The 72,089-nt window shown below is 39.7% G+C and overlaps 1 protein-coding gene across 4 annotated transcripts; it reads right to left on the minus strand.

The window, feature by feature from the left end:
- Nucleotides 1-463: 463 nt before the first annotated feature.
- On the minus strand, nucleotides 464-43,879 carry RNASEH2B (ribonuclease H2 subunit B). Of its 4 annotated transcripts, none has more exons than XM_053971222.1 (11): nucleotides 43,728-43,879; nucleotides 32,721-32,792; nucleotides 29,709-29,816; nucleotides 27,358-27,434; nucleotides 24,666-24,783; nucleotides 18,188-18,252; nucleotides 16,873-16,978; nucleotides 13,705-13,783; nucleotides 12,885-12,927; nucleotides 7,754-7,834; nucleotides 5,057-5,798 (listed from the first exon to the last, which is right to left on the minus strand). In XM_053971222.1, exons 1-11 carry the CDS (start codon nucleotides 43,807-43,809, stop codon nucleotides 5,691-5,693), a joined length of 939 nt encoding a protein of 312 aa, XP_053827197.1. In that variant the 5' UTR covers nucleotides 43,810-43,879; the 3' UTR covers nucleotides 5,057-5,690. The 4 variants fall into 4 exon arrangements, with proteins under 4 accessions (XP_053827199.1, XP_053827197.1, XP_053827196.1 ...); XM_053971221.1 differs by having other exon boundaries at nucleotides 24,666-24,786; XM_053971224.1 differs by lacking the exons at nucleotides 5,057-5,798; nucleotides 7,754-7,834 and adding an exon at nucleotides 464-2,486 and having other exon boundaries at nucleotides 24,666-24,786.
- Between the last annotated feature and the right edge of the window lie 28,210 nt (nucleotides 43,880-72,089).

Here is a 72,089-nt window from a genome sequence, read left to right on the forward strand (position 1 = left end):
ACATGGAAAATAATTGTTTATCAGTTCCATGTCAGTTTGTGATGGAGTATCTATGCATCACCCACATGATGGCAAAGAATGCAAAATACGTAAAAAGTCACACAAATAATCACATCATTCTCTTCACCTCCACTCTCTCCATCCCATGAACACTCAAAGATTCACCACCATGTTCACGAAAATGAAAATGTCCAGAGTGTGTAGGCCAGCAACTGTATGTAGACAGAGATGGGTTCTCTTTAGAACACGTGTACAGTAAGGTCCTTAGGGATTAGCCTAATTGCATCACTGAATCTGTCTAAATGAACTTTTAGATTTGCATTTATATCAGGATTCATTATTTCCTCCAACTCAGTCCAAGAGTTACTGACTACCCTGTGAAGGGTAACAGCATCAGTAGCCTGACTGCACCGTGTTTTTCTTTGCATTCCTCTGTGATACTAGTGAAGAAATAATCAGCAAATTATTCCAAAGGCATTTATTTCTTTCTTGTACATTAATTAAAAATAAAATTTTACAAAATATGGAACCACATACTGAAATATACAATCTTAATTCATACATCAAGCATTTTTTAATGTAAGCTAGAAAAATAGAAATTTCACTTTGGACCCATGTAATAATCTTGCTAAAATTCCTAATATTCCTAATAATAATTCCTAAAATTCCTAATAATATTCCTAATTCATAATAATATTCCTAAAACTGATGTTTAAATACTTTTTCCTTAAAAAGGGAAAGTGCACATTACTTCACCAGACTACAAAAATAATTCAGTGCATATTCCTAAAACAGGCATTCAGATTACATTTCCTTTCATATATGATTTCTAAATAGTTAATAGTTCAGGTTTTTCATATTCTGAAACACAGATGAACAGAATTAGTTGGAAAAAAAGTTGAATAAGCTATTGCCTCTCTCCTGAAATTTAGTTTTCAGCAAGGTCATAATAAACTCTTCTTGGAGCTCTTCTTTATTCAAAGTTAGGCAAAATTTGCTAGAGTTGATGCAAAATATTTCTTTACATTTTACCTAGAAGACTTCAAATACATTCAAGCTTTACCAGCCATTTTGGCCATTTGCTATAGGCATCTGTGAACTGGGGTCACAGTTGGAATTTACCAAAGTAAACATTCATTCTGCTCAAAATATTGTCAATTATTAACTTTAAAAAGTTCTCCAGCAAGGAGTTATATATTAATAGTAGTTTGATATACAGGTATTTAAGTTAAGAACATCAGACTGCATATGACACAAATCAATTCCAGTTCTCATTAGCATCCACTTTCTGCATGTTTTATATAGACACAGGCTGACATTTTGGTTGAAGCCCACTCCACAGAAAGTGTCACTTACATTAATAAATAAAGGATAATTAGGTCTTTTTTATTTTTTAACCTGAAAAATTACATAGGTTTTGGTTTAGTTCTTAACACAAAATGTACATGTTATCTAATACATGTTTGTAAGGCTTCAATCCCTTAGAATAAAAGAAGCAAAATAAAAAATACAGCTTCTCCATCTGCCCTTCTCTACCTGAAGCTTTAGCACTTAAGAGTCATACTGTCCACACAACCTCAGCCAGGTGACACCTTCTGTGAAATAGGTCAGCATTGGACAAAATCATGTAAATCAAACTCAGTGAAATTATTTTTAAAAATGTAATGTCCTAAAAAGAGTCAATATTGGGGTTTTTTCCATTTTGGTTGATTTTATGACTGAACATTGCACTTCTCATCCAAAAAGGCCACTTTTCTGAATTTGGATAGATTATGACAAAGAAAGAAGAAATTGCATAAAACATGCTATACAAACATATTTTGCTATACAGCTTCTAAAACTTGTAATTACAGTAACTAAAAGCATACATTCTATAAAAAAAATGAGTACAAAACATAGAAAATCAAGTATTTAAGACTTGCTCAAGGATGTAGTTGGTCTGATCTTGCAAAATACTTGGGCAGGTGCTTAATATTAAGCATATGAGTCATTGTGCCAAGAGAGATTTTATGGTGAACACTAATGCACAAATATTAGACTGGCTCTTCCACTTCAAGATAAGCATGGATGTAAGTGCTTTGCTGGATATGGATCAGGATGCTCAGCACCTAACAGGGCTGCAGGCACCGATCCAGCAAAGCACTTACCCACACGAACAACACGGCCGACTTTAAGATCACTGCTCATGTGCTTAACTTTAGGCATGCTCGTAAGTGCTTTCCTGGAAGGGCCCGATAGACCAATCGTGTGTAAGCTATAAAATTTGAAGCAGAGTATGTTTAACACACTGCATATTTAACAATGCTAATCTGCTGAGATTTGCTCTTTCTTGGAACAGGGCATGTCCGATGTCAAACATTTATTTTTCAGAAAGTGTGTAAAAAAAACTGTCAAAAGCAGCTTTGTGATTATGGCAAGTTAAAATAATGTAAGAAAATCTCCTTATGCTCCTTTCATTTCTTCTTTGCACGTCTTTTCTCAGGCATCTACAAAGGAAAGAGAAAACCCTAGTCAAAACCATTACTTTATTCAAATAACCATCCATGCATTTAATTTTGCCCCAATAAACATCATGTCAGATGCAAGTGAACACCTGAAAACAAGCACACTGAACCCTTCCAGATTTCAGATCTGAATGCAAGTTCTGCCAACTATGCCACCTCTTCCACTGAAAATATTCAAATCACCAATCACATCTACAAATAGAACTAAGTTTATTGCTTAAGACTGAAAATAATGTGCCAGTTTGACCCTTACATATCCCTAAGTCAGTGCTTGTTATTTCCATGTTTTCCATGCCCACTAACGTCAACCCATTTGCTATGCAAAGTCAAAAAAAGTGAAAATGTGAGAACTGTTTAATCCCAGATAAACAACTATAAAATCATCACAGCTCATCAGATATTTACATGAACATGTAGAGATGTCATGTTAACCCAGAAAAAGAAATAAAGTAAGACCACATTTCTATAATAGTGCTGGCATATTGCTCCATACTATGCTAACCAAGGAAGAAATAGCAAACAGCACTTCATAATGACCTACTGCTACTGCTGGCCAGGCAGGGTAACTATATTTAAATCCTTATTGTGGTAGGAAATATTGTTTTATGCACTTGGCACCATATGCTCTTCATAACTTCTTACAGATACATGTAAGTATCAAAGTTACTAAATGTATTCCATGCTTTCCTTAAGGGAAAAGAGTTTTTGTTTTCACATGAAAGCTCTAATGGTTTTTGGAAATGGCTTATTTTTTTTGTCATGCACAAATTCCTGCTCAACTAAAAGCACAGTCACTAATAAAATTACTATTGTGATAAGTTACAGCATAGCTGACAGCTAAAGTTAAGATGTGGCACTAAAGCAAAATGCATCCCTGCACAGAGGAAGAACTCTAGACTTAGTCCTTGAGCACAGCAGCAGATGTGAAAGCCATAGGTACAGCAAGAAAAAATAAAATCTGGTAGATCTCTCTCTGTCCCAAATTCTGACCAGAGAAACTGGGACTTTTTCATAGAAGGTTCTTGAACAGCTCCGTCAATGAAAAGGCGCACTTGCAAAATTTATTTCACAAAACTTTTGAACTGATAAAACCCAAACCCCTAAAACTAGCATATTTAAATATCCAGATGAGCTTCTACCATATTTCTGTTCTGCTCCATAGCTCCTGTTTCTAACGTAATTCTCTCCCTTTTTTGGTTTTCCAACAAGCACCCATTCCATGCCTGTCTACTTGCTCAGCATCTTCTAGAACTGGCTTTTCATTAATAGATACAAAACTCCTTTTTTTCTTCCAAAACACTCCCTAACTTGTTGCTTCCTGCACAGAACTTCTCCATTAACATGACAGAATGTGCCTGTTCTTTTTCTTTCTTTTTTTTCCCATAGCATCATCATGCATTTTTGACGGATGTTTTTCAAAATTGCCATCACTTCTGCATCCCTTCTACTCACATGAATTTGGGAGGTTGAATGTTTTTCCAGAATTTAACCCATCCAGTTAATAACCACAATTGCTCGTTCTGGGCTCATCAAACACTATTTATTATGAGAGAAAATAATTCTGTAGATTTCCAAGTATTTTCCTCTATCTGGAATTCCAACCATGCTGGCCCCTCTGTGCATTTGCAAACTACAGCTGACACTTTGTAAAAAAAAACAGTTTGAAAGCACACAAGACCCAACAAGAACTACAAAACTGCATAGAACACATGGCAAGGCTTCTCTTTCATTTCTGGCTGGAAGAGAGTGCCACAGAGCTTTTTAACCTAACAGACACCATTTTAATCCAAAGGTTGTAAATGACAGCAAGTAAGTTTGAAATGGAAAAATGGTATAGTCAGAAATATGACTATAAAAATGGTATAGTCAGAAAGGGGGAATTCCTAATTTCTCTGAAACTTGCATGACCAAGGGATACAGGCAGATTCTCTACTGAGCTGAAGTAGCAAAGACTGATGTGTTTTAAGAGTGTCTTTCAAAAACACAATTTGTAGTTGATCCACAGTAATTACTCAGTACAACAACTGATGGATGACATTGATTATTGTACAGAATAGGCTAGATCGGTACAAATTATCCCAGTGACTCAATCTCTTTTTCAATTCTGTGATTGAGGGAAGCCACATCATCAGCTATCCCTCTAAATACACAGGAATACTCTGTAATGATGAAAGAACACAGAAAAGAGTGGGTAGTGCATTTTAAATAACAGTCCTACCTTGTGCAAAACTTTGTAAAACTAAACCTTTTCTAAGACACTCAAGCTTATGAATCCAATGCCAAACAGGCTTCTTAAAAAAAAAACCCACCCATTTTTGCCTTTAAATCAATTTTTCCCTGATTATTTTTGTAAGGACCTCTTGACCTTGGAACTAAACATAAAAACACCCCCATATTGCTAGGTGGTAAGAGATTTATCATGTAACACCAAAGAGATGCCAGAACTCTTTAAGGATTAAAATTTATACACAAGAAAATACCGAAAACACTTAAAAAATGTGCTGAAACCCAACCTAACTTTTGAAGCATACAGCAAATACAGCAAGCACAAGTTTGTTACACAAAGCACTTTATTGCATTACGTGTACACTGACATTCATTGTCATTTGTTTCCAGCATATTGAAAACAACCCAAATCCCAATACAGAGGGTATCCTTGCCTCAATAAAATACCACCACTGACAATGCTTACATCAGCACTTACATTTGGGTCAAAATAAAAATGCAATGATGCCATCCTACTCTGATGTAACACTGGGTAAAAAACTTCAGATGGTTTTAAAAAAATAATGCTCCTTATGAATTTAAGAAAAAAATCATCAAAGGTGGGCAAGTTTTCAGCCTAGAATGAAGTGTAATGGAGAAAATTCCATGGTGGGCTTGACTGGCTTGCTCTAGAAGGAGCAGCAGCACAGTATGATACCCTGATAAGCCTTGCTTCTAGCTCACATCACCATGTTAATGCAGCTGGGCCATCTTCCCAATCCAGGCTGGAAAATCAGATATCATGGTACTGCCTTGTCTCACTAAGGCCCAACAGCTCTGTGCCCTGCCAGCTCACAGACCTCTCCATGACACTCGTACCCAGACACGCCCTGATATACTATACTAACAAAAAACTCCAGGAGACATCTTTAGCTTAACATAAAAATAAGCACTGTATAAAATTCTTTCAAGAACAAGTCTTCATTTTGATGTTTTAGGTTTGGAACTGAAGAAAGCAGAAATGGATTTCATTCCACTCTTATCAACTTTGGCCAGAGCCTTCTGTGCTGCAGACATCTTGGTGTTTGCCTGTGAGTGAAATGATAAACAGAAACAGTTAAACAGCAACTCCATAGGGGAGAAACAGATGCTACAAACTCCTAAATACAGAAGTCAAGCAATAAGTTGAATTGTTTTTTTAGTATACAGCCATCAGCCATAAAGATAATGTTATGCAGGCTTTGAATTGTAGGAGACAAACATTAAAAAACAAATTTGAGATTATTCAAACTGAAGAATACTTGTGATGAATTACTTAACCTCAAACAAAGACAGGAAACCAACTACAAGGAGAAGGAGGTGAAACATCTCTCCTTTCTGCAGAATGAGGTATCCCAAATCAAACATTTACTTTGGGATAATCCCTGAGTGTACATTAAGAGGAATAATGCATGCAATAGAACAGATGCATTCTGTACCCTCCGACTCCATCTCATGATTATGCTGTCAGCAGGCTGAATTACAGACCTGCATTACGGATGATGAATAATTCACACTGATTTACTATCAAAGGCTATGCAGAGTGAAATAAAGAGAAAAGAGATTAAGAACTAGGCATGAAAAAGGTAACTAACGTTTCCAAAGCACTTTTGAGGCCACTGGGACAACTTCCCAGACTTCTACACCTAAAACACATTTTATGAACCACATTTTATAGAGCCGAACTCTTTTCTTTCTTGTATTTTGAAGTGTTATGTTTTAAATCTCTAGCTGCTTTCCCTATTAAGAAAACTTTATATTAACCTTTCTTTATGATACTCCTCAGTCTGCAGGACTTCCCAATAACAGTACTTGGGATTAGCTAGATGGCTATGAATACAATGGAGATAGGCAACAACTGTATGATTGTCTGTGTTACTCTACAAAGAAAACCACTGCCAAAGTATTTTAAAAAGAGTAGTATACTGTACAGCATCCAAGGGCTATCTTTTCTTTCCCAGATTCCCTCATCAATGTGCATTATTATTTCAGAAGTAAATCATATTTAATGTTAAAATGAATTATCTCTCCTCAGTTTATTTCTATCTTTATGCTAAGTTCAAAAGCTATAGTATATAATGTGGGGAGGGGGGAAACATGCATATTTAAACTATTTATCACCTTCACTTAGGGGGCAATCCTCTTACTTTCCAAACTAGGATGTGCAATGAGTACAAAAAAAAAACAAAACAAAAAAGCTGGGGTTTTGGGGGGAGGAAGGAATGCATCTGTCACCAGCTGCTTCTCTTTGCAAAGGGATAACGAGTAGTCAGCATTAGACTGAAGGTCACAAGACCAGCACAGCGGGCCTTTTTGGTTCCCCATGGATTGGAGGAAGATTCATTTTCAATGTTCAGAGAAATAAGCCAGTACAAGCCTCACAGCTTTGGCAGACATAGACAGGATCTATTTCTTTTCACATCTCTGTTGCTCTCCTAGGAATAGTACAGTGGCAGGCACTGCTGGACTCAGATTTGGATTGGCCTCCAAACATGCGTTGGAGCTGGCAATCAGTAAGTTCTGTGTTGATTTAACTTCATTAAGTTGACATAAGTAAGTGCACAAGCAATATTTCTAGGTAAAAGTAAAGCCTGTCCTAGCATCCCTTGGAATTTAAGTAAATGCTGCCATCTTCATTTCTTATTTGAGTTACTAAAATTTACCAGTTGCTATCATTAAGCCATAGGATTTCTCATCTAAAGTGCTTTTCGAGCATTAGCTGAGCACCTTAACACGTGTGTCTGAGTCTGTCAGGCTCACTGGAATGTTCACTGGTGAAATACAGCCCAGCAGTAATAGTACAAAACAGCTCAGTATAGGAAATTAAAACTGTCACATTAAACCTGAAAGAAAAGGTCAAAGAGATATAATTACAGATGTCAGACAATTTTGTATTTGTTTTGTATTTGTGATGTGTTTTGAAGGAGGAAATTAAGCACTCTGTGCTAGTATTTGCTATTCATCTACACTTCAGCAAAACATGTATGAATGCAAGGCTTGCTTACCTTTTTGGTTTTCAGATTGTCGCTGTTAAATTTAGTATAGTCTTCTTGTGGTTCCACAGGGACATCTGACAATTTCCTTTTCTGAAATGTTAGAGTGAGGAAGTTGCTCTGTCAACCACTTTTATGATGTACACACATGGAAGTTCAAAGCTTTGGCTTTAAAACGTAACCATAGCACCAAAACAGGACTGGCAATCAACTGAAGAATCTGCAGCAAGAGTGGAAGATTTCTGTCTGCAACTGTCTTCTCTACATGTGAATATAAACCATCTTTACAGCATTCAGAAGAGAGCATTCAGTGTCAGGGGAAGCATTTTCTTCCTAGCCTTCTGAAGAATGACTGTTAGAAACAGCCATGATTGTGGCTTTGGTGTCAGTCTATTTAGAGAACTTTCTGGAGCAGCTATTGGAAGACAGTGCCTGACAGTCAAGGAACTGTGGTGCTCATGATCTCATGGACCTGTGCAGCAACTCCAGTGCTGTAGCTATCTGCCGACACAAGCCGATCATCATCTTGTCTGTTGTCTGTTTGCTCACAGCCTTTAGAATTAATTCATTTCTACAGGCTCGCAACAGTGAAACACTGTCATAGCTCCACTGACTGCCTCATCACTTGAATCCAACAGTATAATATGGAAGTTTGGCTCTGCATGTGCTGTGTGCCTTCTAACTTCAGAAATAATGCACGTGAACAATTCTCGGCACTCCACATGATCAGGCCATAAAAATGAATATTTCTTTCCATAAACTGTGAGCATGTGTTTAGTTTAAAGGTGAAAACTTTCTGGTATGTTTCCAAAAGAGAAAAAAAATATGTAGTATTTTACAACACTGTATTTTTATTATTATTATATATCTGATATTACTACCCTGTCCTTAATATCCTGTGAAATCTAGACTGTGGCCTTCCCAGCTTTTGTGCCAGAGAGTGATTTTGCAAGCAACTTGGATGGTACCATACATTTTAAGATCCTGTTTTATTCATTTTGTTTATGGTGCTTGTGATATCTCTCTTTCTCCCCCTCCCTCTCTCTCTTTGGCACAGAAGCCAAGTCTGCAGCCTAGATTTCTCAGCTCTTAGAACCAGATCCAACTGAAGCCTTTTCTTTTGATTTCAATGGAATCTGGATCAGCCTCTTTAGGAGGCTGTTTACTGTGCTTTGATTACATTTTCAAATGACAATCTAATGAAGAATTACTTTTCTCCTCTTTTTGGAATCTGATAAACAAGTTTTTAAAATTTATAACAAAAATGTTTGCATTTCAGCAAAGCATTTGCTGTTTAGCTGTAGCAAAGCCTACATATTCTTTGTAAATGTCTCTCATCATCTGCCAGTGGCCAGACTCCCTTTGCTGACAAACCGGACAGTGCGATGATTACAACACAAGATCAATGGCTTACAATTAATACGAAGAACATGCAATTTTTATTTAATCATTAAATCACAAAGACCAGGCTGTACCCAGTTGGTTCCTGTTCAAGAAAGAGAATGTGTCATTGCTTTTCAGCTGATCACTGAAGTTTCTACATCTTTCCTCCTTTCAGAGTTTAACGTAATGTCCAAACATGCAATTATTTTTCCAAAAAGGAAATGCATGTTAGAACCTTATTTTGGAATAACCATATATTATGTCTGTTAATACACCTTGCCCTCATGAAGAGAAATGTCAACACAAGTGATTAAAAATGGTCTGAAGAGGACGAAGTTTCCACATATAAGCTACCTTGCTCCTCTGAGATTGTGAAATAAAGGAGTGTTTCAATCTCTGAAGTTGCAAGGACATCATACACACCCTGGTCAGTGCTCTGGAAATTAATCAGATCCTCAGCAAGGTCTCACTGCCCAACAACTGAACAGTTCTAAGCCTCATTTCCTCTGCAACCAAACTGCTGAAATAAAACTGTTTTTAAAAATAGATTCTCAGAACTATCCCAATGGTATAAAAGCTATTCGTACACAATATGGAATGTACATCACATGCAGTTTAATACAGTTGTTTTAACATGCTTATACAGCTAATGACTATCAGTTGGCTCCTGATGTGTGCTTAATATTTCTTACAACGCATAAAGATAATTCTTAACTGAATCAAAGGGCCAAGTAACTGTGCAGCCAGAACAACTGTCCAGCCACATGGAAATAACATATCTCTGGATATCCATTGGAGAACAAATGCTATTAATAACAGTAGGGCTCAATTATTCCTCTATGTGCTAGCTGACATGCTGCTAAACAGAACAGTCACTGAACCAGCCAGAAATGAGGGTTTTTTTTAGACTTTGTTTCGGTAAGTAGCAGGGACATTGCAGGAAAGACCAGCATAGTATGTAATCTCATTTCAGCAGACATAGGCTGCCCAGTTTATATTAAATGGAAAGGATTATCAAAAGTCGGGTTATTGGTTCTAGGGGGGCAAACTTTGCAAACCAGATGCCTTACTTGTCTGAGGCAAAGCAAAGGAACTTGATGTGTGAGAAAGACACTTGGAAGGTAAAAGAAAAAGACTGAAGAAGTGATTTTGGATCTTTTACTTCAAACAAGGTGAAAATCTTGGAGGAAAAAGCTTCTCAGACTAAACACTATAAATGCGGCTCCTTGCTCACACAGATGCACACATGTTCCACCACCCCCCATCCATCCCCAAAGAAATCCAACTGACACTAGGTGTAAGCAGAAGTATCTAATGAATGGGGGGAAAAAATGACTGGGGGAAAAGAAATATTAAAAAAAGAGATCGGTTTAGGGGTCAGGTAATCCTGGGACTAAGTGAGAACTGCCAAAAAGTCAAGCTGAGTTAGACCTTGGAAAGGAAATTAAACCAAACAGTACAAGGTTGTTTAGCCACAGAGGCAAAAAGGGAATTAAAAAAGAGAAAGTGAAGCTGCTGTTCTGTAGAGATTGGATAGATATTAAAGTTAACCTATGTGTGGACCCAAAATGGAAGAACTCTTTTGCCTCAGTAAATAATTTTCAATAAAAATGAAGAGGTTAAGCACAGGGACAGAAGAGGGAATAGAAATCACTCTATTCAAGATAGAAGTAAAACTCAATATGCTGATCCGGTTGGAAGACTGCATCAGAAATTACAAGATGAGAGACAGAACCTTAAAAATAGGTGGGTGTATGTAGTTAGCATCTACAGATGCTACCACCTATTTTTAAGGTGTATATTCTATCAGGCAGGGACCATATTAGTGCAGAATAGCCAAGGACCCATCCCTAATATAAGAATGAAGAAAAAGTGATAGTAGGACTCAGGAGAAGAGAGTAGGGAAAAAAGTTAAAGAAGGAAGAATAATTAAAGAAGAAATGAAACACAGAATCATAAAGTGGTTTGGGTTTGAAGGGTCCTTAAAGATCATCTAGTTCCAACCCTTCTGCCATGGGCAGGAATACCTTCCACTAGACCAGGTGGCTCAGAGCCCCATCCAACCTGGCCTTGAACACTGCCAGAGATGGGAGCTCACAACATCTCTGGGCAACCTGTTCCACTGCCTCACCACCTTCACATCGAATTTAGACCTACCCTCTCTCTCGGCTTAAGGCCATTGTCCCTTGTCCTGTCACTACATGCCCTTGTAAAAAGTTCTTGCCAGCTCTCCTGTAGCCCCTTTAAGGTACTGGAAGGTGCTCTACGGTCTCCCTGAAGCCTTCTCTTCTCCAGGCTGAACAACACCAACTCTCTCAGCCTAAAAACAGAACAAGGTAACGCCTACTAACTTGCCTTTATTTTCTCAAATATAACACATTTTCTGGTGACAGAATGTGAAGGATTACCAGAGGACTTGACACGATGCCACTTAAGCAGCTGATATTACAGAAAACAAATACTGCATAAGAAGATTAAGGTAGGTGAGAAACTGGGAAAAAGGTAAACAAAGGCAAATAATGCAGAAAGGGACGTCATTGGATCAGATGGAGATTACTAGTTAATTACTACTTAAGGATAATAATATAATGCTAACATTTGCTGAATGTACACCAATGAGTAGCATTATGAACACCTAAAAAGCTTTTAACACTGTGTAAAAAAGCCAGGGAACCTTCAAGACTGGAAACATTAAAACCAGATAAAATGTACAGAAGAAGTAAAAGGTCATGTACTCAGAAACTAACTGCATGAACTTCTTGTAAATCTGAGAACTGATCAAGTGAAAACTGCAGTGAAAAAAAAACAAACAACTGTCTTAACTATTCACAGCATGACAGAGAGCCATATGATCACACATCAATAGAGGCAAATGGGATTCTAGTCTGTAATGGGGCAAAGTATTTCTAGTTAAGATAAGAAGGGAAGAATGCCATCATATTGTATGAGTAAGGGTTTTATCAGAAATAATTACACATTTTTCCGGTCACCTGCTTTGAAAGAACTGAATTCATCTTGGAATAGGTGTAAAGAAATGTTTCCACAATGAGGGAATGGAGAATCCATCTCACACAACCAAACTGGCTTCTCAAAATGAAAACGCAAAGCATATATGTTTTCCCTTTACACATTGAAAGAACTAATGTTAGGAAGGGAAAGGAGCCATTTCAATTTCAAAAAACAATGATAAAGTTAGCACAAAAGGGCAGGGAAATAAATTGGCCATGAATAAATTCAAGGTGGAATTTACAGAAAGGTTTCTGAGCATCAGAGGAATGAGGTTATAGAACACTCTTCCAAGAGAAGTAATGGAAATAAAAAATCCTAATGAGACTTACAGTGAAGAATGGTCAGTGTATGAGAGATTATTCAACATGGTTGTCTGGGAATCCATGACCCAGGAGGTCCCTTTCAGGGTCCTCATAAATTATATATGAAAGAAAACCTATGAGGTCATATTGTCCCATCAACCTCAATAAAACTAAATAAGCAAAACACATATGAAAAAGACTGTTGACTAAAACCATAAAATATGCCTCTCTTTTTCCCTCCCCTTTTTTAAACAGGAAAACTAACCGAAATATTCCTTATTAAAAATATGAGTTACCTGGTAAATTTCTTGAGTTCATTTCAGACTGGCTTTTCACAAGGTCACCTTACTTAATGTATTGTACCCAGTGCTTGGTCTGGTCTAGTTTCAATAATAATTCAGAAAAAAATAACTTACAACACATCTATCAATAACTTAATGTTCTCCTACCTTCAGTGGTGGCTCTGGTGCTGGGCTTCTAAGTTCTGGGAGCCTGCACAACAAAAGATTTTAAATTAAAAATTAAGAGAGACTAACTGCACAACCTAAAGTTTGGAAATCCTTCTTCATGAAAGCTGCTTTGGTTATCAGCTGCTCACACATGGCAAGCACTTGCAAAAGAAAGCAGCTCGTGGACTGTATTTCTGACTTATGAAACTGTTCAGCTATGGGGCTTCAGGCTCCAAATTGCACACTTTTCCAAAGGCCACCACAACAGAAGCCTTTGAACAGAACTGAGCTGATTAGTAGGTGCAGAGTCACAGTGATGATCCAAGCCAAGTCTGCTGCTGGCAGGGAACACCAGGAGGAGGATGCTGGCTCACCTTCCAGATTTAAATACAAACTAACACAGGTGAGATAAATAAGTCAAACCCAGGCAGCACTGAGTGAGTAGGGAAAAAGAAAGAGGACTGGGGATGAAGACTCAATTCCTGGCTCTGCTGTTTGTGCTTGACAATTCTGGACAAACTGCTTTTTTGGATTTTCCTCCCACTTGCTTTCAAACAGGATACATTACTCAGGGTTTCATCACACAACAGACATATCCGACTTTAATATTACATCTCCCCCAGCTCACAGTCCTTAGCACCATAGGAAAGCCAAAAAACAACCCATGTCTATGTTTGAAAGATCACGTTTAAAGGGTGGCAAATATAATCACATTGTGTCATTCACTGCAACCTTGATGAACAAATCTCAGTATTCAACAGAAATTACCAAATGGACATTAATCCATGTAAAGCTATAAGCTAGCTGGAACAATACTTACCCTAAGTATTTTAACAACTCCTTACTCAGATCTTCAGGAATATACTCTGATACTAACCCATGGGCATACCGCACATAGTCTTCAGGAGGAGGTCAGGGAGTGGGAAGGAGGAGAAAAAGAACATTCAGGTTACATAGTCACTTTGCTTTAGCATGTTGCATGTGCTACCATGAGGCACAAGGTTGAATCACTAGTAACAGACTCCTAATGGATACACTGTGATGCTTCTCTGTGTCAAGTAGTTTATGTTATATGACACTTGTAGGTTTATTTAAAAAGTAAAGACTTACTACACTCGCTTTGTCAGCACATGTTACTAATATCTGCTGCATGTACTTTACAAAGCTGTTCACTTTCTGAGAGTACTAGATATCATGTATTTTTCCGAAGAAATTAAATTTTAAAAACCTGCAAAAGTAAAAAGCTGACTCAACAGAACATGCAATCATTAATTTTAAAGCATCTGGATCTTACAATTATTTGGCAAGGTCTTCAGTACTAAAGAACATTTTCTGGCTTCAACTGAAAACAATTAGATGAGACAATGAGTCTATTTCAAAGTCTTGTACTTAATTTTCAGTACTTTATAGAAAATGCCAAGGCCTATCTAAACATCACTGGCAAGACAGGATAATTATCTGTGGAAATATGAACTACTAGAAGCTGTTTTCAGTACAGGGCACTCCTGCTATAAATGTTTTTCTGAGAGACTGGGGAAAAAAAAGTGACCCTTTTATAACACGAAGTCCTAAACCAGATCTTTTCCGGTCACGTTCTACACAAGCACTTACTGATCGTGGGCTGGACTTTTTAAACTTGCTGTTGTTGAGGCTGCTAGGGAGTAACTGCACCCATGCACAGGAAACATTTGCCAGACAGATATTAAGTTAAAATCTCCCCTCTGAATTCCAACTTCAACAGGCCAGTTTATCTGCTCATATGCCTACACACTTAGAGAGTTCAGAAGCACATGGCATACCAACCTTAAGGTGGCAAAGAACTATTACCTTAGTGCCAGAGATAAATACATCTTTTTTTTCCCCCATTTTCTTTCTTTTTAACCTGAAAAGCCCAATGCAAACTGGCAATGAAGGAGAAAGCATTAACAAACTGACAGCAACATATGCATTTCAACAGTGCTGATAAAAACTTCTTACTATCACCTATCTGCACTTCTTCCTTCCTTCACTGCATAGATTCATCAAAGATTTTTCACTCTCTAAGCCCCCTTTAGGGTCAGGAGAGAACAAGGAATAATTCCTGCCCAAGACAATTTCACCTCAGCACTTAATATGTCCAATTTCTTGCTTAAGAAAAATGTTCCGATCATTTCACTCTTTACATTATGACTCATTATGGTGAGTCCAAATCAACTGTTATTATTTCATACTAAATATAAAATCCATTCTCTTTGCATTTCTGACTTGAAGCAATCTTCACTGACTTCCTTTACCAATTTAAAAATATCACTATTTGCCTCCTATGGAGTCTGTGTTCTTATGCCATTCTAGCTTTGTTATTAATCTTTCGTCAAACATCAGGAATACTTGCACACCTCCCTTCTTTGTCTTCTGAATGAAATATTCAAGTCCCATATGATAAACCTCCCCTACTTCCCTATTTGCTCTTATTATATCCTCCCCTATTTTTGCCCTACAACATCTGTAGATGCTAACTACATACACCCACCTATTTTTAAGATGCTGAAATTTCATAATACCCCTATGAAAGCAATTTTCTACAGAAATAAATTGCACTGTCACAGCAATGAAAGGATTGGACAAGAAAATGAGACTTACTAGAAATAAGTGTTGAGTAATGTCCATTTGACTTCCTGTCATTCACCTTGCCACATACAGAGGGACTATCTCCAAAACTCACCTGCTTTAAACCCCAGTATTCCCAATTTCAATGCTGCTCTCTCAAATATGAAAACCCATGGTTTTTAAAAAGACTATTATAATCATGTCCCTATATAAATAAAGAGCAAGGTGGAAAAAAAAAACCACTGCAGATGAAGTATTTAATAATAAATTTCAGAGAAAAGTATTTAAGCATAGTCAAGATGGTTGTTGCCAGGACACTTTCCCCTTTCTTTAAAAACGTAGGGGTTGGGAAAAAGATGAAAAGCTACCTTGAAGTTAAAGTCACAACTTTTGCAACTTGGTCTCTTTTTAAAAACCATTTATTACAATCTCTGTTCTACAAATTTGTCTATTTGCCTCATAAATCTCATTTATGTTGTTTCCTTTGATATCACGACTTGGTAGCTCATTTTCTACTTTGTCAGCAAGCTGCTTTGTTTCTCTTTAATTTTCAATAGCATGAAGACTTCTGAATGTCTTTGTAATAAGAAACAATTTGCTTTGTTTCATCTTGCTCTAAACTGTTCTTAATTTTCATTAACATTCAAAGATTTTATTATGAGTCCATTTTCAGGTTTCTCTACAGAATTTTGTGTCAGTAACATTCAGGACATTGCCCTCCCCAGTAAAATGGTGAACAGAAGCAAACAGGATCCCACCAGATTTTTTGGTAACAGGATTGTTACAATTTAATACATATATTATTAAAATTTTGCCCTTAATAATTACAATTTTGTGTATTTGTAGTGGGTTGAGGTTGTTAAATTGCCAGTGAACCCACAAAAATCATCCAACTCATACATTTGTTGCATAAAGTAATGTTTGGACCAGGAGCCTTTTCCCTGTGACAATGACTTCCTAAGATCCCTTCACCATTTTGAAGAATTTTATGAATGCTAATATTCCATGCATTCTAATAAAAATAATATTGAAAAGAAGCATGTTCTAATATAGACACACTTACTGGGTGAGAACTTATATATATTATAAATATGTGTCCTATTCTTTAACACAGCCTCAGTTCAGCAAAGCACTTCAGCATATATTTCACTGAGAAAAGTGTTTCCTCCTTGAACTGTGAAGAAGCTAAGAGAATCCCAGCTGAGATTGTTAATTGTTAATTACAATGTCATCTGATGAAGCTAGCAAAGAACTTGGAAAAGCCAAGGCACAGAGTCACAACTTATATGGAATTTTCTGTACAGGGTATAACTTTACTGCAAAGGCCAATTTCAATATATTTTAGTTTCTAATCATGTGTTTTATCTCTACTTATGTGACTTCACAAAAATGGAATTCTTACCTTCCTGAGCATCTGTGATCTGTTTATTGTTGATAAATGTACTTGCAATCACCCTTTCACCTACTGATATATTGTTGCTTTTAAGTGCTTTCACTGTTTGATTAACCTACAGAAAACCAAAAAATGAAATGCCTGTATCAATATTGTTATGCACATGTTAATGCAGTGACAAAGCTCTTGTAATTTTGTTTCAAGCATATAAAACACTCAAGTTATGGACTGTGGTGAAATTTAATATACATTTGTAATGACTAGCAGATGAGCTCAAAAAACCCAAAGAAACGAGCATGTCTTTGAACACGTTGCCTTGGCAACAGAGCACCAATTTTGTAGCACCCTAAGATGAGCTGAGCTACTCAGACTCAACAGCTATGATTACACAGGTGAGAAACACACCTGCTCAGAGAACACTCCTGAGCTCAGCAAGATGGCAAAGGCAGTCCTGGTGGAAATCAAAGATTAAAGACTTTACAGGGCATTGATGTGATGGATCCAACAGAGAGAGAACTGTCAGATTAAGGTATTTTCAACAATACAAACGGGTACCTGTTCACATGTAAATATTCAGGTAATCATTGCAAAATAGGTATTCATTCCCATGCCTCATCACTGCAGAAAGTGGACCAGATTTTGTGCTTGTATTGATTAATGTAAATGACAAGGCCACCTCATCATTCGATGCACACCCTCTTTTTCTATAGGGTGGCATCATGTTAAGAGCACATGTGCATGAGTAAAATGAAATTCACCTTCTTTATACGAAAACAAAGACCCCATCAAGCTCAGTTTTAACACTAGTTTATTTCTGGCGAACTCTACAGACCTCTTGAACAGCATGACTGGATCAGGATGATAGCAACCAAACCAGGACCGTTCTGAGTGAACTCTGCCAAAACTTGAGGAAACACATTTGTAGCACAAAACCAAGGCAGTTCTGTCCAGCTTCAAAGCACAGCTTTGAACACAACTCTCCTCTAGCCCATCCATGAAAGGGACAAAGCAAACGCAAGCCCCTCACATTATGCAAAGCCTACAGCAATAAGCTGACAGCTTCTTCTTCCTACCCACACCCCATATAGGCCCCTTTCATGGCCAGTCCCGTCAAAAAGAGAAATGCAACAAGCTTGTTAATATCTCCAACACCTGATCACATTCCCAAGTGGAGCAACTTTACTGTGATGTCTGTCCTTCTTGGACGGGACACATACCTTGAACTCAGGCACAGCACATGGCTCCAATGCAAATATGGACAAGCTAATAAGCATTTCCATTTTAAACATATAACAATTTTTAAAGCAAAAGGGAAACACAATACCTTTTTCTTTAACCACTTCAGTGTCTTCTCTTGGCTGTATTTGTGGAATTTCTGACTGCCCATCTCTGAGAAAAAACAAGCAAGGGAAAAAAAGTCACGTCTGGTTTGGATTGCATTTTCAATACCTTTAAAATCTTTTAACTTGTAGATAGAATATTAACATTAATTTGCATCTTGCACATGTTTGATATCAAGGCACTAAGTCTAAAAATACTGGAAGCAAAAAAAAAAAAAACAGAAAAAACCAGACTGAGCTGATATGAACTAGTCTGGACAATCTGATAGTTCTTTAATTAGGACCTAATCCAGCAAAGCACAGATTTTATTTATGTGTAATCTTGGGTTCTCTTATTCACTAAAACTCTTCTCAAGCCCTTGTAGTTTCAGTTCACCTTCACTGCCCTGTATCACTAGACTGGTGCTTTTAACTACATATCTCATAACAGAAAATATTGGTTCCATGATTTTCTTTTTTTTTTTTCCCTTTTTTTTAAACAACAGATTATCTTAAATCTTTATGTACTGAATTCCAGCACTTAGTAAGGGACCAGAACAGACAGTTGGTTACTGAAGCTAAACCATCCACCTCTTCAATAAACTGTTTCCCAATCAGTTATCCTCTCTCATGTCAGAGTGACTAAAGCAGAATTTTTACTTCTATCCCCCTTTTACATAATTCAATATAATGTTAAAAGAAAATGCAGAATTCAAAATAGTGAAACTCACTCCTTGTGGGAGGAAGTACATGATTCACTCATGATTTATGGAGCAACACAAATTAACTTGGTGATGTAAGAATTTTTGGAGAGTGCTTCCCCTGCGATAACGAGGGCATCATGAACACTTGCTATTCACATGTGATCAGTTATCTAGAGATACATGAGTTCAGAATATCCAGGCACAAGAGAAAATTACCAAGGCTCGGGGAAATTTCAGTATAAAAATTCAGTATTAACTCACAGAAAGCTATATTTGGGAAATGGAATCAGATGCCTAATAAGATTTCACAGATTTTTGAGCCTGCTGCTTCAGTCTTTTTCTTTAACAGGTATTTCAATACATTCTGACCTCCTGTATACCATTCCCATAAATACCTACATCTGTTTCATGTCATTTACTGATACAGTGTCATATTCCAACACTCATTTCATGAATTTCCCTTCTCCCCTGGCAAACAACAACATATTATTTATGATTCCTTCAGCATTTCCTTCTTTGGGGTTTATCTTGGCTCTTCCAAATTGCACACAAACAGTGAACTATTATTTGCTCTTTCTGTATGTATGGCAGGGGGCATGGAGAGGTCAAGGGAAGCTGTTTGCAAGATAAAAGTTTAAATGTCTCAATAGTTGTATAATAGCAAAATACAAAAATTCTTCAGAGCAAAAATGAAAAATACACTGATGTGCACTTTGCTTTATGATGAGCTGCAGGTAAAAGAATTAGCTGTGACATTGTTGGCTGCAGGCTTTAGGACTTAGAAGCTTCTAAACGGCTCTGAAAGAAGCAGAAAATGAGAAACTCTCTGGATACTTGAACCTGCTTCTCAAAGGGCTAACATGGTTTGGGTTCAAGCACTGTGAGTACAATTCATGGATTCCTCTCTTATCTAAGAAAGTTCGAGGAAGGGACATCCTCTGGGCATCATCCCCCTACCCATGCTGAAAAGTAATTCTAGTCTGGATTCCCAGGCAGGCTCCCCCATAACAGCATGATTCAGAGTGACTCAGGGAAAGGAAATGTAGAACTGTGAAGCCATTTTCATTAAAACATGTGAAAAATAATTACACTGAACCCTTCAGAGATCACTTTGTTTGAAAATATTTTGTGTGCTTGACAGTTTTGACTATTCAACTCTAGAAACTGACAATATTCGAGACCTCTGAAGAATTAAAGTGAGTTATGAAAGTCACAAACTGCTGACAAAAGGATTCAATATTGGAACGTGGATTTAACATGTGATGCACATTTGATATTGGTGAGAGTTAGTGACTACGTTTGATAATATGAGTATATATTGGAAAGCCTTTTGTTCCCTAATGTGTCTGGTGCCTATAAAACTGGTCTCAGACATCTGGAAAGATTGGGTTTGAGAAATACAGATGGAATATAAGTGGTTCTACAATTAAATAATATGTTCAGTGATCGGGTAATCGCTATGTAGACTTGGAAGTTTCCCTGATGTATTGTTGAGCAAACTGCCTAAAGCACATTTTAAAATCCATTTTCTCAGTGTTTTCCATAACTCTGAAACTTATAGGGCCCCTTTTTTTCCTACCTCCTGGGAATACAAGCTTGGCAATATTATTTAGTTCTTCTAATCAGGTAAGTTTTCTTGGCTCTTCATGTTAATCACATCAGACAAGATCATAGTGCAGCTTTTGCCTTGCAAAATGAAACAAAGAGTAACATTCTAGAACTGGAATTCATAACCCTTTCTTAAACTTTCTCTACTGTACATTCAATCCAATGTCAGAATTTATTAGCAAACAACATGCCTCACCCAGACTTAGTGAGCTGTAACACACCCTTTCCACAACTATTAAAGCAGGTAATTCAGAATTTAATTCAACTAAATGAATTTTCAGTGCCCTTCAAGAATGAGGCCAGGGAAGGTGGATTTTCTGCTAATTCAGTAAGTGTAAACTGTGAGTGCTCTGGGGTAAGAATTTCTTAGACAGATGTTAGAAGTCTTAAGACTAAATGAAGAGTGAAATAATTATGTTGTTAAGTTCTGTCAAGCAGAACAGAGCTGCAGAAGCCTTAACGCAACTGGTATTTCTTGCCCTAATGTTCGACTCCTAAAATGAGAAAGGCTACAAAGTGGACAACAGGTCTTAAGAGCCAGAAAAGAGTGAGTACCTGAAGTCATAATGCTGGTATTTTTTACAAGCAATAAAAGACATGAGAATATGAAACACATAGAAGTGGATTAAACAGAAAGGTGATGCGTGCATGACAGGCAAGCAAGTGCCAATTGGTTCATTGCATAACAGTACTCTTGGAGTTCAAAAAAAAAAAAAGAAATCCTAAGAACAAGCCCCACTGTAACCCAATCCAAACCCAAGCAAGAAAAGCAGCAGCATGTACATGCAGGTACATGCCTGGGAAAATCCAAGAACATCACATAAAGCTGATGTGTGAGTATGTCTACAGCTTTTATGACAAAAGCATTGCTCACTTCACATTTCAAAACAAAAACCAGGAAGTGAACTCACATTTAACAGCTAATACAATTTGTTGGTAAAATGACACAAACTTATAGGTGTATATAATACATTACTTAAAATGGAAAAAAACCAAGAAGTGAAGCATCTTCACTACTGTCTAACAGATTACAGTTTATGGGAGGATGCTCCCAGACGGATAACAACTACAAATACAGTATTAGAATGGATACAGAAGTTCGGCCAAGACACAAGATCTTGTCTATAGCAAACACTTCTTTGAAAAGCTTTGTTTTGGGAACACAAATACTGCCCAAAGGCTGTACTGTTGTTTAGAGGAAGTGCCCCTTCAAAAAAAAAATAATCCAGACCTTGTCCTAAATTCCTACGCAGACTCAAGTATGACAGCCAAAAGGATGTGGCTCCATTTTTCCCCTTCTGAGATGAGTGACCAACCTGACCTCCATTATGATAATGTGATCTCCTTAGGGGATGAGGGAAAGGCTGTGGATGTTGTCTATCTAGACTTCTGGAAAGCATTTGACACTGCCTCTCCCAGCACTGTCCTACAGAAGCTGGCAGCTCATGGCTTGGACAGGTACACTCTACACTGGGTAAAAAGCAGTCTGGATGGCCAGGCCCAGAGAGTTGTGTTACATCCAGCTGGCAGTGAGCCACTAGTGACGTCAGGGCCAATTCTTTATCTAATATCTTTATCAATGATCTGTATGGGGGGGATTGAGTGCACCCTCAGTCAGTTCACAGATGACAGCAAGTTGGGCAGGAGTGTTGATCTGCTGCAGGGTAGGAAGGCTCTGCAGAGGGATCTGGAAAGGTTGGATTGATGAGCCCAGACCCAACAGCATGAGGCTCAACATGGACAAAAGCCAGGTCCTACACTTGGGTCAAGAAACAACAAACCTCTGCAGCACTACAGGCTGGGGGCAGAGTGGCTGAAAAGCTGCTCAGCAGAAAGGGATCTGGAGGTGCTGGTCAACAGTGGCTGTACATGAGCCAGAATGTGTCCTGATGGCCAGGAAAGTCAAGAATGCACCTTTATCAGGTATAGGGTGGCCAGCAGGACCAGGACAGTGATTATCCCCATAAGCACTGATAAGGCCACACCTCAAGTTCTGGGACCCTCACTACAAGAAGGACATCGGGGTGCTGGAGTGTGTCCAGAGAGGGGCAACCGAACTGGTAAAGGGTCTAGAGCACAAGTCTGATAAAGAGCAGCTGAGGGTGCTGGGGGTGTTTACTCTCAATGAGGCTCAGGGGGGACGTTATTGCTCTCTACACCTAACAGAAACAGAAAGGAGTTGCATTGAAGCGGGGTTGGTCTCTTTTGCCATGTCTCAAGTGAAAGAACAAAAGGAAATTGTTGTAAGCTGCACCAGGAGATCTTCACATTAGATATTAGAAAAATTTGTTCACTGAAAGGGTGGTCAGGCCTTGGAATAAAGTGCCCAGGTCAGTGGTGGAATCAGTCTCTGGAAGTGTTCAAGAGGAGGCTGGATGTGACACTTGGAAATATGGTTTAGGAGTGCTTATGGTAGTGCTAGGTTGACACTTGGATTAGACCATCTTGAAGGTTTCATCCAACCTTGATGATTGTGTCACTCTGTACACAGAAGTTTAACAGCTCTTCTCTCACCCTGGCTACTTATCACATGTTAGACAAGTTGTAAGGCACAGCAATTGCCTGAAAGCTTAAAAATACTTTTTAATGGAAATACCTGCCACTTCATGAGAAGGCAAAGTGGTTTTGCATTTCAGATGCACCTGTCCTAAAGAAGACTTCTCAAAATTCAGAACTCACCCAAAGAAAAAGATTATTTGGTCCAAATGATACAAAAATGTAACTAGATGTTTCTGTAGGTTCTTTTGGAAATGCAGAAGGAATAGTAATATTACTCCACAATTATGTGTTTATGGAAGCACATAATTCCAACTACCCCGGTCCCAAACAGAATGTGGCAACAGCCTTGCTACATAGATTTTATGCTCTCTTGTGAAAATGAGCATTTTCAACAGAAACATGTCCTGCCCTGAAGTTCAAATGCAACTTCCCTACCTTACTGCACATGCACCATATCAAGTTCAAAATACTTAAACTTGTTCACCTAAATAAACTTACAGCTTCTGCCCCCACAAACACCTTAATGCTCTCTACAGCTAGAAGGAGGTCTGGTCTTTTACTTAGCAGACTTTATTTTTTCATCATCTTTCCTTAGCCACTTCCAATTATCTGTAGATCATCAAAATATTTCTTCTTATACATATATATATCAATGATAAGGGTGAGCTTGCTTTCTGAAAGCAAATTCTTAATGCTTGTAGTTTTCAATCTATTTTTTAACTTTAACCTCAACTCCTTGGACGAGCTCTGGTGCATAAGAATCAGACAGCTTACTAGACTTGCACTCGGTGGTGCAAAAGATTCCTGTATGTTCTCTTGCAGATCTCCATATGCATGTGCATGTAGAGAAATCTCCATTCCCTATCAGGGAGTTAGCAAGCCTGTTTAAAGGACTGAAAATAAAATCTGAGGTGTTGCACTTTTTGCATATCTGCAAACCTGCAAAAATAATATCATGCTCCTGTCCCTTCCCTAGAAAGCATATATTGTCCTCAAATAAAATGAAAGCCCCCACAAAGGGAATTCTGAGCAAAGGTTGAGGAAACTATGTACAGAATTGATAGCCTGATAACCTTTTCCATTTGAGTTTTCTCTCTCATATACTTATGCATCTCAACCAATTTTTGTATTTTAAAACAATTAAGTCTTTAAGCTTAAACCCACAACACTAAATTATGCAAAGCCAGAAAATTTGTGTTCTTCTTTCTCAGCAGCATATTCATTCTTCTCCAGCTTTTTTCTACTGTTTTAATGCTTTGTGACAAAGGATGAAAAAAAGTAAAATGGAGCACTTCCACACCAGACCATCCTACACTAAATAAAGAATTTAGAGAGATGTAAAATTCTGATCCAAGTTGAAGAGACTTCACAACATATACAATAATGTCAAGAAGCCAGCTCTGACTGGTTTATCATTTGTATGACACCTAGCAACAAGACTGCATGAGATTTTCAGAGTTGCAGCAGATAATCTGAGATCCACGTATTTCTATTCACAAGACTGCAATGACAAGCTCTAAGACTAAGCTTCTGTTTTTGAAGTACAGCTGTGTCCAGCACTTTGGTTGTTTGGTAAAGCAAAAAACAATATTTAAATATATCTTGTAATGAGGTGACACTAACAAATTGAGTACTTTTTTTGTCCTCCCTCCCCCCCACCCCTTTTTTTCACCTTTTTCTTCTGTTATGTGCTGTATGTACTGTTTAACATCTGCACACTTCAGCAGCAATGGGCAGCTAGGGTATTCTGAGTCTAGCACAACTTGATCAAGTGGCTGGAACTTTCCTTGCTGCTGAAAATACATCAAAGGGATTACAAAAGCATTACTAAAATGTTAAGACACATATATACACACTACACATATGTATATAAATATATATGCATGCAATGGTCATAGTTTTAAAATAAAGGATTTAAAGAAGATCGTATTTTGAATGGTAACACATGACACATTCAGAAACTGATTACAAAGCAAGCTATAAATATTTATTTCAGACCAGTAAATACCTGCAAAATGCTGAACTCCTCAAACACTGCTCTTAAAAGGTCAAATTTAAAACAACACAGGGAGAAACTAATGTGAAGTACAGCAGAATTTTTTGGAAGATGACATAAGACACAGTAGTCAGTGTGTGCCAATAATGTTTTAGACCAAAACCTGTTGGATTAAACCCAGTGTCATAACTTCCATTCAAATTTTGCTTTTCCTTCCACAAAGATAAATCTCAAAGGAGCAGGGCAGCTTCTGGAACACAGTATTAACCTTTCACCTCTGCAAAGTCAATTCCAGTTTGGCCAGAGTAGGGATATAAAGTGATTTTGGCACAACTTAAATAGCCCCACAGATGACAGAACCATCAAACAAATTTTGCCATTGCCAAACAATGCATAATCATTCAGCATGGTTTGGCACAACTGGCAACCTTCCCTTTGGAAAGATCCTTTAGTGCATCAGTACAAAGACTCTGTGAACTTCTCATGCTCAGAGAGTGCATGGTCTCTGCAGCCAAGGCTGAACTCATTATACTGGTCAGCATGAAAAACCTACTTGGAGTACACTGCTTTCATTATTAATTAATTCTCTTGCTAGACACTCAGAGGCTTAATAAAAGTAACCATCTATTGTTAAATCACAACAAAAACAAGAAAAAAAGTCCCAAACAAACACACAAAAAGCAGAACTAAGAAAGTATTTAGAGGGTTTCTTCTCCTTAAAAGGGAAAAGGCACAATAACCGTGCCAAAAAGAAGTTAAGAGACACAAAAATAAAACTGCAAGAAGCTCTTTCTTGTAGATAACTTACCTGCTTGTGTCCCAAAACAAGACAGCTGCATTTACATCATGCATGGGCACAGAGCCTAAGCCAAGAAAGGTGCTATATAGGAGATGGCTCTGCTCAGAGACACACCAAGCAATCCTGCATCCAACTATCAGAATCAAAGGACAGTGCAAAGGATGATTCTATCATATCCAGTGACATCCATTAGCTCAAGCTGGAAGTGACTGTGCTGCATTCAGGCTAACCTTGCCACAAGACTATAGAATACACTAACATAGGCAAGGTGCTGCAGGAAAGCATTTGCCATTTTTTAGGACCCACAACAGCTCTACACATTTATCTGGCATCATGCCTGGCCTAGAAAACCAGAAAATCTAGAAAACAATGTACGGAAAAAGTGAAGGGCAGCACAGGACTCTTCCCATGCACAGAAAAAGCAGCAGTAGCTGTCCTTTACTCAGGCTATGTCTACACCACTCCATAAAAAGAGAGGAAATTTACTACTTCCCTAATTTAAGTTTGGTATAAAGCTTTCAATGATGAATTCAGAGCGCAGTGCCCAGGGAACAAGCTGAACTACTTGTGGAATGACCTCTTCTGATGGACCAGCCTGACCACCAAAATACAGAATACATCTGCACACCCTATACCTTAAAAAATTAAAAAATCATGACAGAACAGTAAGTTACTATTACAAAGGTATAGGAAGACTTTATGTCTTCACCATAAATAATTTGTTCTCCTGCATTCTCCACTTGCAATATAAAGCAGAAAATAGCAAGGAACCTTGTAGAAATTTTTTTACAGCAAAATCTCTTAGGATGCATAGAGTCCATTGTCTCCACAAAACAAAATAAGAAAGCAGAAAAACAAGAACAAAAAAAAAAAAATCAACACTTTGATTTTATTTTGTGCCCCTTTTTTCACAGGCTGCTTATTAAAAAAAATCAGAAAATTTGCCTATGACTTTTAATGTATTTCAGAAATTTAAGTGAGGTTTTGCTACACCCATGATAAATCAATTAAGCCATTTTTTAATTACCCAACATTTGGATACTCAATCATCCCATTGCTGTTCTATGATATGGCATCTCTACAAATGTTGCTGTTTCCTTTCAAGTTCAAACTGCCATAGAAATGTTCCTCCTTCCTCCTCCATAGCATCCAAGTTTTTCTTTCTTTTCCCCTTCTTTCCCAAAATAACCATTTTACTGATGCCTCAGAAAGGGCTCTGAACAAAAACTCAGAAAGGTTTTGATCTGATAACATGTCAGCATTTTAAATTCAACAGTTCTGGAACAGGCTCTCACACAAAGACAAAAGAGATTCTCCTCTCTTAAAAAAGAAGGTGATTAGTGTTTGTTGAGATTGAAAGCTGACTCTTGTAACATAATTTACCAACCAAAAAACTTGATGGAAACAAAAATACTTCTTGGTATTAAGATAATTCTGCTTTAAAAGCAAATTAAATTTCCATTATTATGGAAGCCACTCTTTGTAAAATTAACATAACTTCTGTGGAACTGAAGTCAGAAATAATGTTTTCTCCTGAGAATTCCAGATAAAAAAATAAAGCAGGCTTACCTCTTTGTCTGCCTTTATGAGGTAGTAAAGTATCAGAAATAAGGGGTCCATTGGTGTAACAAAGAGCAGGCGCCCATCTAGGTGACAGACATGTAGAAGTAAGTTTCTACAATATATTGACTTTTTGGGACTTCAGGAATTTTTTAGGAGTGTGAATTTTTTTTTTTTTAGCAAGCATCCCAATATTTTAATAAAACAAACAGAAAAATTGTATTTGTAATTTTATATTAAAAATACAGAAATAACTCAATTGTCTACCCTGCTGAACCAAAGCACAAACTCCACTTCAGGACTTCTGCTTTATGTACTCTGAGTTTTGCCTTTTTTCTGGACTGTACTAAAACCAGCAAAATTGAAGCTGCCCTCTATTGGCAGATTTGGGGGCCAACAGAAATTGGATTGGTATACTAGAGATATTCAGCAATACTCCACCTCTAACACTGGGCAAGGTAACACTGTGATGGCAGAAGAGACAGGCAGGACAAGAAAGAATTTCAAGGGTTAGTTAAGTGAGAGCTGCCTTCATTTGTAAAGGGAGAATCTGTTGCAGACTCCTAATGGAACAAAATAAACCTAGATCAGAAAATATGGCCCAGTGTGTTGCATTCTAGGTTACACACAAAGGAAGAACTTGATCTCCCATTGAAACAGACACCTCTGCCCATCTGGAGTTCAGTTCAGGACAATGGCTTAGTCAGGCCTTTTGTACAACTGCAGATGATTGGAAACAATGTAACATCAAGGAAACTCACTAATGACACCAAATAATTGATGACAATTTGACAGTAATTAGTAAACCAAAAGCAAATAAATGTGTTTTTTGTGTTTTTTTTTTTTTTTTTTAAGCACATGATTAAGATAATTAAAGAAAAATAAATCCTATTATGGTGACCCTAAAACTAACAAAAGATCATGTGGGAAAAATGTGTTTTGGGCAAAGCTGATATCCAATCTACCATGCGTATTACCAATATGATGCTCAGTGTGAGGCAAAGCAAGCATCAGGACTACTTACAAACACCAAAGTTCTGATACTGAAATTGGGAGGAAAAAGACCCACTAGCCACTTTCTCAAAGCTTCCATTTAAATGCTTTCCACCCAACCTCCAGGAAGAGTTATTTTTGTTTGTTCTAAAGATTCAGATTCACTAGAGGTGTATAAAGACCTCTGCACTTCTCTGCAGATAACCAGATAATTTGTTTTAACTGCAAACACACGGATTTTTTTTTTTTTTTGTGGTGTTCTTCTCCTGACCATTTCAGAGATACAGCAGCCCTAACATTCAGGAACAGTTTTTCCACAGTATTTTTAAAAGAAAACTGAGGGCATGATTTCTTAAGGCAACTGTTTCCCAAGGGCCAAAATAAAGGTTAGAAAGGGAGAGAGAGAATACAATGTGGACATAATTGGGAGCAAGGAGCAGATCCAGTCTGTTGGCTCACCCCCAAGACAGCAAGGAAAAGCTCAGAGACATACTGCTTGCATTGCTTTATGTGCCTGCAGAGGATGTTTAAAAGTTAGCACACACTTTGGGATATTACCGTTAAAGAAGGCATATGTCTGGAAGGGTTGCTTTTATTTATTACTATAAATGGACTTTTGTCTAATGGAAAGAAATAAAACAAATATACCTTAATCTTCTGAATTAATACTTATGGAAATGCTGGTCTGTGGACATGCTGGCAGAGAAACACTGCTACAATAACATCCTTACTGAAAATGGATTGTAAAAACCATCAGAAGCAAGTTACACAAACTTCCTCCTCATTTCAGAAAGGTGAGCAGGATCAGAGAATGTCCAGGATAGTACAGACCAGCTGCCTTCAGAGAGGACACTGAAATAGCAGTCTCAGACCTCTCCTGAGAACCTAGCACTTAGGCTTGGGACTACAAAGGCAATTTAAAGAACACAAGACCATACATTCCAGTGCTTAGAGCTCTAACACACCACTTCACTTGGCCTTCCAGCCCTTTCTTTTCTTTCCCATAGGATAATACATATTAACTTACACAGAGGACTTGCTGGTGTGATTGACAAGTAAAGCTAACTATTTTATGGCACTTCAGTTTAAACACAATTGAATTACTTACCCCTCCTTTCCCCTTCAAGAGATGACAAATGAACATCTGTCTAATTGAGGCTGCCAAAGGCAACCTTTTAAAGAGAAATGACAAAGCCCCCAGCCCTGGTTAAATCCATATGGCAAGTGAGTCTATCAGAAGGTGGGGATAGGATGCAGCATGTCTCAAACAACTAGGAAAAACACCTGTAAATTTACTAGAAGAAAGAGAGAAGGTCAGTCCACAAACATTAGCTAAAGATGGGGGAAAGACACATTATCCAACTCACCCTGTTGAACAGTCTGACCTATAAACCAGGAACGACGTTCCTCGTGAAAAGCTTTTACTTCAAACAGCTGCTGTGCACCACTATTGAATAAGTAAAGGGTTGCTTCCCCTGTTGAAAAGAAATCTGGTTTGTGTTTGTAAGCTTTCAGAAAAATCAAAAGAATAGCCAATATGTTTGAAGAATGTGCCTTATATACATACAGACACACAAACATACACACAGTCTATATAAACTCACTACAAAGAGAGCTCAGACAAAAAACACTATTATATACAGATGTTCATTTACCAGCTCTATAAACGAAACTGAATTTGAATCAATAAATAAGATGTGTGAATAGTTCATCTTGCAACACAAAGCCTTTGATCCAAACCCAAATCAAAATCACTCAAGAAATCAGCTTTTTTCTGCAGTGAAGAGGGAAGGTGAAAAACAAGAGAATTCCCTCTCCTTCCATGGTGTTTGTCTTGAGGATATCAGACTCTGGGTTAGGGGAACAAAAGTCTCAAACCTTTCATGGACAATTTGAAATATTCTTTTTTTTTTTTGTGCACCAAAATGGATTGTGATGACTCTGTATGGGTAGACATATAAGTAAATGAGGAAGCTAGAAGAAGTTGGTTTGAAGTGCTCATCAGAACCTTAATAGTTGGCAAAGGAAAATAAAAGTTTTATATTTTAACACAGCTCTACCATTTTACATTAGTTTTGAGTTACAATGAAAGAGTGACAAACACACCGCAAACAGGACTGGCATTTTCCAGATCTGAAATGGGAAGTTGCCACAACTACAGAAGGGGCCACAGAAATGTGGTCAGCTGAGTCTGTTGGCTGGACTGCTTCTATCTTAGTTATCAATCCATCTTCAAGAAACAAGAACAACTACAGCAGGGCTATACTGCTCAGAGCACATAAATTGCAAAGGTGCAGTGACTTGCAGATGATGGGCTGGCTCAGAGAAGCCTCAGTGTACGCCCTGAAAGCTGACATCAGCACCGCTCTTCTCAGTCTGCAGACACCCCCAGGTGCGGAGGGAGGTCAGCAAAAATGGGCAGACACATGAATTCCCAAAAATGACTGATAATGCATTTTTTTCCCCCTTATCCAAAAGGCTGACCAGATGTTTAACCTCACTTAAGGATATAATTTCAGTACTCTGATAATTTTTCTTTTGGGTAGGGGAGGAGGGGAGCAATGAGTAGTCATAAGGGGGAGCAGACGTTTCAATCATTACCATGTGCACCCTCAACAAGGGTCTACACCACAGTTTGATCAGCCCCATATCAAACTACTCACAGAAGTGCTGACTGAACAACTTAAGATTCCTACCAGTGAGTGTGCTAGCCAAACCCAGTGGTGAGCTACGAAATCTTGGGAAAAGGATCCTTCTTATTACCTAAGTAGAGCTCCTTAATTTATGTCATTATGCTAAAAGGACAGTCACCACAGGTTCCCTACAGTACCGTTAGACAGGAACTGCAGGGGATGGAGAGAGAACCTGGACAGCTTTGCTCACTTCACTGATGGTTCTTGTGGTACTTCCGAATTGCAGTCTGATCTTACTTTATAGTCTTTGTAAGGAATAGAAATTTTGTTCTTTTTACCTGTCTATATAAAGGATGAAGCATGCTTTTATTTAATAAAGTTAGCATGAATTCTATAGTGTGCTGAGTCCTTCAGTGCCTACTTATACAGTATCTGGCATCAACAATTCATCTGTTAGACCCAAAGGTAAGGAAAATACATTAATAGTGTGTTCTCAGTTCTTCCATTTTCAGACTTTGTATTTATAACAGGCTACATAACTGAAAGTCTATGCAGGCCTATAAATAAGGTCCTGTAAATTCCAAAGGAACACACCCAGGCGATCATTGCACTTTAGGTTTTCCCCAGAAAACTTTCCCAAGATTCTACAAGGTAAACAGATCTCTTTTTACACAGAGAAAAACAAATTAACATATATGCTTTTAAAAACATAACAAACTAGAAAGGCAGTATGCTACAGCAGGAAATAATAACACAGGTGGAAAATAGATGTGGCTTTATATTCCCACTGTAAATCTGAGCAATCAAGAAACAGGTATCATGATAAGTAAGTGATTTTACATTCTGTATTATTATTTTTGACAATTTTCCTCTTTCAAGAACAAATATGGTTCCAATACTGTGACACTAAAATGCATTTGAAGACTCAGTTACACATATATATGTAAATACATATAAATACAAGCAGTCAGTTTCAGACCAAAACCATAAAACTTCAATCTACAGAAAAGAAACAAGCTCAGGCAAAGGAAAAAATCCAGCATGAAAAACATTTTTCAAACAGAATGTTAACCCTAACAAAAGCCTTACTGCAAGGTTCTGTTGCAATATCACACACTCCAATTATTAATTAATCATAGAATAATTACAAATCCTTGACAAAAAGCAGAATATGACCAGAAGAAAGTAATGGTGGGATGGTGGTGTCATTGTATTGCCTGCATTTGCTGGTCTTTCTCATGTATTTTGAATTCAAAGTGCCTCATCCTCTGTTAAGGGGAAAAGAGACACCATGACCTGGGCCACGAAAAGAAAATTAGATTTAAACATGAAAAGATCCACAATGCTTGGTAAGTACAACTGAATCACTTCTTCTAACTCTGTTTATTTTATAGCATAAGATGAATGCTAAGAAGCCTAAATCTGGATTTAAAAAAAAAAAGCTTGGACTCAACACCCAACACTCTAAGCTCCCCAAAACTAATGCACTTAAAAACAGAACTTAAATTACACCCCTTTTTTGTTCTGCCAATATTTCCGATGAATAAACAGTTCAACCAATTAAAATTATGAAAGAAATCCTAAATGTTTGCACAGCATTAACCACCTGGCATAACCAGCAGTATCTTTGGCACTTAAGACTTGTACCTATCATCATTATTTCAGCTTTGTGAAATATGAATCTTTTGGTGGTGGAGAAAATCAACCAGAATTTTAACAGGCTCATGTCACAGTTCCAGAACTTGCCTGTGCTTGGGTTGCGCAGTTTTGTAAACAAGGGTTCGCTGTCAGGTGTCTTAGGGGGGTCAAGAGCAGCCTCTGTAGGGGGAGAGGAAAAAGTTATGAACTTGTAAATTGTGAAGTATTTCACATCTGCTTCACCAAGACATTCAGAATTAATTGGATTGACACTTTTTGAAAACACACACACACATCTGCCTAAAAATTGTATGCCTCAGCCCAAATCCATCCTACCTGATCAAGGCACTTAAATTATGATTCCAGACTTCCTGGCACTCTCTATCTGTCACAGGAAAGATATGCACCTGGGGATGATTTAGATTTTGAAAACCACTTCCCCCTAGAGAGCCTTCAGGCAAGAGAGCTCCTAAATTTGACATCTCAGTTAAGTAAGATGAACTGATATGCTGCCCTGATTAGTCACAAAGACAAAGAGAATGCTTTGGTTAGTTAGGCCAAGCACAACGTGGACATTAAGGAAGTCCAAAAGGTAAAATACACACAGGAAGAAACTATCCTTTAAAGCTTTCACAAAGTCAGATTATGCAGGAATTAGCCTATTCTAGTTGTTATATCTGTGAAAAACATGCACACTTATTTATCTGTTATGTATAAACTTGAACTATAAAGACTGCATTTCATTTCCCCCACAAGAAAAAGAAGCTCAGAGAATGCAGTACCTCTGGCTGAAGCACCTTACAGTTATTTTCTCCCCTGTATCTTTGAACAAACAGAAGATAAAAAGCAGAGCCACAAAAGCATATTTTTTTCTGTGAAACTGAAAAAAGAACGAAACAGCTACCACAAGGATGCTGACTCAAGTACAAAAAAACGTACTATAAGCATCCCCAGTTAATTCTATTCTAGCCAAGTTCTCTTTGTAGGGGAAGTCTAACTTATATTTATGAAAACAACTTCCCACATCTCAGTAAAGAGCACCATGACAGCATCATCTTTCTTAGCCTGCAAACTGCCAGTTCTGCCTCAATTCCTTTCATACAGGCATTCATCAGAGCAAGGAAAATTACTAAAACATTTCACATATATAATGAGTATCCAGACCCCAGAGAATGGACTAACAGAGATCAGGCTGATGTTTGTGTTACAGTGCTGCTGAGAAAAGCAGAGAAGAGCAGTAGAGGCAGACTGCATCATTATTCAAAGGAACAGAAGTGCCCAGCAGGTTTGGGAGGAGGGAGCTGGCACAATTCTTTGGCAAACAGGGAAGTAGGAACAACTGAAAGTAGCTGTCCTCCACCCTGCCTGAAAGCCCCAACATATCTGAAAAGGACAAGTGGACTTCTCACACTTGACTCTTCACTAACACCTCATGGGCAAAAAAGAAAGAGGCCCAAATAACTCCTACCTTCATATCCACTCCTTGTTATTCAGTTGTGCCACCAACAGAAGTTGCCCAGATAAAGACATTAAGCAGGACACAAAAAACAACTGTGTTCAGTGATAAAAGTGTTGGAGGGTAATAATTCTCAGAGTTGTTCAGAGAATTGAAAGTCATTTTCTTCCCTTCAATACACAACTGAGTGTTCAGGTGGCTTGAAAAAATGCTTCAAAAAGTTTCAATATAAGCTGAGGGCTTTTAATGGAAAAAGTCCGTATTTGCTAACCAGACTTGCTTCACATGCTGATACATAAACATATGGTTGTCAAGCTACATTTGCCCTGGCAAAGGCGACTTTCCAGTTTCTAGAGCTGTGTATATTTCAATTCTTGACCACAGTTTAACATTAGTGTATTTTTTGTTACTTTTTAAAACACTGAAGTGATTAATGATAGTGAAAGAAACACACTGCACGTGTTTACTTTGATGTGTTTCACATGAACATATTAAAATATACACAGTAAATGTGAGCTTCAAAATTAAAACAAAAAGCAAAACAAAAAAACCCCAAAGGAACTTTCAGTGCTCACTTGTTCTGCTTTCTTCATGCACAGATTGATGAACACTGGGAATGAGCCCAGCTGAGCCTGAAGTTGCATCTTGTCAACAATTAAGTCGTCAATCCTTCCTAATTTTTTGCTGCTTTTAATGACATTTGCATCTTTACTGGGTTGAGATGATCTCTTCCTAACCTGCTAGTAACACACTGAATTTATCCATCTCTGCTAAGCCTGGGGGACACCCATAGGTAGGGAGCACTAGGTGTAACAAACCCAAGGAATACAGTCTCCCTTCTCTTCCTCATCAATCCTCTATCTTCCCAACCAGATAACCACACTCCTTCATCCAGGCCCACCCCATGCTATCCCAGGTTCAGCACCCTCTACTCTGTCCCTCTGGCCCTGCCAGGAGCTCTTCCCCACGTGGTGAAGAGCAGCACAGCTCTGTCCAAAGGGGATCTTTGGTGCTCCTTGGGCTCCAAGGGGCTCAGCACAGCACAGAGGGCAGCAGGGATCAAACCCCAACAAACAGTCCAAGTTGCAGGCTTCTGTCCCAGCATCTCATGGCAATGGGATCAGAGTGTGTGTCACACTCTCCACATGGCTGCCATGGAAAATAGTTTGCCTGAAGGGACATGTACACACACAAGGAGAAGGGAAGGACCAGGCAAAGGCAAAAGCGGTTTCTTTAACATTCAATTTCCTCAAAATGTAGGCAGTATTCCACTCCATTTCCAGGGGCATCTGAAGTATATTTTTGTTACAGATTGGCTTACTATATGTCAAGTTGGCAGACAAAAAAAAGAGGCAATTGGGAGAATGCCTGCTTGGAAAACTGGATGCAGTATTAATATGGCCTTAAGGGCAAAGAAGGCCCTATTTATCTGAATTTAAATACCTCATGACTAGGAAAATGCTGAGCAAGGGATTTTTGATGTTAGGTGTCCAAACCTAACTTATTTGTGCTCTGGACTTTAGCCAGGAAAGGTAACTGGATTTCTTTAATGCCATTACATTTATCAGTCCTTCTATTTCAGCAAGGATCTCTTATAGCTAAGTAAACATGGACTTCTTAAAAAGCAGTACTGTAGCCGTTTTCTAGCAAAACTGAGAGTTAATCTGTGTTAGGAATTTTTTTTTTTCAATTTTAAGGTTCACCTCCAGATAAGAAATCACCCTAAAGAAAATAAACAGTAAAAAGTAACATTACAGGAAGAGCTGTTTTGTTAAATTCTAAAGGAAAGCATTAGATGATTGCCACTATGCTTATTATAACAGTTCCCATAGCTCAGCCCTGAGGAACTTTTTCCCCCAAGAATACTTGGGGAGAGATAGGTGAGAGCTTTTTGAACAGTACACTTTCTACCAACAATGGCCCACAGTCAGGTCAGCTGACAAGTAATGTGTCATTACAGCATGATTTTCTCCTAGGACATACATTATAATGATGTAAAAAACTGATAGAAGGGTACAGAGGGGCTCAATTAACCCTGTCTCAAGGAGGTATCTCAGCCAGCAAGCCACTCTATCAACTGCCTGGGAAGACAGAAGGCAGACACTTCCAGGAGGCAGCTGAAGAAAAGGAGAAAAGATTATGGTGTTTCATGGAGGTCAGACATACAACCAGGCAAATTATAAAATAAACAAAACAAAGTGAAAATGAACCAAAGGATTTCTGACAATAATTTCTTCTACAATGGATAGATATGAGGTAGTAATGAATCTGGTCGTTAAAACAAAAAAGCGTTACCTGGTACAGCAAAATAAATAAATTGAAAAACAACGTAAAACTCCCACTAGGAGCTGTGCAACTGTTATGGATGATGCAAAGTCTATTCACCTTCTTTTTTTTTTTAAATGCTTATAGAATACAATATATAACAGACTAATATCAAGTTATATGGAGTTCCCATGCAAAAAGCTGCCAGCCAAGCAAGCAAAAAGGCTGTAAATATCTGTCAAATGCGTAAGAGGAAAAAGCCCTCTGAGAGCACAAATTTCCCAACCACCACCACCCTGCAAAGAAAAAGGACTATTTAAGTCTGGAAATATAAAGTTAAGATTTCATTTAAAAACAGATATTAAATGATACGTCACCTACACAAGTCTTTTCCATTCCCTTCTTAACTTCTAACTGTGCATGAAAGGTGTGTCAGATGAAGACATTATGATGGAGCCCATTAAATAGACATTTTATGGAAGACTTTAAACTAAGCAGCCTAAGGGTACAGATAGGTTCGATTTATTAAACACTTTATTTGTGTTCTTTTCAGAATCTCCACCCTCAAGAAAATGGCTTTAATTCACTGTCCATGTCTTTTGTTGTGCAGCATGCCCTGAAAAAAGCCTAGTGAAAAATAATTAATAAATCCAGTACTTTGTATCACCCACATTTTTGATAATTTTTCTAAGTTACAAGGCAATTAACTGCAAGCATAATAAATTAATTCAGGTATGCACAGACTGAGCATACAGTTTCATAAATGGCTTCAAACGACCAAAGATAACAGTCCATAGAAAAGTGCAGTCCTGAGGTTCCCAACCCTGCTCCCTTCTTGTTTTGTACCTCTGCTGCTTTTTTCCACCAAAACTAGCAAGCTCATGGTCCCACTCCCACAGCAAGTCAGCTCAGTTCACTCATCCAGCTGAGAAGTAATCAATGAAGAAGTAACTTTCAATCCTATCAGTAAGCTCACTGGAACAAGAGACAGAACCCATGGCAGCAGCAGATGGTATAGAATATATCCTACTCCATATGTGACACAGGTGTCTTGGACCAGTGCACATGACTTAGAAAACCAGATCATACGTGAATTTACAGAGTTGAGAAAGCAGGAGATGAGACACAGGTCGACATTGTTGCTTCCTGGGCTCACAATACTCAGGGGAGCATTGAACAGAACACAGCTCGATTCACCTCTGCAAACAGCCAATATTTTGTAGGTGCTTACATAGAGGGTATGGGTTTGTACTTGCCCACACTTGATTTTTGGAAATAATCTTAATTGTTATGCGGTTATGTAAACTTGATGTTACCTCACCACCTTACTCCTTCTATGACTGTACATAGTACTTCAGTAAGGGGACTTCTGCCAGGCCTTTTGTAAAAGACAGACTAATAATCAGTTTGGTAATGGCATTTATTATTTGGTGCCCTAACGAAACAATGTTCAATGTGACATAATTTAGAATATTCTACAATAAAACACAGTATCTAAAAATGGCACTGTTTTCTAACTTGACCACAACTTCAGAAAGAAATGCTACTTGACAATTTGAATGGTCTTTTGCTCCAGGACACAGCTAGGCAATACAGCTAAATCTTAAGACTAAAGCCTGAGAGCATCTTTTGGCTTCCCCTTATGCTGGCACAATTCACTTCTTAGCCAGAAAAAAAACATGTTCATGGACTCACTAGTAGCAATGGACACTACTAATTCATCCATTACTGAAGTTGAGATGCTTGGCAGAATATGCAGAGTTTCAGCTGAATAAAGGGGAGGTCAGTCTTGAGAAGTTCAAGAACTGGTTATCACTTGAAAGGATAAAAACTACAGACTTTCCTTCTCAATATTTATAGGGTCAGCACTGGTGCAGCTGTATTACTGGCTGAATCAGCCCTATTCCCATATGCAGAGAGGCCTAAGTTGGCATAAGTTGGTTTCTTCCAAGCCAGATGGCAGAAAGCAGAAGTGGGAGATGGTGTTACACATTAAAACATCTCTTTTCAGTTATTTTATTTGCTATGCTTCCTTCTGGCTCCTTAGCTTGCCAGTTATATCTGCTTTATTCACAGCAGAGCTCAGTATGCCTTTTAGGAGATGACATGTAAGAAAGAGTGCAAATTACCTGCAGGCAAAAGGCTTTGTTCAGGAGATGCAAATGCCAGTTTAGGGGGAGGTTTAGTAAAATATGTCCACAGAGTGCTAATTTCTAAAATAAGCATATTCACATTCACCTTGTTAAAAAGGTATATAAACATGTGCAATTATTTTATATAGGTTTTCTGATGTTTTGACTCAGCTGTTAAAAAAAATACATATTTGTTTATTACAAACATTATTTCCAAGTCCTTTACCTAGATTATTCTGGAAAGTATTAGTGTTCAATTATTCTGCTTAATTTTGACATTCATTACAGGCTTTGATTCAAGCACCCTAACAGCCCAGCAGTGCGATCCATTTTGCAGCAGATAAACATAATTTTTTTTAAAAATGCTAAGTGAAAGCCTATATCAAAGAGCAAGGATGGAAAAAAAATTAATGCAAAACCTGTCTACTTCTGTTTTTAAAGCAAAGCATTTTCACAAATTAAGTATTCCACAGCTTCTTTTGCTGTGACACCTTCTCTCACTATGACCCAAAATTTTCAAGTCAAATACTTCCTCAGTTACTGCATGGAGACAAAAGTTCCTTAGTCTCAACTGAAAGGATGGAGGATTAATTTAATGTGTGCTGATGCCCCACGGTTTGGCATCACAGTCCATTTATTTCTGCCTCCATTTGACTTTTGGCATATATGAGATTTGTTCAAACAATTTGCCAAGTATAATGTGAAACTGCTCCTTTTATTTTTGAATAAGTAATTCCTAAAAATAATAGGATTGTTAAATTTCCTTCCCCCATTGCAACCCTTCCAGTTCTATTCATATGGCAGTTCCCATAAAACAATAAAAGAGCTAATCAATTTACTGTTTAAAAAAACCAGCAGACTGAAAAAATGTGCTCAGCTAAACTTGTCTAGCTCAGAAAAATAAAGGCTGAGAATAATTTTCAGCATGCAGCTAACCCCTCTTTATTTTCCCAATACAGACAAAGACAGAACATATTAAATACATCAGTCTTAACTTTAGATGTAGAGTGGAACATCACACTTAAAAAACTGTCTTCAATTCCTGACCTCTTTGCTAAAACTAGTGAAGGATATAAATAGTTTCAGTTCTGACATAACACCTATCCTTGAGGAATACTGAAAAAGAGACTGTCCTTCACACCAATCCTACTAAGCAGCTAGTGTGATTTTGGTAAGACCAGTTTGAAGCCATTGCGTAAGAATGTTTATTTGTTCTACAGAGCTCAGATCACATCTATGTCAGACACAGTGACTTTACCACAGTATTTGAGAGTTTTCCAAAGCTCTGCCTTTAGATTTAGATAGCCCTAAAATACTGCTGGGTCTCAGCAATATTCTCAGTCTGGAAAATAACTTCTAGCTCTTATGATTTTCAGAGAACATATAAAAAAATGTAGTTCCACAGGCCCAGCTCAAAAGGCAGGTAGAAATTTCCTACATTCACATTAAAAAGAAGCAGTATTTTTTTTAAGGCACATGGCTACTCAGTAAATACAGACAGACTTTGCTCTATTAAAGTGCATCATTAGTAACTTTGTAACTGTGAGAGAGCCAGGTTTAATCCTCAAGAGCTACTATTTTTCTCTTGTACCTGTTCAGTAGCTAGACCAACAACAGAAAGACAGTACAGGCATTTCTACATTCTCACAGGTAAAGAGTTTGGATACAAGGGTAATGATTACCCAGCTCCCACTAGAAATGCAGGAAAGCACTATCTGGAAACTCAGCCATCCACCAGCAAAGCCTGTGTGGTCCTTCAAGACCCGTTAGCACTTTGGTGTCTCTGTACCATGATTCCTCCAGAGCTCCAGATTCGGGAGGTCTTCTTAACCATCGACGTCAACTACTCTGCACAAAGCAAGCTCAGGTCCAGATTTCCAGCCAAGCTAATAAAATCCCCTGGAACACAGAGCACAGCACAGAAACACCCAAGTGGGTCTATACAGAGCCAGCTTGGTCTATCAGGACTTATTAGTTCAGACACCATCTGAAAGCAGCTGCACTGCAAAGCTGGTTCTGGAAACAGCAGAGATGTGTTAACATGGCACAGCACTTGAACTAATAAACTGCTAGTTCTGAGCCGAGCCTGCCCCAGGCTAAATCTGGTGCCTGTATATCCACTGCACAGTTAATCTGCAACTGCAGAAACAGCCCGAAGAGCTGACTCTATTTCAAGGCCAGCATGCACAGCTCTACCACTACCAACGCAACCAGGTTTTCTGTCCTTTCACCTTCCTCCACAACAACCAATCCTTCCATCTACCCTCTTCCTGTTTGTCACTGTTTTCTCTCCTGGCCACTCACATCCATTTCTCAACCTTTCACTACACATCCCCAAAAAGGCTGCACAATGTCCATCAGCGGCTTCCAGCCTTTCTGGAGTGATTAACATGGTTACCACCCTCTTCTCACCCTGGCTGAGCAGCACTTCCTAACTCCTCTCCCACCACTTCTGGCTTCCCTCTTTGTCCTGTCCTTGGTGGTTCAATCTCTAACCAAGGAACCATTGCACTTCCAAAAACAAAACAAAAATATGATTGTATTTGCATGTCAAATTGCCCTGTCTTCATGGAAAAAAAGCAAGTATCAGTAGAAACACTAGCACAAGACCTCTCACCAGACCAAGGGCAGGCTATCATCTCCAAAGGTAAATTTGCAATCTCAGAATCTCAGAATTTGCAATCTCTTCTCTGCCCAGAAGAGCAGACTTAGCAGTCATATCAGATATGACTGAGGCTTTTCCCTTCCTACTTGGACTCCCCTTTGTGCCACGCTCCCATGCCAAACAGCCCAAGCGTCTTGGTGTGGCAGAAGAGCTGGTGAGGACAAAGACTGGCTCAGTCAACCCTGCTTCCCCTCCCCACCTTCACCCACCTCTACAAACCATGAAAGTAACTGCTGAGCATACGGTTTGTAGCTCTGTCCTGTGATGTGCAGGCATGAGAGGACCACTAATTACCAAACTTTTACAGTTCTGGAAATATGACTGAATTAATCAGAATTAATTTGCTACAGAAAGTGACAGTCTGTCCCTCTAAAAACAGTTCACACCATTGGTAAAAAACTCACTCTGACTGCATTCCTCTAGCCAGAATCATGACTTCAACAAAGAACATGCTCAGTTCTACCTGACAGAAGAGATTCCTTGTTTCTGAGCTGTTTCCAGAACACTGAAACCAATATAAAAACTACAAAATCAAAAATGAAACTGAAATTTGTCCTGTCAGTCATCACACATGCTCTGAATGGCAGAGCAGCAATTCACTGTGCATGCAATATAACAGTATATCAATGTGTACTTAAACAAGGAAATCAGTAGTAATTTCATAACCTTCAATATTAAAGCAGACAAGCTTTTTTTCATAGACTCAGGAACAAATGGCATTGAACTCACACCCAGAAACAGATCCTGTACTTATCTGCATCAGTTGGTTTTAGGTATGTATGTATCATAATGCCATACAGGTATTATGAAGATAGATTGTCATATGAACAGAATTTTACCATCAAAGGACATTTTTGTTCTAAATCCAACTGCAACCATCTTCATTCCTGAATGTAATCAGATCTTCCTACTACACATTCTGCTACACAGCCAATGAAAAATTTCTGAGATTCATTCAACAGAGCAGTTATGAAATGCAAAATTCTGAAAAGCGGTAACATGTTAACTTAAAAAAGCTTTTCTGAAAATAATGTTAAAACAAAACTAAAATCATGAAATGTTTTGTTTGGCTGGCTCTCATCAGCTGTGGAGTTCTGAATTTATCAGCCACAGATTTTTTTTTGAAAATCACTATGTGCTTTGAAGTTCAACTACGGCTTAATAAACTTTCTTACAGGTCTGGAGTACTATATAAATTTTGTCAGAGCTGTGCTGGCATAATTGGTAATACAAACTGTCTGGCTTCATGAAAGTTACAAGCTCTGGCTCCAATCCTGCAAACACTTACTGAAGAATTTAACTTACTGCACAGAACTGACTACTTATGCATAAGCTAAGCATATTTGTAAATATTTGCACAGTATGGACATCTGTTGGCATAGCCAGTCATCTGATACGAGATTCAGCTTTAAATCCTAGTCTTCATAGAGTCAATATTAAAAAAAAAGGAATTCCTCACTTTATAAATTCCTTTCTTAGGCATCAGGCACATCAGATACCAAAAGGTGGAACCGAAAAGTTAAAACTAGAGGAAGAGAGGAATCAGTGAAATCATAACATTTTTTTCTGTTTCCCATGTACCTAGAGAAGCCTGGTTTCTTGTGGGCACATGTCTCAAGTTTGAGCTCCTGCCTTATTTTCAACCTTTGCTGAACAAAGCTCTTTCTGTACCTTTGCTTCAGTGATGCCATTTACAGCATTTCTCACATCATCACACCCAAAGTTCACAAAATTACTCCGAAAAACTCATCCTTTTAATCACTTTTGGTTATTAACACTCTCCAGTTATGGACGAGTTAGGAAATAGCCACAGTACAAAGCTGGCCAACAGATAATCATGGAGGTTACATTTCCTTAAAAACCAAACTAGAAAAAGACAGTTCTGTCTCCTTCCTCTTAATGTCTTGGCATTTGAACACATCCTGTTTCACTCACATCCTGTTTTTACTCTTTAACAGCTAAACATTTTGTGGTCTGTTTGTTTTCACCTGATACTAGGCAGAAATACATGTAAGGAGCAGAGGCATCCTCCCACTGATTCAGGGCAGCACGGGAGAGAGTAAGCCTCCACAACACAGCGGATATTGCACCTGCAGAGCTGCCATGTGGAGCTCTCCTGCTTCACATTCAGGAGCTGAGGAGATCGCACTCTGGCTTAGGACTGAAGTCTGTTTGACAGCTGTGGCTTAGGGCACTGAACCGTTTCCTTCAAAAACTGCAGGAAGGGACTGAAGGGATGGAGGCAAGGCGGGCCGCCAGCTCCGGGGAAGGGACAGCGAGACCCCATCAGGGACATCGGCGGCAAGAGCCCTTGGCAAAACCCTAATGACAGACATAAATTAAATGCACTGATCCAGCGAGGGAAACGGGGTCCCTTGGAGAGGGGAGGGCGGGTACCGTGCGGGGCCTCGTGTAGAGGCCGTGTCTCAAAGCGGCCTTAGCACACCCGGGCGGGGCCCGGCCGCCCGCAGCAGCCCCGGCACCCGCCCCAGGCCCCGGGGACGATCGCCCGCCTCCTGCCCGAGTCGGCCGGCGGGGCGGGAGAGCTCGGCGCTGCGGCAGAGCCGCCCCTCCGCGGAGCGGCCCCGCCGGGTTACCTGGGGCAATGAGCACCCACTGCGCGGGGTGAGCGCCCGCGGGACGCCGCTCCGCGCCCTGCCCGCTCCGAGCGCCCCGCATGCTCCGAGCGCCCCGCGATCCCGCAATCCCGGCGCTCCCGTTCCCGCCGCCGCCGCAACATGGCGGGCCGGGCGGGCCGGGCCGGGAAGGGGCGGGCGGCGGCGGGGCGCGGCCATGAGTCGGGCTGCGCCGCCGCTCCGCCTCTTCCCCTTTCCCTTCCCGGCACCAGCAGGGAGCGGGCGAGGTGACGGTGGCGGGAGGAAGCGCCGGCGGCAAAGCTTCTCCTCTCCCCCCCGCCGCGGGACGTCCCATCCGCAAGGGGAAGGGAGCCCCCGAGGTTTCTAAAGGCTCGTGGTCCAAAGGAGCGACACAAGTCACAGGGTCCGCAAACAATCAGAAAGTTTTATTAGTGAATTGCACGCTTGGCGTGGAAGTTGTTTTGTTAGTCCCTGACCTACTGGGTAAGAGCACGGGAGTGGGTTTTGGATGTAGGGGTAGGTTGAAAGGGAAGAAAGAAAGGAAGAGATGAGTTAAAGAGGGGCAGAGAGAAAGAGAGAGAGGAAAAGAGATCACCAGTCCTGATTCCAGCATTGATCCAGCTTACGGTCCTAGGGGTCGCTGCCCAGGCTTGGGAGGAGCACCTTTTTATGGATAGGTTTTCTCCACCCTGAAGACAGGCTTCTCACTTTCCGTGTAAATTAGTTACCAAGTGCAGTCCGATCTTTCTGGAAATGGGTCAGAGGGCTCTGGCCGGCTTGGGTGGTCTTGATCCCTGTCTACAGTCCATGCCTGCCTCCTGGCTTCATCATTCCCGTGCTTAAACTGTACTGTGTTATGCTCATCTCCAGGACCTGGAACAAGGGTGTTTCTCCAGGAAAAGTGCTGCCCTACCTGTGCATGTCCCCCTTCTGCAGTCACACCTTGTTCTATCTCATGACGCGTCAGTACTGTAGTTAGTTCTTTCCAACAGTGTGGTAGGGCTTGACGCAAACGGTGCAGACTGAAGGAAATTCCTTTTAAACATAAGAAAATGTGTCTTTAGTGGAGCAAGTTGTCATGAATGACTGTGACATGTCTATCAGGGGAGTATAAAAAACCAGGCTGAATGTTGCTCTGAGCAGCCACTGTAGCTATAGTCCTGAGAAGGGTGCTGGACTAGACCCTCTCCAGAGGTGCCTGCCAGCCTTGGCCATTCAATGGAACCTCAGTCCTACAAGGCTGGTCGAGGGCAGAGCCACAGTTCTCTCATAGTTGTCATCCTACCCAGCTGTGTGGGTCATGTGTACAACATGATCCTGGTAAATAGGTTCTTTACCTCCAGATCACACTGAGAAGCCATAGCCACAACACAAAATGCATATTTTCTTGCACATGTACATACATGTACATAAACTTGGCTTTACCCGCACAAGACCGGATTGATGGCCATCTTCCCAGAGATTTAGGAATAAATATTATGTTATCAAAAGTATTAAAGTATACATTTCAATTGTAAATCTCAGAGGTATGAAACAAATATTAAAAACATATTAACATCTATTCCCCAAAATAGAGCAGAACTAACCAAGGCCAGCATATGCAAAACAGCTGAGTTGATGTAAGGCTGAAAAAAATAATTTCCTGAAGTTTGAGCATATACCTTCATCACTGAGATTACATTAATCTAAACTTGTTTTATTTTAATTTTTCTGACTTTTTTTCCACTCATTGAAGTAAGGCAAGATTTAAGTGCCAAAGACCGCACTGCACCATGTGTTTTGAAGTCCCCAGAGAAATCACTTGCTCTCAGAGTGATTGCAGTTTGCCGTGGCGTATGCCTGGATTGCAACACTCACTGATGGGTGTTGTAAAACTCTCCTTGCTACTTGTGTTAGCAAAGAGAGAAAGAAGCTCACCAGTTCCACTGTAATCTGTACAAAACTGCTGGAAGAGCAGAACAGAGCTGATTGCTGTGTTTGAAAACTTCCTAGAAGGAAAGCCTTCCATGTAGAAAAAAGGGTTCTCCATAAGATTTGGCTTCTAGTCCTGAATATGGCGACTCATAGCATGTTGTACACCACTGAGCTTAACAAAGCTCTGGAAAAGCCAGGAATCCAAGTCTGCCAGCCTCCAGATGCAGCGTGTGTCAGGATCAAGTCTAGAAGCATAAGCTGCAGTTGTTCTAGACCTCCTATTTCCTCCCTGACTGTAGTGTGTGATGGAAATATTGTAGCAAACGTTGCTGTATGTTTACAAAAGTGACTTATTAAGCTCACATTTTTCAAAGCACCAATCCATCCTTATTTAGGCACCTGTTAAGCAAACTAATTTTCAGAGGTGCTGAGTACTCCTACCATCAACTGAGCTGAATGGACATTTCAGCCATTCATTTCTTTTGATTTATGAGCATCTCCCACAATGTCTACATGTATATTGGCCCTGGGATCTATAATGTCCTTTTCCAGGAACTTTCAGATAGAAATGTTTTTCTCAGGTACTTTGAAATGCCCCAAACGGAAATTCTCAAATAGGTCTGGACAAGGCTCTAGAATGACATCAGTTTTGGAATAAAAATTATGTAGTAATTTATATGTACTAAATATTTAAAACTTTCTGCTGTTACTCATCCACACTTGATATATACCGTTCCCCTTTATAAACAGAGGATATACTATATCATTATAAGCAAAAGATAAACTAATTAGGGATTTCTGTCAAGAGCTGATGATACTAAAATCTTATTTGCTTAAGAATTAAATACTTTACCTTCAGGCTTGCCAACACTTTTAAACTGTAGTGGTGTCTCCCTGAAAGAAAATGCTGATGTTTAAAACACTAGACTGATCTGAACTGCTGTGGTGATATCATTTTAAATACTTAAATCTTAATTTCATGCACATGGGTATTCTCATTTGGGTCCATATGACTCATTAAATCCAGAAAGTTAAATGCATCCAATATGGGACTAACTCTAACCCAATCTGAGGACAATTGTTTTCCACATTTCAGAGCCATTTGATTTGCATTCAGACTTCACCTACGTGCTGTCTGTTCATTCATTTCTGCTAGGGCTGCTTCTTATAATGCAAATATCTGTGCAAATGCAAGCATCCCTTTTTCCAAACGAAAATTACTTACTTTTGGTGCCAAAGAAATGCTACCTCTTGTCCACCTTCAGCTGCAGAATTTACTCCTTCCTTCTACCCTACATTAGTTTTAAGTGAAGGCAGTTTTGAGTTTTGCTCAGAGCAAGAAACAAAAGACTGTATAGAAAGAAGTGTGATTCATTGTTAAGAAGAGGTTGTTGTTTAAAAGACAAAATCATTTCCACATAATTATATTTCATTTTACACTGTTTCAACAAATATGGGCTAAGTTTATCTACTTTATGCTTCAGTGGCTCAAGCATTTACATGCATGGCTTTAAATCCATTGCTCTGCACATTTAAGGGTCACCTATATATTTATATATAAGGAAGAAAGCTGAATTAGATGGGAAAATGGCACACCCACAGAAACCATGGGATTCATATCTCCTAACTTCATACTGTAAATGTGTAGTTTCAATCTGATTATATGGTGTCTTTTTCTATGAAATGGACAGAAACAGACTAGCATCCATCTGGACTACTTCATAAGTTTATGTTAGCGTTAGCCCACCTATCTAGAGATAAATATCCAAATTGAAGAAACCTCAGATGCAAGGCGAGAACTTTTCTCCACTATATTTTTTTTTTCATCTGTACTGGGAGAGGCCCCTGTTTACATACAGTTGTGGTCATTGTTATCATTATCCCTTTCCCCCTGTTTTTGGTGCATCCATCGCACCCTAAGAATATATTTTATAACCTTATATAACCTTATTGTGGGGTTAATACAGACAGATATTTATTGACACAAGTGTGCTAGATCTAAGCAATGTTATCGTTCCTCTGTTTAATCAGCCAGAAAATTCACTTATTGGAGGTGTGTTGCTATAGCAAGCAGACCTTGGTCGGTTTATAGAAGCTGCTCAGAATGATGTACACTGTTTAGAGAAAAAAGTTGAATGAGTATACAGATTGTGAGCTGGCTTGAAATGAACAGTAGCAACACTTGTTTAAAGTGTGTGATACATTTATCCACAGCAGTAAGTTACTGCAAAATATCCTCATTATGACTCAGACACTGCTAAAAAACTCCAAAACACACACACACACAAAAAGGCCAAACCAAAAACAACCCCCCCTGCCCCAAAGCCAACCAACCAACAGCAAAACCAAAAAAAAGACCGCACCCAAAAAAACTCCAAAAACCAACCAAAAATAAAAAAGCCTACAAAGCCCCTGATACATGTTGGTTTTTTTTTTTAAAGCCATACATATATGACTTTACTAATATTTTCAGATTAAAATTTGTTGCATCAAAAGCATTATAGCAGCCACATTAACCCTGCCTTCCTTTACTGTGTATTTCAACAAATTTCTCAGCCCCATTAGGACACTCTGAGAAAGCAAATGTTCACTTGAAAAGCAGAGCATGAATAAAAGCTATGAAACAAAATGTCCAGGTTGGTAAGAAAGAAGCTAACACTTGAGATTGAATGTTACAGTGAAACTTATAAGTGCTGTGTGATGGCATTATTATTGTTATTTTTGCTGGTATTATAGTTGTTGTTGTTGTTATTATTATTAGCCAAAAGTACTTTTATAGTCTTGAGACTGCAATTTTCCTTCCAGAGTATCAATGGTTAAAAATGCAATATCTGTAGGATAAAAAAAATGTTAACAATACCTTTCTACAGCAGTTTATATACATGGATACATACACTGTACATGTATCTGTGTATACACTTCTGCTCTAGTAGGGCACTGTCTCCCATAGGTCTTTTGTCATAACCACGCATGTCCACATGTCAGATACCTTAGGGTATCTCAGATGACATTAGTGACCTTTATAGGGAAGAAGAGGATTGTGAGATAAAGAAACACAAATTCTAAATGCCTTAGAAATTAGTATCTCAGATGACATTAGTGACCTTTATAGGGAAGAAGAGGATTGTGAGATAAAGAAACACAAATTCTAAATGCCTTAGAAATGAGTATTTCGATGTTCAAACGCCGTAAGGCAGTGGAATATCAACATCATAGCCAAGATTTCTCTCTCTTAATTATTCCTTCTTGTTGTTAAGCTTTCAGCTGGGATAATTTTCTTCTGAGTAGCTGGTACAGTGATGTGTTTTGAAGTTGGTATGAGAATATATCTCAATGTTGACAACAACTGATGTTTTAGTTGTTGCTAAGTAGTGCTTACTCTGAATCAATCAGTTTCCCATGCTCTGCCAGCCAGCAGGTGCGCAAGAACCTGGGAGAAAACATGGTCAGGACAGCTGACCAAAACTGGCCAGAGGAGTATTCCATACTGCAGAACACACGGCCAGTATTTAAACTATGGGAAGTTGGCCAGAAGAAGCAGATCACTGCTTGGGGACCAGCTAGGCATCAGTCAATATGTAGTGAGCAAATGTATTGAGCATTGCTTGTTTTATAGGGGGTTTATTTCTCTCCCTTCCTTTTTCATTATGATTATTGTTGTTATTATTATAATTAATATTATTAGTATTATTCATCTATTTTATTTTGTTTGAATTGTTAAACTGTTCCTACCTCTGCCTATGAGACTGAAGATTTTCTGATTCCCCTCCTGACCAGGAAGGGTGAGAGTGAGTGAGCAGATGCAATGGTGCTCAGCAGCCAGTTGGGGTTAAACCATAACACATGTAGGTGTGAATATTCCTGAAGGCTTCCCAGCTTTGAATAATAGCATTTGTAAAATGGCTAACATGTGCATGGATTATGTGATGTCTAACAAGAACTTGAGCTTTTGCCACAGTTCAAAAGAAAATTCAATCACCTACAGAACTCAAATTCATTAGAATATGAGCTTCACCAGTGAATCCAGAACATTGTTTTGTTGTTGTTATTCTAAAACCCAAATGTATGAGAAGAGGTTGTCTGCCTATGCCCATCTGTGGTCATGCATAGAAATCCCTCCATAGGGCCAGAGGTGTGGGCTGTGTAGTGGTTGTGTGGGAACTGAGCTTTGCCTACAAGTGAAAGCAGAGTGAGCTGTAAGCAGAAGGCACAGGTATGAGTGGGTTTAGAAAGAACAGGCAGTTTGAGACACCTGAGTTTCAAGTCCAAGGAGCCTCATTTGACACAGAATACAAACATTGCCCTCACACATGAAGAAACATGTTTAAGACAAGTTATTGGTTCTTCCACTGTTGGAGTGGCCAATTCCCACAGAACACAGAAGACTTCCGCTTCTTGCATAATTCCTGGTTGTGGCTTCTTTACTGTAACTGTGACTGTCACTGGTATCAGGAGAAATAAGATAAACAGGGCTAGAACATGGCCTCAAACACTGTCCAGAAACCATCTGTATTGTGTAATTGGTAGCAGCTCCAGGCTTAATCCTGTGCCATGTAGTAAACTTCCCAGATGTTGCACCAGCACAATGCCAGGGACAACAAGACTTTGCCCATTTAGTAGTGTGAGCAGTGTGAGTTGTGTTTGCATGGCAAGGTTTTGGTAGTAGGAGGGGCTAGAGGATCTGCTAGAAGCTTTCCCCATGTCTGAGCGATCCAATGCCAGCAGGACAGACTCTCCACTGGCCAGGGCTGAGCCCAGCAATGACAGTGATAGTGCCTCTGGGATAGCAGAGTTAAGAAGGGGAAAATCCCTGCACCGTTGCAGACAGAAAGAGGAGTGAGACTACGCAAGAGCAACAGTTCTGCAGACATCAAGGTCAGTGCAGATGGAGGGACAGGAGGTGCTCCTGGCACCAAAGCTGAGATTCCCCTGCAGCCCCTGGTGCAGACCATGGGGAGGCAGCTGTGCCCCTGCAGCCCATGGATGTCCACAGCGGAGCAGAGATCCACCTGCAGCACATGTAAGACCCCACCCAGAGCAGGTGGATACCCCAAAGGAGGCTGGGGAACCTCCCATGGGAAGCTTGTGGCAGAGCAGGCTCTTGGCAGGACCTGTGCCTCCGTGGGGACTCACACTGGAGCAGCCTCTTCCTGAAGGACTGCACCCCATGGAAAGTACCCACACAGGAGCAATTTGTGAAGAACTGCAGCCTGTGGGAATGATTCACGTAGGAGAAGTTTGTGAAGGACTGTTTCCTGTGGGAGGGACACTGTGCTGGAGCCGGGAAAGAGTGAGTCATCCTGCTGAGGATGTGTGATGACAATGTGTGATGAACTGACCACAGCCCCCATTCACCATCCCCCTGCGCCACTGCCAGGGCAGAGGTAGAGAAATTGTGAGTGAAGCTGAGCCCTGCCTGGAAGAAGGGAGGGTGGGGGGAGTGTGTTTTAAGATTTGGGTTTATTTCTCATTACCCTGCTTTGTTTTGATTTGCAATAAATTAATTTCCCCAAGTTGAATCTGTTTTGCCCATGACGGTAATTGTTGAGTGATTTTTCCCTGCCCATATCTCTATCCACAAGCTTTTCCTTATATTTTCTTTCCCCTATCCAGCTGATGAGGAGAGTGACAAAGTGGCTTTGGTGGACATCTGGCACTCAGGGTCAACCCACCACACAGGGCCACCCTGTGCTGGGGGAAGAGTACAGTGTCAGCATCATGCTTCTTGGAAGGCACTCTGGGTTGATTTATTTACTAGTTTAGACACAGCCATGCTTCACTACGGCTCATAACATGCCCAGTGAGAATTTTTGCCAAATAGGACAGCTGCAATCAGGCACAACAGGTCAGTAGTCAAATAAATCTTGCAAGGCTCACCTATTTCTAGGACTTGTGGATGAAAATTTCATAGGCATGGCCAGTTCATGCACTGTGAGCTTGACATTTCTGGAAGTGTAAGACTTACTGCACATGAAGAAAACTTCCTGTAGATCTGCATCTCTGTGAAATAGACTGTGTAACAACTGCAGGTGTGTGCAGGTACTGGTGCACGCACGGTGTCCATTTCCCCAGAACTACCAGCCACTCACAATCACTACAAAGTGATTGCCATGGCTCCAAACGAACAGCCAGGCATGCAGGAATCCTTGACCGTGTTTTTTTCTGACAGTAGAAATTTTCAGGAAGTAAAAAGGGTCTTTTCTGTGGAAATGTGAAGATATACCTAAGAATTTAGGATTTTCAGTTGTTTCTGAGTTAATGGTTTCAGCTCCTATACCATATAAAACTTTTCACTTCAGAGCAGTTTTTCATTTATCTTTTAAAAGTCTCCTGAATTCATGTGCAAAATAAATCTTACTAGAAATCAGGTATTTGGTGAATTCTTAGCTTTCTGCATGTGTTAATCATTTTGAAACTAGCTATATTCTCAGGTTACTTTTAATTCAGACTGAAAATCAGTATTCTCAGTTGAATTATGTATTGGCTTATGAAGTGTTGTGTCTTCACTAATGCAATTAACTCTTATTTTGTGAGCACTGCAAAAAGATTATATTGTTAATATATATAAAATTTTATTTCAGCCAAGTATGTTCTCAAGGGAAATTCTAGGAGGAAAAGGGTCCTTGTTACTTGGAACATCATTAATAGTATTTTGTGACCTTCAAGGCAGATAATTATAAGAATAACTTGTTAAGGTTCATGTACCATCCATAGCTTTATTGAAATAAAGGACCTGTGTGAGATGCTGCTTCAAAGATTCTGTACAGATCAAGAATTGTTGTCTTTGACATAACCCTTATCAAGAACATCATACCAGAAATAAAGAATTGGCAATAAAACATACCCTGTACTGGATTTGGGAAGTAACCAAACTGATTACAAAGAAAGATTGTAAATTGATTTAAAATGTGAAAGGGTTGTATTAAACTTAAAGACTGCTGTACTTGTTCCATATCTTTAGAAGTGACTGGCTGAAGACTGACTTGCCCATAGTCTGAAACAGACCTTTTATCATCTGTCTGTTGGATGGAACAATACAGGCATCTTTCATTTATTTAGAATATGGCCAGGGGCCAAAGAAAGATTAAAAATGTAAGCAAGAGTCAGTGCAATGGTTGTTCCTGCAAGAGTTAGGCATTTGGACTGCAATATCAGCAAATCCACCCACAAAAGATATATTCCTACAACAGAGGATTTTCATTTGATGTCCTGGAAAAGCAATTGGTATGGTAAGGACAGGCTTACCCATTACTCCAACAGCTGAATTTGGAATGCATTTGGCATTTACAAGAGTAAACAAAAGCAACTGACACACTTGAATTAGTTGTTTTGTGCGCAGCAGAACTAATGAATGCAAACAAATTCTAAAAGGGACAAATTGTTCCTTATGGAATTCTGTCTTTTTTCTTCAGCCTCCCTCATCATAACCCCAGTTCCCCTGCCCAGGTCCTCTGCACTTTTTGAGCCAGCTGAGACTCATCATGTGCTGCAGCTTACTCAGAGCTGGGGTGTGCTGTTGGCCCCCAGGCCCTGCCATAGCTGAGCTCATTGTGTCTCTGTCTCAGTGAGGGCAAGTTGTCTGAGGACCTCTGTCCTCCAGAAAACTTCATTGTTTCATAGATGCCTGAGAGGAGCTTGCTTAACTGAGGGACCTAACTTGAGCTTAAATTCAAGAAAGCCAGAGAGCCAGTCTTATTTCAGTGTTCCTGCCCTACCAAAGCAACAATAGATCATTGCTGCCTTCCTGAGACTAGGCATGTAATTTTTGCAGACAAGGTCTGCCTTCAGAGAGATCCAAAGGTATTCACCTGTCTCCACTGACTGTAAAGGGAAACTTTACTCTAGGGGAGCTTATTCTTCAGTTTTCGGAAATGTTTGGTCAAGTTAAGAACCTACAGTAAGACTCCAATTTGAGCCTTGTTCTTTCTAATTTGGTTGAAACTGGCCATGCAGGTCAGGAGAGGAGGACAGACAGATTGCCCCATTGTGGGAATTATGGGAAACTGTGCTAAGAGTAATAGCAATTAGGAGGCACATGTATTTGATATAGTGGTTTATGTGCTTTAATATTGCTCTAGATACTGTAGAAAAATACTGCAAAAATAGAATAAATTTTCATTTTTTTTTCATTAAAACCTCTTTTGAATAGTTGAATACAAGTCTAAATCTTGTGTCTATCTGGAACAATTTAATTCAAAAATATAGAAGAGTTCAATCCAAAATTTCATTTCAGGTAAGGCAACTGATTCTGCTACATACGTTGGTAGTGAGTTGAACAGAAGATGAAAACTTCTTGAACACAAATTTCTGTAGAAATGCCATGCATCACCAGTTGAACTCAGCTTCTGTAATATACCTGTCTTCTGAAAGTACCCAGACCGGTGGCTGATGTGATTCCTTAATCTTTCTCCAAAATATGTTTTCAATTTTTCCTTGACACTCAGGTGGATCAGAGATCTACTGTTTTATGATTTAATTCTCTTTGACTGTTTTGGAACATGTACAGCTCATTACACAAAAAGAGCAGGAGAAATGCTGGTTCAAAGGGATAGTACTGAGTTCCAGAGTTTGCCAGTATGTCAGGTCAAATAGCAGTAAGAGAGAGAAAGGAAGAAAGCTAAATTAGCCATTTGAATAAAAGAAGAAACCAGCAGAGCCTGTAGTCAAAAAATCTGACTGATTTCATATCTGATTTCAAAATCTGGCTGAAATCTTTTGCACATTGGATAACAAAAACCACACTATAAAATGAAGGTTTGTGCCTTCTCATCCTCTTGGGGTGAAGCCGGAGTGAGGGGATACTCTGATGGCAGCTCCACAGTTCCACTGTGCTAGCTCAACCACAAGTGTGATTAGGAAGCGGATGAGGTCTCACAGGAAACCTGTTTCCAGCTCAGTTGCACAACAGAAGAACTGAGGTGTTTAGGAGTAAGCATACCTAGTTTTGTTCAGTGAATGTCTGAAGACTTTCCTATAAGACCTTGATATTCACAGTATGAAATGCCTGTCTATTTGCCCATCCATGCTCCCCCCTTTTTTTTTTTAGTTTTTTACATTAAGTGCCAGTTTGGCCAAGGCATGCATTCATGAAAAGAGCTAATAAATCTCTGATCACCTGGGCTGGCTTTGTTCCATAGACAGCTCCCACAGGAGTGCTGTCCCCTCTTCTGTGAGCAGTGACATTGGCACAAAGAAGAGCAGTTCTCCTTGCCACCAGCAACCAACCTGCCTTAAGAGGGCAAATGGGTGAGTTCCTTCACTTGCAGCCAGGCTTTGCTTCTTTTCTTTTCCACCCTGCAAATATTCTCTAAGCCTTCTATGGTCTGGCTCTAGACCCATCTGCAGTCACATTTTTCTTCAAAGAGTTGAAATAAAATTTTACAAGTCAGTTTTGCTTAAGCAGCAGAATGCTTGGGGAACCATCCTGGACTCAGGGAGAGGTATTTCCACTGAAGTATTAAAAATACTAAAGTGCTAAAACTATTATCTGAATATTTCTGAAAAAGAAGAAAGCCTAAGAAATACGGAAAAAACAGCTGGGTTTATTTGTGCAGTATATAATTTGTGAATTACATAGAACCCATCTAGGACACTATCAGTCCTTGGGGAGGCTATCTTAGCTCTGCCTCACAGGATTTTCACATTTAGTGCACTTAGGAGTAGAGAGGTAAACCAAAGCTAACACCTTATTTTTTTTTGTTAAACTAAGATTTCTATGCTCAACTCTAAAGTGATTTAATGTGGAAATTCTGAGGGACAAAAAGCAGAAAAAGGAAAGGGCAATTGTAAATAAATCCACAAGAAATAAGGAGGATAAAAAGATAGAAACAAAGAAGCGAAATATGTCTAGTGGGAGAGAAAGAAGGAGTAACTGCAGGGAACACCAGAAATTTCCTACCCATGGGACAATATCAGCAGCTCAGACAGAAGTAGCTGTGCCCAGCAGAGACCCAGATTTGCGAGACCCTAGGGCTGTCTTGACAAAAACTAGACCCAACTTCCAAATGCCAAGCAAAACAGGGTTAGAGATGAAGAAAGCTTTTTACCTTAAAAAAAAAATCTTTGCCTTAAATAAAAACTTTCAAAGGACTGGCCCCCTTCTCCTCTGCTGCATGAGAAATAGAAAACTTTAGCAGTCAATGGCTGTTGGGCTCTGTTGTCAAGGACTTGGTTAAAATGCAGCTTGGACAGCCACAGTGCAAGAGGCCAACAGGGGATACAAACTGAATGACCTTCTTTTGTTGCATTTTGCTTTTCAGTTTTTATTAAAAAAAAGGCTCTTTAGCTGAGGTCTCTACCTAGGCTTTTTTTTGTAACCGAGATATAAAACAGTTTGGCTCCATCTTAACTGGCCAGCCAAACTTACAAGGTCAGGCCATAAACAAATTTAACAACTGTTGTTAATTAAATAGTTATTGTAGTATAGATGGGGTCAAATAAAGGGTATGTGTGGGAGGGGAGGGAAAGAGAGGGCCTAAGTGGCAAAAGGTGGGGGAATCTTGGCTCCTGACTTAGAAGGCGTGAACAAGCAAGAACTCTGTGGAAAAGACCTCTGGGACATAACAATAACAGTTAGCATTTCAAATTTTGGTGCAAATATTAAGAAATTAATAGCAAAAAACCCCAACTCATGTTCTCGCATTTACACTTTCCTATTATGTGAAACCATCCTGGTAAGACTTGGCTTTCCTCCAGCAGAAATCCTGTATCTGCCTCTATCAGTGGTATCACTTCAATGACATATTAATGCCTCCCCATGCCAGGATGTTGTCCAAGTTCCAGCTGTTTGAAAGAGTTGTTACAGAATGGGAATTCCAGTTGGAGATTTATAGAACAGCAACAGGAAAAAAAAAAAAAAAAAAAAAAAAAAAGGAGGATTACATTTAATTTTAATACTCAAGCAATGTGCTTTTCTTGTCATGAAAGTGGAACCCTGCCTGCATGTCTGCAGCCTGCCCTGCATGCTGATTTTGTGTGTGCCTAGCTAAAACCAGTGCCTGTGATATGATCTGATTTTGACTCTACAGAGGAAGGTAGGAGGAGCAAAATTTATGTTTCAGGTCTGTAAGGCATTTTAAAGTTAATCGGGTCCTTTGGGTCTGATATAATTTGTGTAAGATTGCTGTTGATGATTAGAATAGCTATTTAAGATTTTTGTTAATAGTCTGTTACATGGACCCAGTGGAAAGATTCCAATAGCAGTCTGTTAGTTTTTCCCTGTCATATTCAGGTTACAGACCCTTCACAGATGTTGTAAATAGACATCAATACTAAAAGGGAATATTACACAAATTAAAATCATAAGTGTGCTCAAACTGCCAACATAGACATTTTGTTAAAAACATCTGTCACATAAAAGCAAACATTTAAGGCCATTATATTTATAACAATTGGTTTTTTTTTAATATGTACTACATATTTTTCTTTTCTTCTGTTATTATTGATTTGAATATTTTTTCTTAGATTTTAATACTTTTTTTCCCCAATATTACTTATGTTCTTGACCATATAAATAATAATGTGGACTTTTAATGAAAAGATATAAATCTCGGTGGTTGGAAATCTAGTGGATACTTTCACAATGAATGAGTCAACAGAGAATCCAACACCATGTTCTCAAAAAAAAAAAAATAGTTATCAAATGTTACAAACACAGGTATTAAGCTGGATGTCTGTCCAGTTATATCCAGTTATTTCATTCTGTTCTGAAATTAATTTCTTAGGTGAAAAGGATAAATGTCCTATTCTGGGCCTTTTTGTTGCATTACTGCTGATGCAGCTGTTCTGACTGTACAAGTACTCACCATAACACCGTGCAATAGAGCCCCCCAAAGCTGGACAGCCCTGAGGGGCTTTCTAACACACCTACTGCACTGATATTATCCACCCTTCCTTCCCCCTTTCCCCTGCTGCCTGCAGTTTCTGGGTAAATCTGTGGAATCTCTAAGCCCAAGATGCTCTAGGCTTGTCTCACCAGTGCTTTTGTTTCTACTACAAAATAGAAGAGGGTTAGAAGCAATCAGTGCCCCCATTTACCCTGCTTACAGCCCCTCTCTCTCTTATGTTTGCTTTGGGGAGAACTATTTGGAGCTAAGGGAGAAAAGGAGCTAACAGTAAAGAAGTGGGGACACCTGGACCTTGTGCTCAAGTTCAGCCTTATCTCCTTCCATTTGTAGCAGCACACCTTCACACCTCCTAACAGCTCAAACTTGTCAAAAGATCATATATAATGAATTAAATGCAATGATCAAATACAATGAATTGTCACAATCAGGGAGAATTTGCTGCTCATGGAATAAGAGTCTTGGTCTGGTTAAAATCAATGCTTGTGATTTTCTTGATTATCTGTGTTCTGAAAACCACTTACATATATGATCAACTTTAAGTTCATACTTAGCTTTTCCTTAAGTTGGTGAGATATTTCTCCATATAAGGCATCCACATAATTAGATCCAGTTGAAGAATAGTTGCAGTATCTTGAGACACTGTTATTTACATGGCACAGAGGGTGTGCTGGACCCTTTACAAATGTAGAGACACAGCCCTTGGCCGGGGGAGCTGTTGAACCAACTTAGACTCAAAAAAAAGGTCATGAAAAATGTAAATACTGACTTCAGGTTCCACTCAAGACCGGAACAGATCTCGTGAAGACATTATGAAGGTGCTCTGTTGTGTAGGAATGAGTAAGCCAGGCCTGTAGCATCATGGAAGTGTCATTTGGAAGAGATGCCTAGAGATTCCTGGTCATGCAGTGTAACCTCCCTCCCAAAGCGGGATTGTCACCAGTGCTAGAGCAGCCCTTAGTCTGAAAGAACATTGTGATTTTATTTTTTTTTTCATTGTTGTGCATCATAGTGTATAATTATCCTTTGAAAGTGTCATGTGCAGCTTCTTCAGAATTATCCTGCATGTCAGGATCAGGACCAGGTCACTCAATAAAGGCACGATATGTTAAAAAGTGCAATTATTATTACACAATAAAGGCAAAACCAGAAGTCACTGGGCTTCATTGAATTGTTGAAACATAGTCAAGAGTCAGATAGTAAAGGGCATCTTTGTAGCATCCTGCTGCTGCTGCTGCAGGGTTCTGGTTTGCCATGTGTCTTATCCTAACTCTCTGTCACATCTGCCAGTCTGTATAGATGCCTCTTTATGGAACCAGGGAGTCTCAACTAGACACCTATTTTTAGGAACCCCAATGACAGTAGTAAATAGATTTCACCTGACTGCAATGGGAGTTTGCACAACATGCCCCCAGATAAATACCTGCATAGAGACACCTTTAGGATCCAGATCCTACCTGGAGTGGCAAAGTAGGAGGTTTCTGGAAGAAGAGTTTTGAACCCTGCTTTGAAGAACAATATGTTCATCACCTGTCTTTACTGTGGAGCTACATATCCCATGTCCCTGTTGTTCCAAGTGAAATATTGAGGAGGCCATGCTGTATAAGTATTTGCACTAAACCAGCATTGCTTCTCTCACATATTCTACAGGGTTTCTCTGCTGTCTAACACTTAACTGCACAATCATTGTAATTTTTAAAAGTTCAGTAATATAGTAATAAGCATTTAATAGAATCTGTTCTATTGTATTATGTTGTTATTTTTCATTTAACAGAAGATCCCTGAGAAAAACAGTAAGAAAATACAGTGAGCATGCATAAAAAAGATGAGCTATTACAGTTTCACAAAAAATGAGATAATGTATTTTCAGGGGTTTTCAGTGGGAAAACAATGGAAATTGGAAACACAATGGGTCACAAATAAAATGTTGCTCTCAGAATAACAGCTTTTATGAACTGCAAACCAGAACCACCAGACATTTGGGCAGTGTGTAGATAAGAACCATGAGCATCAAGGCACTGAACTGACAGATTCCTGTAAAGCACATAGCTCCTAGGTGTGTGACCTGCATGGGAAAAATATACAATTCCTGAAATATGTCAGTTCCTCTGTTTTCTGCTCATTTTAATTTTTTCTGCGTGTCTTACTTCAAGACGCCTAATTTGCTGTGTTTGGCATTAGTTTCAGCAATGATTTCTCAGCATGTATGTGTGTCTTGTGCCTTTATTTCCACTATTTTGCTCTATGGACACAGTTACTGCTGTTTGCAACATGAGTTCTGGTAGTATTGTCCATCTCTGATCTTTATGAGCTTAAAAGTGCATTAAATCAGGCATTTATCTACATGTCTTTCTAATTTATTACCAAATTATGCCATCTTCTAGAACTTAGCAGTAATTATGCCAGTAGAGATCTCAGAGAACAGATTTAGGGTGTATGTACTTCCAAAATATTTATTTAGAGCTAAAGGAAAGAAGGGTTTTTGATATTTTTTTTTTGTTTATTTGTTTGTTAGGGAGGGGTTTTGTTTGTTTGTTTGTTTGTTTTTCTTTTCTTTCTGAGCAAATTAATTGGAAGGTTTGGCAGGAAACAAAATGTAAGAATCAAACTGCTAGGCTGTTTTTTTCAGAAAGAATGAAACAGAGTCTATGTTAAGAGGTAGCTGAGGGCCAGTGTAACCTTGTAGGGGTCTGGGGAAGATTTCTCTCCTGTATGATTTAATTGTATTGCAGCTTTGCCTTGCAATTAGACTCTGCTGGGATAGAGGTAAGCTACCATGGGGAAAAGGCAGCATGCAAATATTAGCTGCAAATCCACTGACATCATCCTCAGTAACTCCATGTGCCCTTTTGTCTTGCAGAAAAGTGGTCCTTTGAAATCTCTTGCCTGTCAGCCAGAAACAGGTTGAAAAGTAACAGTCCCCTGGCACCAGAGGGGAAAGGCTGTGCTGGCCAGCACACTGGCAAAACACAGCTAACTCTGCCCTCTGTGACAGGTTGGGAAAACACAATCTCTGGGGCTTGTTCTAGGTCCTTCCAGACCTCAGTAGGAATGTTCATTGCCTTTTCTGGTGCTGGCTGAGATAATCTATGCACAGATTTTCCCAATACCCCGTTCAGATCCTACTTCAGGCACTCCCTGGCAAACATGACTTTGTGAACACCTTGTAGCACTCTGCCTTTGTGCCTGACTGTTGGGTCTATGGCTGATCTCTTCCTTCAAGCATACAGCTGCACAGGAACCTGTATTTATCCTCATATTCATTGTACTTTCAACTGTGTTCAGCTCTTACAAGTGTCTTCTATTTGTTATTTTTCTGTTGAAGCCTTTGTTTGCCTAAGTCTTTGATCTCACATATCCAAACATAAATATTCTCTCAAACACTGTACTCAGATGGCCAGAGGAAGGAACAGCCTTTGCAAATATGCATTGTGTCAGTATCTCAAAAGTCAGGCAAAGTCACACCCATAAATTATCCTCTGATTATAAGTCAGTAAAGAGTAGGGAAGCTTCTTATCACTGCACAGAGCAGCCCTGGGCAGGAGGGGGGAGGTTCCAGAGGGGGTCAGCCCTGTGCTGGTAAGGTATTGTGGTGACATGGGGGTCGGTGAGCAGATCGTGGGAGGGCAAGAAAGTCATGAAACCCTTTCCTGCTCTAGTCTCTTCCCCAGCAGAAGGCTGAGGTCCCTTACAGTGCCCATAGTGTGGCTTTAGGGTGGGGGTGATTAGGACCAGTCAGGGGTGGCTGGGGAGCGCTGTGTCTTCCAGGTACTCTTCATGGTTGCCACAAGGGAGGCTCTTAGAGCCAGCTAGTTCCTTGGTCTCCCCAACAGGACAGCTGCCTCGTGGAGTGGGAAGGTAGGGATTTGGCCACTGTGATTTACTTTTGGGCAGTAAATTCAAGTAAGAGACAGAGTTGTGTCTTGCTTCAAAATGCCTGGACACTCTGGGAGTACTGTAAATAATATGACTGAGCTGTCATTTCATAGGGGAGAATCCAAGGATGGGCTGTTTTAGCTTCATGACTTCTGCTGTGGCATATATATGCTTTCCAGTAGGTATCTCCTACAAAAATGACCTCCCAGTTTCTTTGGAATAAACAGAATGAATGTGACAAAAAACCCAACCACCAAAAATGCCACCTGCTTACTTCTGATATGACAATAAATTAAATGCATGTTTAAAATTAAATGTATGTGTTTCTTCATGCCTAGAAGCATAAACTGTTTTGCTAAGGATCTTTTTAAAATGGATCATATTCTAGACCCAGTTCCTCCTCTGGCATGAATTCCCACAGATATCTATGGAAGCATATCTGCTTCCATAAATTGTGGATCTGCCCCTGGTAATTTAAAGTATAAATTTTAATTTTGGAACAGTTAGACTATCTGTCTTCTCTGGAGAGATCCTAAGTCACTGGGGTTTACATGTTTTCAAGACCTAGAAATTCTGTATCCATCCACTGGCAAAAGAGGAGGGTCAGTGACTGGTTGGAGAGCAGTGTTTGTAATAGTTCTAGTAATTTCACCTTAGTTTAAAAAAACCCCAAAACATTAAAATATGATTATAACTTGGTTGGCAATGACAGTGCTGGAGGGTGTTAAAGGATTCTGGTGGCCTTCAAGGCATAGCTGTGGAGGGCATTTATAGGCCTGCAAGCTTCTCTCCCAGGAAGATAAAGCATCGTATAGTCATAGAATGGTTTGGTTGGAAATGCTCATCTAGTTCCAGCTCCTGTGCCATGGGCAAGGACACCTTCCACTAGATCAGGTTGCTCAAAACCCTGTCAAGCCTGGCCTTGAGAACTTTCAGGGATGGGGCATCCACAGTTTCTCTGGGCAATCTGTGCCAGGGCCACACCACCCTCACAGTAAAGAGTATCTTCCTAATATCTAATCTAAACCTACCCTGTTTCAATTTAAGGCCATTCTCCCTTGTCCTAGCACTACATGCCCTTGTAAAAAGTCCTTTTCCAGGTCTCCTGGGCCTCATTTTAGGTATTGGAAGGCAGGTACAAGGTCTCCCAGAGATCTCTCCAGGCTGAACATTCCCACCTTTCTCAGCCTGTGTTTGTGAGAGGCGCTTCAGCTTTTCATCTTTGTGCCCCTCCTCTCACCCTCTCCAACAGGTCCACTTCCTTCCTGTGTTGGGGGCCACAGAGCTCAGGCACCCATTGTCTGACATGGTGCCTTCCCCAGCCATGGCCCAGCACACTTGCCATGCTGGGCAGTACCAGTGCTCCAGCCATGAGGAAACCAGTTATAAAGAGAAGATGAGCTGTGTTTTCTTTGGCACTGTACAAATTTCCCAAATCTGGTTGCCACAGCAACAGCTGTCAGCTACACCATGAGTTTACCATGCAAAGTGGGTGAGAAACTCAATCTTTATTTTGTGTCAGTGTTGGGAATGGACCGTCCACCTCTACTTCTGAGATCCATAGGGAGTGTGTTCAGAATCTGCACTGCCTGCTCATGATGCCTCAACTCTCCTAAAGTATAATTTAATCTCTCTTCTGCTCTTATTCACATGCTGCCATTCAGGCTTTCCCTGAGTACCTCATCAATGGAGAGTAAGTGCAGCACTGGATTTGGTCCTTTCACTTTAATTTTTACGGTTTGTTTTTATATAAACACATTTCAAGGAGTTTTACAAAAGCTGCATAATTCAAGACAGCTTTTGGCATGATGAAAAGAAAGTGAAAAGAGAGGAGAAAAGATCCTTTAACTCTGATTTCAAAATGAAGGAGTAAAAATTGTCCCAGACATCTGAGATGGGAAGGTCCAGAAAAGACTTCTTAGCAGCCCCCTATCTACATAAACAGTGAACCAAATGAGCCAGTATGAAATGCTGTGAAAAGCCACAGCAGCTCTGACTGTACTTTTCGGAGTCTCAGACGTTGAAAAAAACCCACCACTTTTTCAACATAGAGCTTGTTGGAAATTTTTTGCTTGCGCTGACCTTCCAGACAAGAAACAGTACTCTCTGCAAAAACCTACACTGGAAAGCACTGCTTTTGCTGAAGAAAAAACAAAAACAAAAACAAAAACAGAAACAAACAAACAAAAACACACACAAAAAAACCCCAACAAAACAAAACCAAAACAACAACAACAACTAGTTTTTGTTTAGAAAAGTCTAATTAAATATTTCATTTGAGGTTATCTGTTTAGCCAGTTAAAAGTTATTTAAAATCATTTGAAAAATCAAAGTGCAAGGCACTCTAAGAAAACATTGAAGAGTGCACATTGTTGCATAAATGTAAACCATGCAATGGTGACTGAGATGTGTTGCTGTACATCTCCTGCTTTCCAGCTGCTGCCCTAGACAGGTGCTGGTCTGCCACAGCCATGTGTCTCATCTGTCAGCCCTTTGGGGATGTCTTTGGATCCTTTACAGCACCCCACTCTCCTTAGAGGCTGCAGCTGACCCAGACCATTTCTTCCTTGCCGCCTTTTTTCAGGCTCAAAACTGAAACTCATTCACCAGTGCATGTTCTGCAGAGGCCAACGATGAAGTCACAGAAATCTGACATCCATCTGGCCATTCTGTCTGATTCCCCACTCACCTGCTGAGCACACTGCTAGGTCTGGTTTGGGAGCCTTGTTTAACTGGTTCTAGCTCTGCCATGAGCATGACCTACAGAGTTAGCTTTACATATATTTCACCAACTCTGGGTGGAAAATTCAGAGCAAAAGCAGACAGATACTTGGAGAGAGTCCCAGATAATTAGGAGGGGTGAGGGAGAAGATTTCTGCAAGTTTTTTTTACTTGGGAAGAGATAGAATATGTATTGTATCCAGTGCACGTCTTTTTTACAAATGTTCTTACACTGAGTAACTATAACCATCCATAATATAAACTCTAAATAACCCACCACATGGTATAAATCTATAGGTAAGTAAAACTAGAAATGGTTCAAATGAAGTCTTCCAGAACCAAAAGTTTCCTTTGTTTTCTTTTTCTTTTCTTTTTTTTTTTTTCCCCTCCCTTTTGTTGGCCTCTAATGGGAAATAGAAAATTATACCCCTGGACTTTTCACATCTTCCAATTAACTTTCAGTATGACCATGGGGCATTCAGGTGAGTGAAGATACAGAGGATTCATTGTAAAATGTCCAATAGCCCATTACAATTTCAAACATGCATGAATGAAGATCTACACAAGAAAATTAACCACTTCCTCCAACTATTCAAGAAAATGACAGCATCTTGCCTTATATGAACAGGACCAAAACATGCATATGTGTTTTTCAATCCTGTTAACACATCTAATAGAATCTGATTCCTTTTAGGCACATTGCCTTAATAGAATCATAGAATAAAAATGAGACATTGTGTTTTGTCTAAATTTCCACTCTAAGGAACTCAGTGCTCTTTGCTCAGGGACATACCTTAGCAGTGGTAATTTAATTGAATTATGATTTTTAAATGCGTACCTGTCCAAACCATATTACATTAAATAAACAGAGCAGCAAAAAGAAAAAAAAATTAATCTGGGTTAATTTTCTTATTATAGTAGTGGGATGTTAATTTATAATGACATTAAAAAGCAAATCACCTACAGCAAACACCAGGAAGTTGTTGTTAATTGAGGTGGTTTTTTTCCTATTGCAAGGACTATATTGTGAGGTACTTTCAGGGCCAAATATAGCTCTGATCTGGGATAAGTCCTGCAATGGAAATACTCACATGTCATGCTGGTCCTCTGGCTGGTGATAATGTTAACAGGACAGCCATATCATTTTCACCTTTCCTTGTAAGCCCATCCCTGCTTCTGCCATCAGTTTGACAGTTGTGTTTTGGGGGGCTTTTTTCCCTTTTCTTTTTTCTTTTCTATTCACATTCTTCCATTTGTCTATAGAAATTGCACATTTGATTGCCACACTTCTGATAGAAAAACACAATGTGAAAACAGATAATGCTGTATTTGTGGAAGGGCTGGCGTACACTTCCATGGATCTAAGCCAAATCCTGCAGGCTCTTCTCTAAGATGCAAAGCCACACTGAATTTAATAGCAATTCATGACCATGTTTGCAAAATAAGAACACACACTGCATAGGCCTCTCTTTCTAGAGAAATCAGGTTTGTATTTATAGCCTTTGTAATAGTCTCCATTTCTACATTTGGAAGAAAAACAAAAACAAACCCCAAAGTTCAGTATTTTCAGCAAATCTCTAAGGAAACTCCCAACTAAATTATGCAAACCATCAAGTTTATGGCTGTGGCTGTTAAACTCAGTTGCTGTCTAATTGTATTAGTGCTTTAGCTTGAGCTGGAGGAAAGGGACTGAGCCATAATATAATTGGATTACAAATATAGTGTGTCCCATGTAGAGACCCTGGTCTTCTCCAAGACTAGATGATAGAGGGATTTGGATGGAAGCTAACAGGCTGTCATCACTTCTTCCTATACTGAAAAGCTAACTGCACATATAAGATTTTTCTTCCAGACTGACCCTATTTTTGCCTTGCCACTTCATCATGGATTCTTCCAGTCTTTGGTAAAAGGTACAGCCTTCCTTCTTCTCTGATCAAGCAATAGTGAGGCCTGGGGGTTTAAGGACTGTCTTTTCTGAAGCTTCACCAGCATGGGCTGCTGACATCCCTACCCTAAATGTAGGTACCAGCACGGCCCCAGCTGTAGGGTCTACACAACCACTACTCCAAGAAAAACTGGGGTTCATTTGAAAAGCACCCTAAGCTAAAGGGAAGTCAGGGCATCATCTGAAAGTTGGAACAGATAATTTCTGGTTTCTGTTAATCTGGACCCTGGAAAAAAGTCTAACTGGACTAAGGGTCCATTTAGCAGGCACCAACTGGCTTTAGTCTACACTGTAAGGGACAAGCCTTCTCCCAAGCAAACTGCATCCATGGCACCTTGGCTCAGGATTTCCTGCAGGTCTCATATAGCACCTCTTGCCCTCAGGTGTCAGCATTATCCTGTGTAACATTTTCAGCTAAACCTTTCCAAAAAAGTACAGACCAAGCCTGCAAGTGATGTTTTTAAAGCAAGACTGTGAGGTCAGGTTTTATGCCCTGGACTGTGACATAAAAGCATATGGGGAAGTTTGACAATGAAAAGTCTGCTGGAATAGCATTAAGAAGTGGTATAAATGGAGTGAAGCAAAGCTGGCACAGGCTTGACTAAAACCATGACTGGGCACTATCTTGGACAGAGTTATTTGGGGTCCAAAATAAAGCCTGGGAGAAAATAAACCAGTAAGTAGTGTGGGTAAATAAAGGGTCTAGTAGTGGAATTCATTCCTGGTCCTCCTTTCCTTAACACTACAGAAATACTCAGAAGTGCATTGCACAGCTGTGTCTGCTGCCTGCAGTTAATGTCAGCAGGCAAGGACAGTCTGCCTATAAGCCACACTGGGCCAGATGTTCTACATCACTGCCAGATTTAAGCTGTGCTGCTTGTACACAGGTATGGAGAGAGTTTGCACTACCCACTGAGTGCCCTGCGCTGCCCTCCCAGCTCTGAGAGGTTCTCCAGCAGCTGGAGCAGGGGTGGAGGGACACAGCAATTCACCATTTACCTCAGCTGAAACTGTGATTGCAAACAGGGGGAGGAAGTTATCCAGCAGGGTCCCACTGATCTGTGTTCTGCAGGGACAGAAGCTCAGGCTTGCATCCACCTTCTTGCTTCTGGACTGCCTGTGGTGAGTCCAGACCCTCTCCTTTGTGGCATGAGGGCTTGGCAGCAAGTGTGACACAACTCTCATGTACTTGGTTGGGCACCTGACTAGCTGTTGGTGGGTTTATGATGAGGACAGCACTAAAGTCAAAGGGATGGGTTTGGCAGGATTCAAGAACTTGATGTGTACATCCTGAGCTATAATAATCCTTGAACCCATTTCTGTGGGCTGAAGCTCACTGTGTTTTTTTGCTCACTGCTAATGGCATCACTTTTCTACTGTCTTCCTTTTCTTTCACATATGGCTTTCTGAAAAGACTGGATAAAATGAGCAGTATTACAGTTTTATTAAATAACTTTGGTTTATGTTAGTACATGTCTCAGGATTGCCAGCATATGTCCAATTTCTGAGTATTTTTAAGCTGGAGTAGGCAAGGCTCTGAAAAGTACACATGAGAAATCATCAGAATTAGCAGAAGAGATGTCTTCCTGTGAAAAATGGTGACACTGAGGGTTCTCAAAACCAGCCTAAAACCCCTCTCAAAAGATCCATGGTTTTACCTCAGTGGCTTAAAGAAACCTTTCCCATTTAAATGTTCTCTAATTCTGTAAATGAGCAATGTTATTCATCTTAGGTCTGTCAGATAAAGAAAAAAAATGTACATATGAATTTAATCCTTCAGTTGGTTTATAACCTTACAACTCAGGCAGGAGAGTCACAAATCCATGTAGACATCCAAGTGCTGACTTTTGCATTTGGATTTCTGATTTAGTTGAAAAATGTATAAAAAACTTGTGTAGCCAAACAGCTCCCTATTGGCTACACATCTGTACAGGCTCAAGAGCATTGTATATTTCTGCAAAGATCTGGAATAAATTGTGCTCAATGAATTGGCCCCTCGCATGCTTGTTTCAAACAGGAGACTGGGATGAACTCATGTATCGTGGGAGCATCAAGAGCAAAACAATACCTCTTTGGTCAAATCTAGTGGGAACTGCCATCATAAATATGGAAGATGGGTAGATGCAGAAATAAATAATTTTGGGGAGATGGAAATGTACTTACAGATCAATAGTAGCGACTGCAAGCTACATTCAGCTTTTCAAGCATTAGGTTTACATTTTGAAAACTCCACAATAACTCTGAAGAAAAGGATTTTCTGTAGTTGGGATTCATCCACCTAACTCAGCCATCTAGAAAAGAGACACCTACTCTGAGCCACCCACCTGTATACACCCTTTATAGGGAGTTCTGTGACAGTTTGACAACGGAATATGTCCCCATGTGAGATTGCCTCTTTTTCCATTGACAAAAGGGAAAACATACAGGACTCCATTTAGAGTGGTACACTCAAGTTTTATCCAGCTAAAATTAGGAATCTACAGATGAATGTGTACTCACTTGGCCCCTTGCCCAGCCCACATGCATAAGTGGCAAGTGTACAGTACTGACAGCAGATTTATTAATGGTTCTATTTATGTAAATTCATCCACACCCCACTCTGAAGTGCTTACTCAGCCCCTTTTGTTATACAAACAATATCTTATCCTTTTTATTCACCTGACCCGACCTTGTTTCTTTAACAGTAGGATATTTGTATGCCATTCTTCTCCTGTGAACATAAACAGCTCTCTGTTTGCAATCACTAACTCTTAACCAACAGCCAGCCTCTCATTCAGCTGCTCAGCTGAGCATTCACCCATAGAAACTGCTCATGTGTTGCTGTGCGGATCTCAAGCATGAAAGTTTGGTTTTCTTTCATGACTGGGATTTTTCGAGAGCAGGTAAAAACTGTGCACAGATTTATGATTTCTGCTGTTCACCCAGCCTAATTTTTGGCTCTGCTTCCACCTCTTTCTCTTCCTGTTTTCCCAAGAACTTTTTCCCTTTGAAAGCCTGCCTCATTAATGCAAATTCAAAACTTTTCAGAGAACTCCCTCCCATCTTTTTTAGCCAGCTCACATCCTCACTAGGAACCTTACAGGTCTGTCCCTACCAAGCCAGGCTCCTTTTCAGGCCCCTCTGGTCAGAGTCAGTTCCTCCTCCACCACCTGATATCCTGTGTTTAGCACAAGCTCAAGTCTCTCAGGTCTTTTAAGCTCAGTTTCCTCCCTCTGGACTCTGCTGAATTTAGGTGACCCATAATGTTTCCCAGAAGGTCTAATTATAGTCACTTGCTGGTAACATCCTTCAGCACATCTGCAAAGTGAACTATGGCTAGCACAGGTGAGACTGAGCCTCCCTTCCATGCCAAATAACATGCATTTAGACTTCCAGAAAAATGTAAACCATTCTCATGGCCCCTCTTCTAAAGACAGAACTATATTTATTTGTGTTTTTTAATAAATAAGTACCTAGTCCCGTTTAATACTGGCTAATATTAATCTTTCTACTCTTAGGTTAGTGTGGTGACAGCCTGATGAACACTGTAAATTGGCAAAAGTATTGCTAAGGAAAGAAATCTCTGATATTCCATCACTGGTTCATGCCTAACAGTGTTCCTCCCTATGCTAGCACAGCAGCCTCCATATCTGCAAAATTAGCTTTTCTGGAGAGAGAATCCATCTGAAGTGTTTTTGCTGGGTAGGTTTAAACCTAGATCAGCTTCTCAGTCCAGTTCTCTGCACAGCTATGATGGAGGAGGTGATGCACAAGCAGGAATGTGAAGCCAGATTGGGAGAAGGTAGGGCTGTGTCTTTCTGCATCAATGCCCCTCTATACTGACTTTCAGTGTCCATTGAATTGCAGCTTCCATTAGTTTACCTGATGTTGTGCCTAAGGAAAATTACATCTCTTTCAGAGACTCAGAAAATTTTAAAAAATCATAAACTTCTATGGTGGAAACTGTCTTGAGAACAAAACAGTCACTTCAGGTAATTGCATTTTCTTCAATTCCTGTTAGACTTTACACCCTAGATTTTATGTGGAGCTCTTAATGGTTTCAGAATTAAAAAAAAAAAAAAAGTTTTTGTGACTTATGAACCATCAGTTGGCCATTAAAAAATGTGTATACAGCATATGAAACAGTTAATGCAGAATGATAAAGCTGTACTTCACTCATCCAGGACAAATAAGAACCATTTCTTTACTCCAACATCAACATGTTTACCACTGGGCTGGAGGGAAGACAACACCCCTGGATATACTCTGAAGAATAAAGTTATTTTCACTTGCAGGAATTTTCATTACTTTTACCCTCACAAATACAGTACAGATGTGGATATTAGGAGAAAGCATCTGAAAAACCATAAAACTGCTACTCATTTTATCATGTACTTATAGTCTCTGTATGATTACACTGTCTTTAGCTACAGCAGTGCATTAGTCAGCTGTGTTTAGCACTGACACATCACAGATGAACCACTCTCTGCGCTGCTCCTGTGGTGCTCTAAAGCTGATAAAACTCAGCAGCTGTTATTTTCACTGGCTCATGCAGCACATAGTGGGTGTTCTGGTCACTTTATAAATATCACCTTTACACTTCCAAATGCTTATAAGCACATTTATTTCTAACAGAGTATCTCCACTTAGGTGCAATGTGTATTTAGCTGGTGTTATATAAAAAGGCCGGTTCTGAGGGCAAAATGTCTCCCCAGAATGACACATATGAGACTGAAAATATTTTTGTGTTTGTATCCTAGAAACACACACCTAAGTCTGCTCAAGTGCTCCCCACAGGAAGAGCCACAGTGGTGGAAGAGGCTGCAGCACCCAGCTGCTGTGCCTGACCCTTGGCTGCAGAGTCCAGACCCCAGGGCCAAGCCAGCAGAGCCAGCCACACGGGCTGTCTGCACCACACCAGTGCTAAGCCATCCATGCTAATTCAGTTGTTCAGGGTTTTGTGAGTGAACTGGGCTGACTCCATGCTTTCAGGAGAAGGGACAATCCCAGCTGGCCTTCTGTGGGGACACTAATCTCTAGCAGGAGAATGGGAAGAAGCAGGAAAGGAACATTAGGAAAAAGAGATCTGCAAAATGCTGTCTGCCAAGGAGAAGGATTGACTATTGACTTGTCCCTTTCAGTATAAGACAGATGTGCTATAAGGGAGCCAGGCTGAAACAAACATAAAGTGATTCCTCAAGTAACCAGTGGGCATGGCTTTGTTGCCAAAAGACATTGTGTCTGCACAGGTTTAAATGGACAGTGGATAGGCCATTGGAAAGGGATCTACTATGGGTCACTAAGCAGGAGAAACTGTCACAGGCACAAGAAAATGCCTCTAGTTGAGAAAGGTCAGAGACTGTGGAAACACTTTACAGCTTACTTGCCTCTTCTCGTTCATCAACAAGCATCACAATGAGGACACTGTTTTTCTTTTTCCCTGGGGGAGATCACAAATGTGGTCCCCCGTTGCCACAGTTCAGGAAGATGAGTTGCCTGTTTTGGGGACACCTGCAAGATGAGTGCAACCAAAATGCTAGGGATGAGCCTGATCCAGGGAAAACACTGAGGGTATCCCCCTGTGACTCTGGGAATCAGAATGCGAGCTTGAGTTACTCTGATCAAAACCATCACAGCTATCAACATCCAGCCAAAGCAATGGACAAATAAATGGCAGAAATTATGTCTGTGCTCAAAACTGTGTTCCTGAAAGCCTCTGCTTGTTTTTCCATAAGCATTTTACTGGGCCTCTGAAATTCTCTGGAGCATCTGTAATTGTTCAGCCCCTGGCTTTTGCCTAAGCTCCATTAATATGCACTGGGCAGGTATTTCTCTGGATGAATACCTACAGGTTTATCTCCAAGGGCAGTTGCACAGCAGCAAAGCAATCCCCAGCACCTCCATGCTGGACAACAGTAGTTTCCACCCCTCTTTGTATAGATGGTGGGGAAGGGAAGGGAAGGGAAGGGAAGGGAAGGGAAGGGAAGGGAAGGGAAGGGAAGGGAAGGGAAGGGAAGGGAAGGGAAGGGAAGGGAAGGGAAGGGAAGGGAAGGGAAGGGAAGGGAAGGGAAGGGAAGGGAAGGG

Source organism: Vidua macroura, chromosome 2 (assembly GCF_024509145.1).
Source record: "Vidua macroura isolate BioBank_ID:100142 chromosome 2, ASM2450914v1, whole genome shotgun sequence".
Classification (NCBI taxonomy): domain Eukaryota; kingdom Metazoa; phylum Chordata; class Aves; order Passeriformes; family Viduidae; genus Vidua; species Vidua macroura.

Coding starts and splice junctions, on each gene's coding strand:
- RNASEH2B (XM_053971221.1), bottom strand. CDS start 43,809: ATGCGGGGCGCTCGGAGCGGGCAGGGCGCGGAGCGGCGTCCCGCGGGC. Junction 24,787..27,357: donor TCATAAAGGCAGACAAAGAG/GTAAGCCTGCTT, acceptor ATGTATTTTCAG/CAGCAAGGAAAGTTCCAGCC. Junction 13,784..16,872: donor GATCACAGATGCTCAGGAAG/GTAAGAATTCCA, acceptor CTCCTCCTGAAG/ACTATGTGCGGTATGCCCAT.